At 57.1% G+C, this 68,027-nt stretch overlaps 3 protein-coding genes and 1 long non-coding RNA gene across 12 annotated transcripts in view; 2 read left to right on the forward strand and 2 right to left on the reverse strand.

Annotated features, from left to right (window-relative positions):
- Positions 1-43, forward strand: part of RAB3IL1 (RAB3A interacting protein like 1) — a 20,447-nt gene extending 20,404 nt beyond the window's left edge. For 2 of the 7 annotated variants that reach the window (XM_064576324.1, XM_064576325.1), the window contains exon 9: positions 1-43. This exon is cut by the window's left edge and continues 2,770 nt beyond it. The gene's annotated coding sequence lies outside the window, so the exon portion shown is untranslated. The other 5 variants (XM_064576322.1, XM_045893534.3, XM_064576323.1 and 2 more) reach the window with 3 other exon arrangements.
- Positions 44-3,303: 3,260 nt separating this feature from the next.
- FADS3 (fatty acid desaturase 3) lies at positions 3,304-16,916 on the forward strand. 2 transcript variants are annotated; one of them, XM_064576332.1, is made up of 12 exons: positions 3,304-3,689; positions 11,556-11,666; positions 12,161-12,358; positions 12,728-12,829; positions 12,958-13,080; positions 13,397-13,457; positions 14,031-14,107; positions 14,573-14,670; positions 15,057-15,153; positions 15,275-15,354; positions 15,533-15,684; positions 16,570-16,916. In XM_064576332.1, the coding sequence occupies exons 1-11, from the start codon at positions 3,483-3,485 to the stop codon at positions 15,648-15,650; spliced, it is 1,272 nt and encodes a 423-aa protein (XP_064432402.1). In that variant the 5' UTR covers positions 3,304-3,482; the 3' UTR covers positions 15,651-15,684; positions 16,570-16,916. The 2 variants fall into 2 exon arrangements, with proteins under 2 accessions (XP_064432402.1, XP_045749491.1); XM_045893535.3 differs by having other exon boundaries at positions 3,305-3,689; positions 15,559-15,684.
- A 4,620-nt stretch (positions 16,917-21,536) lies between these two features.
- On the reverse strand, positions 21,537-52,892 carry FADS2 (fatty acid desaturase 2). 2 transcript variants are annotated; one of them, XM_064576330.1, is made up of 12 exons: positions 52,196-52,892; positions 44,103-44,213; positions 42,221-42,418; positions 42,000-42,101; positions 37,139-37,264; positions 29,899-29,959; positions 29,432-29,508; positions 24,730-24,827; positions 24,460-24,556; positions 24,110-24,189; positions 23,531-23,656; positions 21,537-23,194 (listed from the first exon to the last, which is right to left on the reverse strand). In XM_064576330.1, the coding sequence occupies exons 1-12, from the start codon at positions 52,400-52,402 to the stop codon at positions 23,143-23,145; spliced, it is 1,335 nt and encodes a 444-aa protein (XP_064432400.1). In that variant the 5' UTR covers positions 52,403-52,892; the 3' UTR covers positions 21,537-23,142. The 2 variants fall into 2 exon arrangements, with proteins under 2 accessions (XP_064432400.1, XP_064432401.1); XM_064576331.1 differs by lacking the exon at positions 37,139-37,264.
- A 3,065-nt stretch (positions 52,893-55,957) lies between these two features.
- LOC135362246 (uncharacterized) lies at positions 55,958-57,654 on the reverse strand. Its single transcript, XR_010406720.1, has 3 exons — positions 57,543-57,654; positions 57,225-57,404; positions 55,958-56,607 (listed from the first exon to the last, which is right to left on the reverse strand). It is a non-coding gene; the product is annotated as an uncharacterized LOC135362246 (long non-coding RNA).
- Between the last annotated feature and the right edge of the window lie 10,373 nt (positions 57,655-68,027).

Genomic DNA, 68,027 nt, shown 5'->3' on the forward strand with positions numbered 1-68,027 from the left:
GTGCTCTCTCATTCTCTCTCTCTCAAATAAATAAATAAAATCTTTAAAAAAAAAAAAAAAAAAAGCTAGCTCCAACCGTGGCCATCGAGCCTGAGCCCACGCGCGCACCTTTCACGTTGCTCTGCTGTGTCACGTTTTACCATCCACCAAGCCCACCCGGATTGGATGCTGCCGGGACTGTGTACCTGGGCCACGGGGCTCCTGTCTGGGCCTCAGTTTGCTCCTCCATGAGTTGGGAAGATTGGACCACGTGACCTTTGCAGCCCCTCCCCCACCCCTTTTTCATTTATTTCATTGGGGTAAAAAGCGGTTTACCATCTTAACTTCCTGCCATCGTCTGTACGTGCCACACTTTCTTTACCCATCCATCCCTTGTTGGACATGTGGGTTGCTCCCACCTACTAGCTAATGTGAATGATGCTGATGTGGATGCGCGAGAGCAGTGATTTCTTCGAGGCCTTGCTTTCAGTTCCTTTGGATATTTACCGAGAGGCGGGTTCGCCCGGTGATATGCCACCGTTCTGTCTTCAGTTTTCCGAGGAACCTCCAGATCGTCTTCCGCAGAAGTGGTACCATTTTACGATCCTGCCAACAGTGCACAGGGGTTCCGGTTTCTCCACATCCTCGCCAACACGTGTCAACGTTGGTGTTTTTTGATAATTGCCTGTGAGGTGATAGCTCACTGTGGTTTTGACGTGCATTTCTCTGATGCTTAATGCCCTTGAGCTCATCTTTTCATATGTTTGTTGGCCTTGGACATCCTGAGGAGCCCTACCACGCACCAGAGTGATGCCTCCGGGGAGTGACTTTCGTGGCTGGTCGGACAGCTCTTCTGTCATTCTGTGGCCCCCGGCCCCCCTCACATGGCAACGAGTTGTGTCCAGGGCCTAATAACCAAGCCCACAGCGTGGCAAGCTTTAGCTCAAAGCCAAGTTGCAAAGCTCTGACTTGAGTCCACTTTGTGCATCTGCTGAGAACACACACTGCCTGGGCTTTAGGACTGCTCTTTCTGGTAGGCCCAGAGCTTCCCCATGTCCCCCCAAAGGGGCCACCGCCGCACCTCTGCTGCTTGCCCGGGCCCCTGCTGGTCTGCACAAGTATCATTCAGCTCCCTGACCGTGGCTAGTGGTTCCGTGGGGGCTAGAGACTTGAGTGTGTCCCACGAGAGGCGTGTCAGCTCACAGCCAGGAGAAGCTCTGGGCCAGGGGCCAGCCACGGGTTGGAGGGGCTCAACCTCAAGCAGGCACCCTCCCCCCAAAATGCTCCAACTGGCCAGACCCTCCCGGGCCTTTTGGCTAGTTCTCCCCTCCCCCTGCCTAAGCCCGATTCCTGGCGGTGGCCCAATGGCAGCTCAGGAATGTCAAGTGGAGCCTCTCCCTGACAGGGAGGGTGCGGGGAGGGGGATAATAGAGTCTCAAGTTCTCCTGGAGCCCCTGACTTTAGGAAAGTTGCAAGGTCCACTGGGTTGAAGCCTGGAGGGGTAAAGCCACCTATGGAAGGCCCGAGGCCTACGGAGAAATCGTGTGGGCAGCTGTTGGTTCCGCTCTGAGAAAGAGACACACAGTTCAGGCCTTACAGGAACACAATGACAGGCGTCAGGAGATCTTGACCACCACTCTCTCCTTGCCAGGATCAAGTGGCCGGAGGGGCAGCACTGCCCCAAGCCCTGTCCTTGCTTTATGGCCTGGGGGACCCTGTGCAGGCCTTCATCTTCCTCATCTGCCTGGGAGCGGCTGGGGCAAGTGGAGGTTCTGATCCTCTCCAGTCCCCCAGGGGCCTTGCATGTGGCTGAGACCAGGTCGGGGCCCAGCGAAGGCGGCAGGGGTCAGCATCTGAACCCTGAGGGCTGCTGAAGCTGGGGTGGAGGCCCCGCCCCTTGTGGAGGGGCTGGAGATTGGGGCAGGAGGTTCAGTTCCTGTAAGAGCCTGCCTATCCTTGAGCTCACCTGCAAACATGGTGGCAGCAGGGGTATCTGCAGTCACCGCTCACCTCGACCGCCAGCCACACACACCTCTGCTGCCCCCCACCCCCCCCACACATGCTCAGGGAGGGGGTTCAAGGACACCTCGGTGCTCAGGCAGCCCAGGGCCATGGGCAAGGCCTTCACGGTTGTCTTGGCAACCAAATAGAGGTCTCTCGGTACCAAGGAGAACCCAGAAGCCCCTTCAGCCTTTCCTGGCGCCCTGGCCCTCCTGCCCCACAAATACTAGCTTTAATGATTTACTACAAATTGTCAAACCAAGATAAAAGGTTAGCATATCGGCGAAATATACTTCGTGTTCTCCAAGTGCATTCCCTGAACGGGCGCAGCAGCATCACTCCCCTGCGAACCTGTTCCAAAGGCAATTCTCCGCCCCCAAACCAGCCCTGCTGAATCCCACCCTGGCGGCGAGCGCAGCGGTCCTGCCTTAACAGGCTCTCCGGTGATCCCGCTGTGCTCGAGTTTCATACCCCCGCTGCCCTGCAGCATAGCCTTGGCCTGATTGCCTTCCATGTCGAGTGTGAACGCCTCGCTTCTAGGAACAGGTGTCTTTATCTCAAAAACACACAGAAAGTAGTTTGGGGAGCACCTTACACTCTCGAAAGGACTTGAATTTATTTAAGTAAAAATGGGGGAGGGGGCTGCAACAAGCAGAGCAGCCAGTGAATGACAGCGACCCGCTACCGATGCCGGGGCCCCTGCCCCCCTTCCACATGCCCACCCTGCAGCCCCAGCGGCAGGAAGACCACGCCCCCCGCCCCCCCACCCCGCAGACCGCCCCGCGCGGGGCCGGATGGCGCGGCCGGTCGCTCAGCCCCGACGGCGGCCTCGCTGCGCAGACGCTGGGGGCCGATTGTTTGAAAGCTATTTACAGTCACCCCGAGGCAGCGTTCCCACCTCCGTGCGCTCAGGACTGAACGTTCCAGGACGCGTGGCTGGAAGCCCCGTGTGCGCAGCGTGTGGTTCCAAACCCCGCTGGCGCAGACCTGGGCCCCGAGGGCAAGGCCGCACCGGTCAAGGGTGTAAAGTCCCCGCCCCTCCCCCGTGCCCCCCGCCCCGCCGGGCGCCGCGAGCCGCGAGCCGGGAGCCCGGCGCGGGGCAGCGCCCGGCGTGGTGGCCGCGGCCCCCGCAGGCGGGGGGGGCCCGCCGGGACACCGCCCGGACACCGCCCGGACACCGCCCTCGCCGGCCCGGAGCGCGGCGCAGCCAATGGAGGCCGAGGCGCCGCGCGGGGATTGGAGCGGGCGCGGGGCGGGCCGGCGGGGCCGGGCGGGGGGAGGAGGCGAGGCGGGCGCTGTCAGCGCGGTTATAAGGGAGGGAAAAGTTCCCTGCGCCGGGAGCCGGGCAGGCGCACGCTCGTACGGCGGCCGCAGCGGCAGGGCGGGGCCGCGGAGGAGCCGGTGGCGGCGGAGGACGCCCCCGGGGCCGCGACTCGCTCCCCTCGGGGTCTCTGGCGGACCTCGCCAAGGTACCGGCGGCCCGAGGGCTTTCGCACGCAGCCATGGGCGGCGTCGGGGAGCCCGGCGAGGGACCCGCGCAGCCGGGGGCGCCGCTGCCCGCCTTCCGCTGGGAGCAGATCCGCCAGCACAACCTGCCGGGCGACAAGTGGCTGGTCATCGAGCGTCGCGTCTACGACATCAGCCGCTGGGCACAGCGGCACCCGGGGGGCAGCCGCCTCATTGGCCACCACGGCGCGGAGGACGCCACGGTAAGCAAGCCCACCGCTGGCCGGGTGGAGCCTGGCGCTGGCTGGGGCCTGGTCGTGGGCACGGGGACTCTCTCTACTTGCGGGGTCTGGCATCCTTTCTACTCTTCGCTGACCTTTGAGCTCCTGGTCCGGGACCCAGGATTGGGATGGACAAGCCAGGGCCGGATGTGGAGTAAGGAGGCCAGGTCTCTGCATGGAGGACCTGCACACCTGGCCACAGGGCTGGGCTGGGCCAGAGCTGGTCTGTGCAGGAGTAAGGGGCTCTCAGGTGGGTGTGTCATGGTCAAGGAGCCCTCCTTGTGCCCTGAGCTCCTCCTCTCAGTTCTGGGTCCCCCAGGCCAGGTTCCTTTTGCTGAGTGCCAGGGGTAGGGTGGGGTCCCCCGGGAGACTGGCAGGGATGTGCCACCAGAGGCTGGGGGCTGGGCAGCAAAGCTTGGGCAGGGCCCAGAGGTCTGTGGCTTTTGCAAAAGCCACTGTAAACCGCTCTGAGGGGCAGTGACTCACCTCTCCTGGGCTGGCAGCTACACGTGGGAGAACTTTGCCAGCCAGGCTGGGTGGGCCTCCTCGGGAAGCATGGTCACCCCAGGAATAGGCTGGCCCTGGCGGACCCCAACTTCCCCTTCCCAGCCCATGTCTAGACATGCCTTGCCAAGGAGGGATGTGGCCTGGTCCACTGGGACTGTCTGGCTGGAGTCCAGCAGTCCCCCCATCCAGAGACGACGAGTTGAGGCCACGATGCTCTGCCTTGAACGTCTAGAATTCTGGGTTGGCCACCCTGAGTACCAGGAGTCTTCAAGATATCAGGAGATGAATCCCTAACTGGCAGAACTTTAAGCAGCAGAAGAAATTGTGCTCTGTCCCAGGAGGTCAGTGTCCCTGTTTACCAGGGTTGCCGGGTTGGGCGATCTCCATGGACTCTTTAAGGGAAAAGGTCTTTCTTCCCCACTTCTACCCTAAGAAACTGAGGGTTTAGAGTCAGAAGCCTCCTGAAAGTCTAGAACCTGACAGAAAGCCTTGTCCATGGGCCAGGTGGTGGCCATGGAGTTGAAGATGACTGGGGGCCAACAGTGTGTGACCACGCACAGGCCTGTATGCGTGTGCACTGAACACATTTGTGTGCATGGTCGTACGTGTGTGCATTTCTGCTGGGGGGTTGGGGGGGTGAGGTGCCACGACTCTGACCACCCCTCAAGGCCACCCCAACCTTGGAGCTGAGGGGCAGGATGGAGGCAGGAGAGGGGAAGGATGACATAGAGCATTTCTCAATTACTTGCTCCTGCTTGGTGCCCAGGCCGGTGCTGGGGGCCTCCCGCATGGGAACCCCATCATACAGTTAGGGCTCGACCCCGAGACCTCCATCTGACAGATTTCGCATTGGTTCATCGCCAGTAAGGTCTGTTTCCCATTTCCAAAAAGCAATCTGTCTGCTCCTTGGGGCTGGGTCCTGGCTCTGCCACTGGAGACATTGAGTGACCTTGAACCAGGTGTTACTCCTCTGAGCCTCAGTTTCTTCATCTGTAAAGTGGGGAGAGCTGAGCCAGACAGTGAGCCGCCTGCGGGCAAGACCGTGCCTTCTCAACTTTGTGGTCCTGGGGCTGCCACGTAGTGGCTCCTGGTTGGTACGTGTGGTTGGCTGGTAAGCGTGAGTGTGCCCTGCAAACCACACAGGGCAGTGGACTAGCCGGGGCATGGCCGCCCCTGGGCTGAGTGGCCTTGTCTCATTCTATCCAGGTCTGGAACGGGAAGGAGTTGCACTGGGGCCATCTTAGCTTCCTCAGGGTCCAAACACTGGGCCGGAGTTGCCAGAAATACCTGGTCTGTTCGGGCCAAAGGGGTTCTGAGGTGGCTGGGGGGCGGGGGGCCCCAACGTTTGTCTCTGATGGGCCCACAGCACAGATGACAGATGCTGTGTGTGGTCGAGTCCAGGCCCCAAGCACCCCATTCCAGGCTGTGTTCCCTCCCCACCCTTCATTAGCCCCAGCCGCCCATCAGCTGTTCTCATGTCCAGGCAACAGAAGCCTTCCTGCCAGGAAATTCCCAGAGTTCCTGTGCCATGAAGTCAGCCTGTGGCCATCCTGGGATACAAAGCTGGGTACCCTGGGGAGAGTGCTCTGGGCCCTGAGCCAGGTTTGCCTAAGAAGTCAGAGGCGGCTTGAGACTAGCTGAGCCAGCCAGGGAAGGGCGAGGCCCGGCTGCTGCTGGTCAGAAGTGTACCAGGGCTGGGCACTGAGTACCTACTATGTGCTGGGCTCCAAATTCAGCATTTGATTGATAGGTACTCTTCTAATCCTCAGGATACCCCTATGAGGCCGGTACTTTTAGTGATTTTCCCACTTTACAGATGGGAAAACTGAGGCTCAAAAAAGGAAAGTGACTTGAAATTAAGTGGCAGGGTCTGAGATGTGAATCCATAGCCCATCCTCTTCAACATGCTGCCCTGTGGCTTAACTGGGTTTTTCCCATTCATTCATTCTTCACTTACTGAATCATTAAACCCACCAGCAGGTAGATATTCAGTGAGCATACTGTATCCACCAAACTCTGTTCTAACCTCTGAAGATACAGCCGCGAACAAACCATCGCAAAGACCAAGGACGAAGTTCCTTGGCAGAGGATTGAGCTAGAGCAGAGACTCAGAGGTGGGAAGGTACTCAAGGAACAGCAAGGATATTGGCGGGGCTGGAGTGCAGTAGTGGGGAGAGGGGCACGCAGTGAGGTCCAGAGGTAACGGGGAGCTGGCTCCTGCTGGGCTTCCGTGTCCCTGAAAGCAGAACTTCGGTTTTATTCTAAGGGGATCTTGGAGGGCAGAGCAGGGAAGCCAGGGCAATCTGAGATACATTTAAAAGGATCCCTAATGTGGAGGGGAAGGCAGAGCCCTCCAGGAGAAGGGCAGGAGGCTAAGGGAAGAGACGGTGGGGACCTACCTTCTCCCAGGTGAGGTCACTCAGAAGAGGTGGCCATTCACCTGGGCTCTGAAGGGCAGGCATGGCCAGGGCAGAAGGCAGGAGCTGCTCGGGGCCCAGGTGCACCAGGGGTGCGGTATTAGGAGTTAGCTTCAGGGGGTGTTGAGGCAACAACGCACTGAAGGCAGGTATGAGTGTTGGCCCATTTTGCAGATGAGGAGACAGGCTGAATGTGGGTGACATGAAGGGACTTTCTTGGGGCCCTCAAAGGGCAGGGCCTTGTCCTTGGGCTTGGAGGGTGGGGTTTGTGTCTGGGTCGGAGCTGGGGGGAGGTGGGGCAGATGGGGGGCTCTAGAGGGAGGGGGGGCTCAGAGGGGGCTGGCCGGGAATGCAGAGGACCTGGCTCCAGAGCCCATGCTCTTCCCACCCACCACGCCGGCTGCCCGCGTAGCCCGGCTGCCTGACAGCACTCCCCATGGAGTGTGACCTCCCTGGGCTCCGTGGGTGGTTTCTGCAGGGTCCCCACCCACTCAGGCTCCTTCCCAGGGTAGTTGCAGTGCCAGGCTCCTGCCCTGGGGGAGTGCTGGGCAGGAACACCGTGCAGATGTAGGGACGCTTGTGGCCCCAGCACGCTGGTGGCCCTCTGCTTTTCTTGCCGAGGGCACCCAAGCGTGGTTTCCCACGAAACAGCTAGGAAGAGCCAGAGCGGGAGAGTGGTGGTAGAGAAAGGACCACGTGTCAGACGGCCTGGCCCCTTTGGGGTGCCTGACACTTGTGAAGCCAAGGTGCTGGGTGGAACCCTAATGTGGGTACCGGCCCATCACCAGGGGCACCGGGAGCGGCTCTCTGGGAGGGTCTGTCCTTGCGCTGGGCTGGCCTGCACGGGTGGGAGTTGGGTGGGCCGTGTTCAGAGTTCAGAGCCTCTGTGTCTTCGTGTCCCCGTCTATAAAACGGGGACCCTGATACTACCTTCCCACTGGCTCCGCTAAGGAGTGCTGGGGTCGGGGGATGGGAAGGAGCATGTGTGCTGGGCATGAGGGCCTCCTTCATCTTCCCACCTGGGAGAGGGACAGAGGGAGGGATTCCTGGGGTATTCCCTGAGGCTTACCCCCCCACCTCCCATTGTCACAACTCAACAGAGGCTTAAGGAGGCCGCAAGCACAGACCCAGACCACCTGAGCCCCCAGCAGCCCTGCTGCATTCCCTTCCTGATCTGGAACATTCCCGATCCTTCGGGGAGTGACCAGGAATGCTTGCCCGACCCCACTGTGTCCCTGTTCCCCAGCTTCTGGCTGGCAGGGTGCACTCCACTCTCCTACCTCAACGCCCACAGGCCCGCCCTTGGAGACCGCTAAACCCCAGTGGACTTGGGAGAGGGGCATGTTGGGCCAGCGGTGGGGCGGGGGGGGGGGGTGCTCGGCCAGAGCTGGACGCCAGGCCCTTCTAAGGGCCTGCACTGACTCCGTCCTCCTGGCAGCCCCGCGAGATGGGCGTCGGTGGTTTCTGCTGTCCTAATGAGGAAATACGAAATGGAGGGGCATGCGATCTTGTCTGTGCTCCCCAGCTCGGCTCGTAACGCTGCTCAGATGCCGGCCCCAGCAGGCTGGTGCAGAGCCTTAGCTGGCTGCTACTCGGGGCTCAGGAGGGGCTGTGGGGCAGGGCAGGGGCCCCTGCAGGGGCCGAGGCAGGGCTGGGAGGGCGTGGGCATCCCCGCCCTGCCGTGACGATCTCTGGCCTGGGCGGATGCCCCTACCACGCTGAGCCTCCGTTCCAGTAAAATGGTTCTTACCCCTACCTTGTGGGCTGTGGAGGGTTGGCTCTTGTCCCCGCCCTGCCGTGACGATCTCTGGTCTGGGCGGATTCAAATCCCCGCCCTGCCGTGACAATCTCTGGCCTGGGTGGATGCCCCTACCACACTGAGCCTCCGTTCCAGTAAAATGGTTCTTACCCCTGCCTTGTGGGCTGTGGAGGGTTGGCTCTTGTCCCCTTATTCACACCTGCTATCCAGCCCCAGCTCTGCCAGGCCCTGGGGACAGCCCTGTGGACGGAGCCTCTCACTGCTACTAGCAGCTTATGTTAGGGCCACCGGCAGCCTCACCCAGCTCTGTTCCAGGCCCGTGGGAGAGACCTGGAGTGCCACCCTTGGCACATTAGGTGGGGGAGGACCGTAGGATGTTTCCAGGTGCACCAGGGGTAGGTGAGGGTGGGGTCTCCTCAGGCAGTGCAGCCCAAGAAACGCCAAGACCCCCCCTCCTGTGCCCCACAGTCCAGCCTCCAAGCAGCTGGGTCCTTGGCTCTGTGGGATGGTGGCCAGCTTCGTGGTGAGGGCCACGCTCCACCCCCCCGCCCCCCACCCCCTGCCCAGGAGACCCACTGCCTCCTCTCTGGCCCAGGAGTGGTCACCCTGGGGCTACTGCTGAGTGGCCCCCAAGCACAGTTTTACAGTCAGACTGGGTTCTGATCTAATCTCCATCAGATGGAGCTGTGTGACCTTTGTCCGTGGCTTAACCTCTCTGAGTCTTCTGCCCAGCCCCTGGGTCCTTAAGCAGTGGCCCAGAGAGGATCTGGTCACATGGCCCTGGCAAGTGTTCCAGCAAAAGCTGTTTGCTGGTGCATCAGGTTTTGGTCTGAGGCCAGCGATGCACCTTGTTGGGACTGAGAGCATGAGAAGAACAGGCTCGGGGCGCCTGGGCGGCTCAGTCTGTTAGGCGTCCGACTCTTGGTTTCGGCTTAGGTCATGATCTCATGGTTGTGGGATTGAGCCCAGCATTGGGCTCCATACTCAGTCTGGAGTTGGCTTCAGATTCTTTCTCCTCTCCCTCTCGCAAATAAATAAATAAAATCTTAAAAAAAAAGAACAGGCTCAGTGGTGCCCACCTGCTTTCCAAGGACCTGCCAAGCCCTGCCCATCCCCTCTCATTAGCCAGAGCTTTGTCTGTGAGCTGTGGGATTTTCTCACCGGCCCTTTGGGGGCTCACACTTCCCCTTGTCACGCCAGGGGATAGACCTGACTGGAAGTCCCTCAGGTGGCCCTCGGCCTTGGTGCATCCCCAGGCGTGGCCTGGGTGAGTCGGGACCCAGGGAGAGAGTCCAGGAGGCTGGCCTGTTCCTGCAGCAACTCAGCTCCAGAGCATGGCCCTGGAGCATCTGGGGGTCTGCTGGGCGCCAGGGTGGCCCCAGAACACAGAGGATGGGGGAGAAGAAGGGCTGGAAGAGGAGGGAAGGAATCCTGTGGTGTAGCTCTCTGCTGCCAGGGGAGTTTTAGAGGAAGCAAGCAGGAATCAGAGTCAGTGCTCATCAGCCTTCGAAAGGAAGGAAATTCTACCACCTGCTACAACATGGATGAAGCTTGAGGACAGGATGCTGAGTGACAAGTTAGTCACAAAAGGACAAATATGTTTGATTCCTCTTATCAGAGGTCCCTAGAGCAGTCAAATTCCTAGAGACAGCAGAGTGGTGGTTGCCGGGGGCTGGGGAGGGGGGGCCGTCAGTGTTTCGTGGGGGCAGAGGTGAAAAAGTTGCGGAGGTGGATTGTGGTCGTGGTCACCAGCAGTGTGAATGCACTTGATGCCGCTGAACAAAATGGTTAAAAGAGTAAAGTAAGAAAACAAAAAAAGTTAATGCTCTGCGTCCAGAGCCAGAAAGGTGCTGGAGTCTTGCCCTCTTCTGCCTGGTCCCAGCAGGAGGACAGACTTGCTCAAGGTCACAGCGAGTGGGGTCAGCTGGAGCCCCAGAGCCGTCTTCCCTCCCGGCTTCCCAGGAGGCCCCGGGCCAGGCAGCTTCCTGTGGGGCCAGTCTCCCCTCCACCTCCTCTCCCCCAAGTCAAGGTCGCCCTGGAGAGGGGGAGGTCTGCACTACACAGCCGTCTCCCTCTTAGGAGCTCAGGAAAGGGCCCCCAAGTCACCTTCCCCAGGGCCTCGGTTATTCCAGAAGCTTCACCCTCCCAGCAACCCCCCCAACCCGTCTCTAGGCTGCTCCTGGCCAGCAAGAGAGCAGACAAAAGGAAAAGGGACCCCTCGGGTGGATTCCGCAGGTGTGGCCTCTAAGTGGGGGCTGGAGGGGCCTGAAGTGCTTCCTCCCCACAGGACCGCGTGGGATGTCCAGTAGCAAGTATAGGGGCCCAGCTGTCCGTTTGAACATCCCCCAGAAGCTGGAAGGCTTGTTAGCAAGGGAACAATAGGAGGCCCCATGCGTTCTCAGCCTTCTTCAAAGCTGTTTCCTTTGGCAGCCAGCAGGCCCCTTCCCCAGGCCCGCCAGGACAGCCTCTCACCCCAGTCCCTGGTCAGGGCAGCTGGGTGGCGAGGGCTAGTTCGTTCAGAGAGAGCCTCTGAAAGTCCAGGGATAAAGATCCAGTGAAGAACTGGGAACAAGAACAAGCCTGTGGCACCAGGACTCGATCAGCAAGACTAAGGGAGCCCAGTTAGCTCACATTTCAGAGCTGCCTGGGCCGGCTTCCTCACTGGTCCTGGGCCCTAGCGCTTTGGCTTTGGCCCTCTAACCCCTGTCGCATTGCACCCCACCCCCAGCTGTTACAGAATCACGGGAATGTGTGATATTTATTTCATTTGCTTTTTTAAAAAAAGTGGTATTTTTCCCCTCTGTTTTTAAAATCAAATGTGTTTAACTGTTTCAGTGTCTCCCTTGCAAACCTAAGAACTCAGTCTGTGTGGCCCTTGCCTGATTTTTGGACCCCCCCCACCCCCCTTCTGGGGAAAGCAGCTGGGGCCAGGCAGGTGAGGAGCTTCCAGCAGGACACCTAGGGCCTGGGGAGGACCCAGCCGGGCCAGTGGGCAAGGCCGACCCGTTTGGCCCTATTTATCTGACCACAAAACATTCAGCTGCGTCTCCATCCATCGGAGCCCCGCACTTCCATCCGCGGTCCTCCTCCTGCCTTGTCTGCCTGCTGCCTCTGGGGGCCGCCGGAGCTGTCTGTCTGTCCCCCTGACTGTTGGCCTTCCTTCAGGATGCCTTCCACGCCTTCCACCAGGACCTCAATTTCGTGCGCAAGTTCCTGCAGCCCCTGCTGATTGGAGAGCTGGCCCCGGAGGAGTCCAGTCAGGATGGACCCCAGGACGTGAGCTGGGGGGAGGGGGTTGCTGGGGGGGGCATCGCCAGGAGCAACTCCGTCCACATTCCCCCCAGGGGCCCCCCGGGGCCAAGGCTGGGTTTACCATCCCTCCCTGGGCAGGTAGCCGAAGGTGGAGCTAGAGGGACGCCTGCAGGAACCCGGGGCTGCGGGGCTGGCTGGGCCAGCATTTGCTGGTGTTTCCTGCTCTGGGCCCAGTATCCCCATCTACACTGAGAGTTTGGACGCACTGGGTTCTTAGGGTTTGCCCCGCTCTGGCTTTCTCTGCTTCTCACGTGCCCCATACCTTTTGTGGGGCGAGGCTTTGCCACCAGCCAACTCCCCGGCTCAGACCCCAGGCTGGTGCTCTCGCCCCTCCGTCCCTCCAGCTGCACCCCCAGGATCTCACACTGGGACCGGCTGAGGCATGGGTCGCTGTTGGAGGCTCCCTGGGACCACTGGGAGCTCGCTTCTATAGCCAACCAGCCCTTCCACTGTGGCAGGCCCAGCTGGTCGAGGACTTCCGCGCCCTGCGCCAGGCGGCTGAGGACATGAAGCTGTTTGAGGCCAAGCCCGCCTTCTTCGCTCTCCTGCTGGGCCACATCCTGGCCATGGAGGTGCTCGCTTGGCTCCTCATCTACCTCTTCGGCCCGGGCTGGGTGCCCAGCACCCTTGCCGCCCTTGTCTTGGCCACCTCCCAGGTGACTCCAGCACCGTTTTGCCACCACCTGAACTATCTAGTAGATACGGGGCCTGGCACACCAGGACACTCTGGACATATTTGCTGAGTGAATGAATGAATGAATGAATGAGCAGCAGAGGTTCCCAAAAGGCGTGTATCTGTAGGTCAAGCTGCATTTTAAACGAGCTCCCTGACAGACTTGCAAGCCCCTAGGCCTCCCGAATCTCAGTTGTCCTCATCTGTTAAAAAGAGGAAGATGGCTCACAGGGTCTTAAAACCCAACATTAGCTGTGGGGGTGCCCTGGACCTGGGAGGGCTCCCTGGGGCTCCAGAGCTGGGCCCCCCATGGTTCCCTCCCACTGGCTCCTAACCCTGCTCCTGCCCCCAGGCTCAGTGCTGGTGTCTGCAGCATGACCTGGGCCATACCTCGGTCTTCAGGAAGTCCCAGTGGAACCACGTGGCCCAGCAGTTTGTGATGGGGCAGCTGAAGGTGAGGGTGGGGGCGGGTGGTCGGGAGCCAGGGGCTGAACTGGGGCTGTCTCGCCGGGTCTGTGCGAGATTGCAGGCACGGGGTGGAGGACCTGGCCCCTGCCCTGAGAGCCCCTCTCACCCCTATAGGGCTTCTCAGCCCACTGGTGGAACTTCCGCCATTTCCAGCACCACGCCAAGCCCAACATCTTCCACAAAGACCCAGACGTGACCGTGGCACCCATCTTCCTCCTGGGGGAGTCGTCCATTGAGGTGTGTGGGGAGAATATGGACTCACTCGGCTGGGCCTGCAGCTCATTGGGGGGGGGGGGCGGGGAGGACTGTGGCCACCGAGTCCCTTGCTGTAGCCCAGACCTGGCCCTTGACCCAGCTCCCCCCGCCCCCGACTCCAGGCCTCGCCCCTGCCCGAGGGCCTCCTCTTCCCTGCTTGCCAGCCGGGTGGGGGCTGGGGATGGGCCCAGTGGCCAGAACCTGGGGTTGCCTTGCCCCCAGCCAGCCCCCTGCCCCGACCTGGGAGGAGGAAGAGGGCCTGGCAGGCCGCTCTCCCCAGCCCCGGCTGTCTCCACAGTACGGCAAGAAGAAGCGCCGCTACTTACCCTACAACCACCAGCATCTGTACTTCTTCCTGAGTGAGTGTCTGTGTGTCCTGCCAGAGGTGGGGGCACAGTGGGGCCTGGGACCGTGCCTGCCAGCCCTGGACAGAGGTCGCCACCGCCTCCCGGGACAGGGGCCCACTTGTTAAACCTCCCTCCATACGGCACCTGCTGGCCTCTCCCAGCCCCGGTCGCCCCGGTCACCCCAGCCTGCGGCCAGGCCTGACTGTCCCCTCGCCAGAGGCCGCCACGGCCCTGCCCTGCCCGAAGCGTTCAGAGTTCCCTCCTGCACTCACACCAGAGGGGTCCGGAGCCCTAGAGCATTAGGACAGTCGTTGGGGCGGCCAGGGTGAGGGTTTAAGGGTCGGGACGTGGGAAGCTGGCCCCAGCCTGCGGAAGGCTCAGATGCCAAGGGAAGATCGTGGACTAGGCCTTGTGGGTGATGCGAGGTCACCCAGCTGGAGGGGACTGGCACCAGGTCCCACAGGTGTTCCCGGGATAACAGCTCCTCGCTCCCCAACTCCCCAAGCCCCGTGGATGTCCACCCTCGGCCTGCTCTGCTTGGCTGCCAGCCCTGCTCCTCCTGAGCCCCCTTGTGCTCCCTTGCAGTCGGCCCACCGCTGCTCACGCTGGTGAACTTTGAAGTGGAAAATCTGGCCTACATGCTGGTGTGCATGCAGTGGGCGGTGAGTGGGGGTTCTGCTCGGGTCCCCTAGGGAAGCCAGCTGTGGCAGCAGGAGGTAGGGCACGAGGGGGCAGCCCTGCCCACGAATGCAAACAGGTGTGCACGGGACTCTGATACACGTGTGTGTGTGTGTGCGCGCGCGCACGTGAGTGTGCACGGGGTGTGCTGGGGGTCTCTCCCAATCAGGGTGTCCTTCCAGGGGGTGGGGATCCCCTGGGCCGACTCTGCCAGGCATTTGTCTCCCACAGAGGGGTCCCCCCATGGCACCTTCCCCTCCAGAGTCAGTCCCATGAGGCTGGCAAGGCAAAAGGACCCTGTCCCTTTACCTTGCTGAGAAAAACCGAGGCCCAGAGGCAGACGGGGACCCGTGCAGGGCTCCGAGGCGCAGCCAGCAGGAGGGGTGGATGACCCCAGCTCCCCTCCCGGCTGCCTCGGGGCCTCTGTGCTCCTCTCCCCTCCTCCGCAGGACTTGCTCTGGGCCGCCAGCTTCTACTCGCGCTTCTTCCTGTGCTACAGTCCCTTCTATGGCCTCCCTGGGGCCCTGCTCCTCTTCGTCGCTGTCAGGTACGGCCAGGTTTGGAATGGCAGTGAGTTGGAGAGGCCACACACAGGCAGCAGGGGACCCCGACCACAGCCCTCCGCTCTCAGAGCCTCCACGTCCCCATCTGCAGTATGGGGACAGCAGGGTTGCCTCCCTGGGTGGCTGAGGAACATGAGTGGCAGGATCCCAGGGACAGTGGGTCTGGGCGACGTGGCCTGGCTTACAGGGGGCCCCGTGGATGGCCACCCTCACGAGCAGGACTGCTCTGGGCTCCGCTGAGCAATGGCCCCTGCTTTGCCCAGTGGGGGAGGGGCTACTGCAATCCCGTGGCGCAGATGAGGAAGCCGAGGCCCAGGTCTGATCCAGGTGGTGAGCTGGACACGGGCAGTGCCTGAGCCTCCCCTCACAGGGTCCTGGAGAGCCACTGGTTCGTGTGGATCACGCAGATGAACCACATCCCCAAGGAGATCGGCCACGAGAAGCACCGGGACTGGGCCAGCTCTCAGGTGGGCCGCTGGGGCGCCGCCGGGCCGAGTCCCCGCTAGGGGGAATGGGGGCCCTGGCAGGGCTGCCAGGTCCGGGCCCCTTGCCCACCTGTCTCACCGGTGCCCCACCCGTTCCTGGCAGCTGGCAGCCACCTGCAACGTGGAGCCCTCGCTCTTCACTGACTGGTTCAGCGGGCACCTCAACTTCCAGATTGAGCACCAGTGAGCGTGGTCCCTGGAGGCCCCACGGGGGTGGGAGTGGGTCCCGAGCCCAGGGGCTGACGAGGGGCCCCTGTGTCCACTCTTTCCCTGGGGAGGCCAAGACATAAGCCCGGGACTCCCTGGAGGCCTGGGAGGTGATGGGTGGGTAGGGGCTCCCTCCAGCACCCCCTCGCCTCAGGTGCCAGCCCACACTCTCCCCGCCAGCCTCTTCCCCACGATGCCAAGGCACAACTACCGCAGGGTGGCCCCGCTGGTCAAGGCCCTGTGTGCCAAGCATGGCCTCAACTACGAAGTGAAGCCCTTCCTCACCGCCCTGGTGGACATCGTTGGGTAAGGGCCCTCCATGCGCGGCGGCTCCCCTGGGGCCCCTTCCTGGGCACACGGGTCCCTCTCCAAGAGCTGGCACTCGAGGCCTTTTTTTTTTTTTTTTTTTAAGATTTTATTTTTATTTATGACAGAGACACAGCGAGAGAGGTGGGAGAGGGAGAAGCAGGCTTCCCGCTGAGCGGGGAGCCCGATGTGGGGCTCGATCCCAGGACCCTGGGACCATGACCTGAGCCGAAGGCAGATGCTTAACGACTGAGCCACCCAGGCGCCCCACTCGAGGCCTTGCTGATCAAACTTTCTGTCCTCAGCCTGTGCCCTCCCTCCTTTCCCAGGGCTCTCTCATACCGCCGGGTTTAGGGAGCACCTTTTGGGGACCCAGGCCCTGTCCTGAGGGCTGTCGATGCATCAGTATCTATGAGCAGAACAGGCCGAGATCCCTGCCTTCCTGGAGCTGACATCCTAGTAGGGGAAACAGAAAGCAGTTAAAATAAGTACAGAAAATGTGGGAAGAGAAGATATGCTTTGGCAAAACAAAACCATGAAACCTAAGAACGGGAGCGGGCGAGGGGATGGGAGGGCTAGGCAGGACTTGCGGTTTTTAATAGGGTGGCAGGGTAGGTGGTATTGAGAAAGCGCCACGTAAGCAGAGATGGGGACAAGGGGGGAGGGCTGGGATGGGAACGTGTGTGGCGGTGGGTGGGGGGAGAGACTACCTGGGGCAAGGGAAGAGTGCAAAGGCCTCTCCCAGTGACCCTTCTGCACCACCCCCACCCCCATGCCAGCCTCCTGCCCCAGAGGAATGGGGACAAGTCCACTCACCCTCACTGTCTTGGGGGGAAGGGGCTAGTATCTTGCAGTTAACACATCCACCCCATCTCTGCCTCCTAGATCCCTGAAGAAGTCTGGCGACGTCTGGCTGGAAGCCTACCTCCACCAGTGAGGGCAGCATGCAGGGCCCCGGCTGCCACCAAGCTGGCCCAGGCAGGCTTGACCCCTCCGGCCCCCTGCCCCCCTCCCCACCTGGCATAGGGGGCCCTGCCCACCCTTCTGGATCTGCTGTCTTCACCTCGGCCCCCTCACCTGTCTGCTTGGCAGCCCTAAGGCCATGGTTCTTGGCCAAACAGGACCAGGGCTAGGGGGATGGTACATAAAGCCACACAGCATGGCATGTTTTCCTAGAGCAAAAATTTAGGGAAAACTGTTATTTTTATATAAAAACAAACCCAGATCTGTGATGGAGTAGAGTATTGAATCTGCAAGAATCTTGGGGCTGGAGTCTGCCCCAGACTTCCTGAGAGGAGTTCGGGCCCTTGGGTGCTGGGAGATGGGGGCAGGGGGATAAATGGTGACTTTCAGAGGTCCCCTCTGCCCTGGGTCGGGGAGCCAGCAGCTGCCCCAGGCTCAGATCTCTCTGTGGGCCTGGGCCGTCCCTTCCTATTCTTTACCCACTCACCAGCAACCTTGGGCAGTCACGTTGGGGTCCCCTCACCTGAGTCCTCTACACAGCGGGACGGGGGCTGGTCCAGCAGACCAGGGCTCAGGGCAGAAGGCCATGTCCACAGGCGCCCCGTGAGCACAGGAAGCGAAGCCAGTATGGCCCGGACCTGCACTGGCCTCCCGCAGCCTCCGTGATGAGGGGCCTCCTCGGGCCACCCGCCGGTCCTGCGCTTGGCATCAGGCTGGTGGGGGTGCAGGTTGACTGTGCTCAGTGGCCCCCAAGAGCGGGGGACACCGGCCTTCTCGAACGCCTGCCTGGGACCAGGTTCTTGTGTGGTGTCAGCAGCTTAAAGAAAATGAAGCGCTGAGCTAGGATTTCTCTGAGGGCCTTTCTGGAGCGGGAGCCGGAGTCCCCCCATCCGCCGCAGGATGCCCCTCACTTTGTCAGGCCTGCCATTGCCGCGGGCTGGGTTCTCTTCAGGAGGTGGAAGGGGCACACATCCTGGAGATCTTCTCCAGTCCTTTCCCAGGACCACCCCCCCCAACCTGAGCCCCTCCATGCGGCTCCCACCCACTCTTCTCTGGTCAGGAAAACCCGGGTGGGGGGATGGGGGTCCTGCCTGCACTGGGACTCACGGCTGTATCACCTTGTGGGGAGTTATTTAACCTCTCTGAGCGGTACTATGACCTCCTAGGGTGGTGGAAGGTTCTTTGCATAGGGCTTAACAACAGGGCTCAGAATTTTTTAAAACTTCGTGCACGCACTCCAACACCCTGGGGCCCCACCTGCCCTGACCTGGGACAAGCCCGTGGCTGTCTCTGACCCCATGTCCAGAGCAGATCCCACATTCAGGGCCCCTGCCCAGGCTGTTCCCTCTGCTGGGAGACCCCCTTTCCTGTGGCCGCCTATGGAAGCCCTGCTGCCTCCGGGTGCCATGTGGGCCCTGACGGCAGCCCCTCCATCTCCTGGGCCGTCAGTGCATTTCCTACCGTGGCCCGGATGCACAGCCACCTACCGGAAATGTTAACACCCTGTCCTTGGGGGCGGCATGTCCCCGCGGTGGGGAATGCTGAGCCTGCGACGCCACCTAGGGGCGTCCAGAGTATCTGCACCGCGGTGGGGCGTGCCGCGCTCCGTGCTGCCCCTGGTGGTGGCCTCGGGGAGTGCGCTCTTCCTCTGCAAATCGGTGGTTGCCTAGTGACTTGCTCAGAGGACACTTGGGGAAGTGTCCTTCACTGGCGGGTCATCTTTGCCCTTGTCCCACTCTGTCCCCCATGCGGACAGGTCATCACCCCTCTCCTGAGCTGAGCTCCACTTCTCTATCAGGAGGTCTCTTCCGGAGTCCTGGAACAAAAACCTAGGCAGTGTGGGCCAGGGGTGTAAAAGGAGAGAAGGATGGGCCTTGGCGGAGCCTCCAAGAAACCCCCGATCCCTGCTTGATGGTCTGCACATAGTCTTGGGCGCAGAGTAAAAGCAGAAAGGCTGTGGGCAGCCAGGACTTGCTGATTTGTTCCTTCAGTCAACCAGCATTTACGGAGTCTCCCGTGGTCAGCCCGGGCAGATGGTGGGAAAGGAGATTCACAAGAACCAGACCTGCCGGTAATGTTGGGAGTGGCTGGTCTGGGTTATACATGAACTTCTATGTGACAAGACAGGTCATAGATCTTTCACAGGGTCCCCCCACCCCCACCCGCGGCAGGTCTGGGAGCACCTGGCTGCGTATTCTGCTTGGCCCTTTCCAAGCTCTCGGGACCTGTCCCTAATTCTCCTGGATTCTTGAACCAGGTGATTTGGAAGAAAGAACTAAATGCCTTCAACATCCAAAGAAACATTTATGAGGGCAGAGGGTAGTGGAGACTTGGTCTTCAAATGCTAGCATGCTAGGTGGCCGCTGGTTGTGTATGCTTGGCCAGTCTGATTCGAAATGTCCAATGCAGCCCAGAGAACCCCGAGTTCCTGGACCCGGGCCACGCCTTCCCCTCGGGCCTCAGTCTTTTCCCAAAAGTGCTTGTAGGCACTCCTGGGATCCACAGTTTCTCATTTCCATGTCAGGTGTCAGACCAGGGGCTTTGTGAGAAGCTGCATCCTGTCCAGAGTGACGCACCTCTCCAGGGACGTTGCAGCTAGGACAGCTGAGGAGTCCTGATTGGCCCAAGGCACTATCTCCTGAGCAGTGATCGGTGACTCCCAAAGGCAATTGGAGCCCAGGGCTGCCACCTCCACCCTGCCCCTTGTCACCAAAGGCCTCCTCTCTCCTCCCAACGGACCAAGAGGGTTTCTGAGTGGCCCACCGGACGCCTAAGGAACTTGCCAGGGTATTGACCACCGCTGCGGCTCCAGGTCCACGCACAGTCCAGGCTGCTGGGCCAGCCCCTCCTCGGGGCCCAGCGCCCTGCACGTGCCCAGGCCACCCACCAAGCTGAGCAGGCTCTCAGCCCCCCAGGGACTCCTTCCACCATCTCTGCCCCCTCTGGCCAGCTGCTGGGCCTCTTGGGAGTGGTCTGACATTTGACATGATGGTGTTGGGGGACGTCTTGTTCTGGGAAACAGCCCTTGCCTTGAGGGAGTGGAGGAGATGGCCAGGCAGAGTGCGGGGTGAGGAGCAGGGATCCAGCTGCTGCCACCATGTGGCCTCTGGCCAGTTCTTGCCCTTCTGGTCCCAGGCTCCACCAAGAATGGAAGCTTCGGGTCTTGTGATCACTGAGGACCACCCATGTCAGGGACTCATGACTTTGGGATGGGGTGCGAGGGTGGGGAAACCCATGACTCTGTGTTGGGCAAGAGCCTCCACAGAGTTTGGGGACAGGAGAAACAATTAAGCAGAGAGCAGGTATGGGTGTCCCCAACTTCGTGCCGCCAGGGTAAGAATACTTGAGCACAAAGACGGTGTGGGGGGAAAAAGCCACAGCGAGGGGCGCCTGGGTGGCTCAGTCGTTAAGCGTCTGCCTTCGGCTCAGGTCGTGATCTCAGGGTCCTGGGATCGAGCCCCACATCAGGCTCCCTGCTTGGCAGGGAGCCTGCTTCTCCCTCTCCCTCTACTGTCTGTTCCCCCTGCTTGTGCTCTCTCTCGTTCTGTCAGATAAATAAAATTTTTTAAAAAAGGAAAAAGCCACAGCGAAGATCCACGTGCCCGCTGACCTGATCCAAGATTTAGCTGGTGCCCTCAGAGCCACAACGTCCTCCAAGCCCGTCAGTCCTCCCCACCACTCTCCCTGTCCCCAGGAGCCTGCTTGGCGCAGGGGATGAACTTAGAGCTGGTGGGGTGGCGGGGCCTGTAATGTCCCATCCTGGGGGACCAGGAGCCACGCCCTGCCCAGGTAGGAGGCAGAACACAGGCACAGGTAAGAAGGATGGAAGGTGTGTCCCTCGTGGTCTTCCAGCCTCGAAGACCTCTCTCCTGGAAGGGCCAGGCCAAGGCTCACAGGTGCGGAGAGTGACAGCATCACGGCAGCCCAGTGCCTTCCCTATACAAATGGCGGAACTGGCCCAGAGGACCAGGGCACGGGGCTCACCCAAGGCCACTCAGTGGGTCTCTGCCTCCTGGCTCAGGGCTCCTTCCTGCAAACCCGGGTCCTGCTGCCGAGTCCCTGCACCCACCGGGGAACCACTCCCACCCTACCTGGGACAGCTGGCTGTCCCTGCCCGTGATCCTGGGGTCACGGGGAAAGCAAGAGGGGCACGAGGGTCTACCCCGCAGCCCTGCTGGGAGGAGACACAAGGCCAGGTGCTGGCTATGCCGAAACCCTTGGCCCTTCGCTGGCACACCTAGCTTCACCTGCTGGCCGAGCCAGCCCGTGGGCAGGGGAGCAGGGCAGCACGCGGGCTTCTGGTACAGCCCTGTGGACTTTGCCCAGGCTTGGCAGTAGGACAGACCCAGGATTCATTGTTTGCCGCTGCCTGTGAACCTGGCAGCCCTGGGCTGAGACGGCCTGGGTGTCTCCCCAGGGTGTGGGGACCAAATGAGCCGCTGAGCTGGACCCAGGGGCCATAGGATGGAAGCATAGGTCTCCAGGACTTTCCAAAGCCCCTTCTGAGAGTCTCTTTGCCCCCCAGCGCTCTGTGCACTGACCAGAAAATTGTGAGCAGATAGCTGGTCCCAAGAGGAACTGGGAACAGAGATGGGGAATGGGGAGGTCAGGAATGTGCTTCTCCTTGTTGCCCTCCAGAGACCTTCCAGAAAGCCTCCTTGGGCTCCAGCGGCCATGTGTGGGGTTGGGTTTGTGTGAATGTACTTCAGGGAAGGGGAGAGAAGTTCTCTCCTGAGCAGAGGCAGCAGGGGATGGGGGTAGGGTGACTGCAGCTGGGGAGGGGACAGCAAAAAGCCTGCCTCCACCACCATGGGCCTCCTCCCTGGTGCCCCGGTTACAAAGGCCCTTCCTCGGTCCCGACAGCCCGCCCAGCATTAACGGGCAAGAAATGAGAATAAAATTACTTTTATTTCCAAAAAATGTAGGGGTGGGGAAGTGACATGGTAAAAATTAACATCAGTTCCCTATGGATCCATTCTGTCTCTGGGGAAGGACAGCTCTTAGGGCCTGTGTTCTTGGCGGGAGGGCTTCGGGGGGCCCACGTTGCCATGGCAACCCACAGGTCTGTCACACAGGATGCGTCCCCCGTGGCTGGCCAGAGCTGGGGGACGACAGCCCTCCCCCACAGGCCCCCACTTTGAGCTCCCCTCCCCCGAAGCTAAATATTGGTTAGTGGGTTAGATTTCCGAATCTAGCAGCCCCGGGTCCCTCCCTCCCGCTCACTCCCCAACCCCTCCGCCGCCTGGCCTCCAGCCCTCAAACTTCTTGTTGCAGTTTTCACTGGGCCCTCATCATATCTCCCTCCCAAACCCCCAGATCCTCAGGGTCATCTTCTCTGGCACTGCCTCCCCCTGGGCCCCTGCTGCCCTCTCGACAGCAGCGGCTCCTGCAGCCCCCACAGTTGGGGTCCCTGTGGCCTCCGTGAGTGAGCCGGGCGGGCTCAGCCCACGGCGGGGCCCGGAGAGGCAGGTGGGAAAAGGTTCTGACAAGGCCCAGCCCTGTTGTCACTCCCCCTGTCAGAATGTATCTATAACAAAAGGTTAAAAAAAACAGGACAGGAGAGAGCAGTCCCGCATGGGGAGGGGCTGTGTGAGGCGCCCTCCTGCAGCTTGAAGGGCTCAAGGCCACTCGGCCAAGCAGCTAGAGACTGACTAGCACTGCCTGGCAGGTAACGGAGCGCTTCGGATAAGGGTCCGATCGCTCCAGAATCTTAGGTCTCCCAGCCCCGTCAAACATCTGAAGGGGGTGTGGGGGGTGGGGCAGGGCTGAGCCAACAGGCCGGCTGATCCTCTGACCGGGCCATGGCCTTGGCCAAGCCCACCTTCAGGATGGCCGCCTTGGCCCCCAGGTCCCAGGCTGTGGAGCTGGGGAGACATGGCAGATGGTGGGATGGAACAGCACAAGCCTCGGGTCAGGGGGCTCCCACGGGGCGAGGACACTTGCCTGGGCCCCGAGGTCTGAGCTGGCTGCACTGCAGGCAAAGGGAGCCAGGGTCAGGGCCAGGACCCTGGACATCTGAAGAGAAGGGGTGCCAGCAGGGAGGCCCCGAGCCCCGGTCCAGTGGGGCCATGTCGGGGGGGGGCCGGGCCTGCAGACCAGGGAGCCGTGGTGCCCAGCTAGGACCCCAGGACTATCGGAGGAAGACAAGGTAGTGTGAGGCCTAGAGGCCAGGCAGCAAGATGGGGCGGTATCTGTGGACCTCTGGTCTGGCAGAAGCTGGGGGCTGGGACAGAGCACCTCTCTCTGCTCCTGGGGGTGGGAGCTGGGAGAAGGTGAGGGGCCACCTGATAGAGGGCGGCCCCATGAGGGAGGGTGTCAGAGAGAGAAGCGAAGCGAAAGCAGAGAGAAAAACAGCAGAAAGACCAAAAATGGGATCCCCAAGCCAGCATGTACCCCAACCTCGTGGACACCCCTCAGAACAAAAGCCCACCCCTCCCTGTGGCCAGCACTCCCACCTGCTCCCCCTTCCCCGTGGGTGCCCCCAGGGCTGTTGCTTCATTTGTGGAGGTAGGCGTCCAGCCACAGCTCCCCGGACTTCTTCAGACACCTGGGAAGAGGAGGGGACCGTCAGGGGAGCCCTAGGGAGAGGGAGGCTGCAGAGGCCGCGCTGGGGGTGCGGTGCTTCTCAGCTCTCAGCGGGGCTGCAGGGTTGCCTGCTCAGGGCTCCCCGGGGAACCCCCGGAGGAAGGATAAAGGGAGGGTCCCCATCCAGCCCAGAGCGAAGCCAGGTCATTCCTAGTAAGGGAGGTGGCCCGACGGGGACACTTGAGCCAGGAGGGCTCCTCCCCTCCGGTGGCTGTCAGTCCCCAACGTGGGCAGTCCCAGCTGCGCGCCTCTTGGTCTCTCCCTCGGGCCCCAGGAACCCCCCCCCCCCCCCGCTTACCTGATGATGTCCAGCATGGCCCTCAGCAGCGGCTTCTCCTGGTACTTGACGCCGTGCTTGGCGCACAGAGACTTCACCAGCGGTGCGACCTTGTGGAGGTTGTGCCGAGGCATGGTGGGGAAGAGGCTGGGGAGAGCGGGGGCAGGGTGAGGGCGCCCCCGCCTCCGCTCACAGCCCGCACAGACATGGGCGGTCAGGGCCAGGGAGACCCTGTCCACAGCTCTCCCTGTGCGGCCCCCCGCCCCTCCCCAGGAGACCGGCGCACGGGGGCGGGGGGAGCTGGGCCTCTGTTTCCCTGTCAATAAAGGGATCAATCCCCCTGCCCTGCTAGGCTTGCAGGATCAAGGGAGACCTCTGTAATGAGAAAGCTTGGGCCACTCAGGAGGGGTGGCTGTCATAGGGCCGTGCGAGCCCCTCCCCCTCACCTCAGTGGGCTGGCTGCAGAGCCACGCTCGGGGCCTGGCCAGGGTGGAGAGGGAGGTAGCCCCCATGCGCTGCCCGTGCCCAGATGGGGCTGGTGACCTCCTCCCTCCCCCGGTGCCCCCCACCTTCCCAGCCTGCCCGCCCGCCCGCGCTCACTGGTGCTCGATCTGGAAGTTGAGGTGCCCGCTGAACCAGTCGTTGAAAAAGGACTGCTCCACGTTGCAGGTGGCTACCAGCTGCGGAGGGGAGGGGTGAGAGGCCAGGACAAGGGAGAAGGAAAGGCTTCGTCTCCTTCCCAGGAGGCCCACCCCTCCCTAACATCCCGCCCGGCCTAGAGACCTCGGCCCGCCCAGATTCCCCGCCGGGCCCGCCCAGCGGAAGGCCACAGGCAGCCCCAGGGAAGCCCAGTACAGCACCAGGCCCACTGAGCAGCCGAGTGCTGGAGGCCAGGGAGGTGGACCCACAGGCTCCACTGGGCCCCGGTGACCAGCTCTGGCTGCCCTCACCTGGCTGCTGAACCAGTCGCGGTAGGGCTCATGGTCAATCTCCATGACGAGGTGGTTCATCTGTGTGACCCACACAAACCAGTGGCTTTCCAGGAACCTGGAAGAGAGCACAGCTCAGTGCGGGAGCCACGGGAGTTGCCACGGGGCCCGGCCACGGTGGGAACAGACCCTCTCCCTCAGCCCCAGACAGCCTGGGCAGGAAGTGGGGAGCTCAGAGCCCTTCCGCACGGCCCCTCCTGTCAAAGTCCTGTCAAGGCCAAGCGCAGGTACCTGATGAAGTTGAGGAAAAGGACGGCTCCCAGAATGCCATAGAAAGGGACGTAGGTGATGAAGAACCGGGCATAGTAGCTCATAGCCCAGGCCAAGTCCTGCAGAGAGAACGAGATTGGATACGGGACCACCACCCACCCCAGCACCACGTCCTGATCACCGATGTGCACACAGCCCTCCCACGCCCCGAGAGGCAAAAGTGTCCAAGAACCCCCAACAGGCCTCGAGGAAGTTGGGCACCAGGCCCACGGAGAATGTGATGCTTGCTTGCACAAGGTTGGTGACCGTCTTTGTTTCCAGGGAAATGCTGAGTGAGCTGCAGGAGGGGGCTGGGGGCTTTGCTTCAGGGAAACAGGGCAGGGACCAGGAGATGTCAGCCAGGAGCAGCCCTTTCACGGCCCCAGGGATTCTGAATGTACATGGACCTCCCCCCCACCAACAACTGCCCTTCGGCCATGTCCTTCTTACCCATCAGCACCTGGGATCTCTTTCCTGGCAGGGCAAAGGGCCGACAATACTGTCCATCCTCTCCATATGGGCTCCCCCACGAGCTACCTCTCACATGCTAGTCGCCCCCCCACCCCGCTCCGTGCCCAGTTCTCCTGTCCCCTCTCCCTTCCTGCCCCTCGCTGGGGTGGCCATGGAATCCTGAGCTTGCAGGTCTTCCCTCACCTGGACAAGCGCTTCCCTCGGCTGCCCTGACTGCCCCACCCTCCATGGCAAACCTCCCAGCCAGGTGCTCTGTGGCGGGTGTCCCTCTCTCCCCACCACCTCTTTGACCCGAGGCTGCGTGCCTCCACTGGGCCATAGCGGGAGCCTCCCGTTGGTCTCCTGCTCTCCCTCGGGTACCATGGCAACCAGAGCCACCTTCTTAGCCCCAATAGAAGAAGCTGCCTTTCCCACAGAGCTCAGTGGGATCAGGACGAACCCTCTCTTGGGCCACCCTGACCCAGGTTATTCCTGCCTCGGGGCCTTTGCACGGTTTCCTCCCCCTCCGCCCCCCCATCACTTTTCCTCTCCAGAGCCTTGGCAGGGTAGTGATCCGAGAACAGGCACTGGGTCGGGCTGCCCGTGTGAGTCCCGGCTCCCCGCTGGCTCTGTGTGGTGATGTATTCAGCTGGGCCTCCGTGCCCCCATCTGCAGGCTGGGGAGAGACCTCCCACTGAAGTTGGCCATGGGTTGGCCATGTATTGCAACAGTGAGTGTAGCCCGCAAGGAAAAGCTCTGAATGACTCTAACCCAGTCCCTTTGTGCTTTGTCGCCATGGAGATCTTCCCCACATGGGTGGTGACGCTGCCATCCTCAAAGCCCCCACTCGCCTCCTTCCCCACTAGGGGATACAGGATGAGATCCAGCCCCCTGGGTAGGGCGCATGGGCCCTCCGCACGCCAGCCCGCCAACCTGGCCTCGTGCAGCCAGTCTCCCGACCCACGTGCACCCAGCCAGGCCAGGCTCTGTCACACTGCAGGGTCACTTCCATCTGGGCCTCCTGCCCACCCTCGTCTGCTTGGCAAACTCATCCTCAAGTCTGCGTGCAGTTAAGCTCCTCAAACTCCGTGAATGCCTCCTCTCTATTCGTGGGCGGAGTTGGGTGCTGGGAGCCAAAGGAGGGCCTTCGGGAGCACTGTGCCTGGAAAGACAGGCTTATAAAGATATCTCTTCAATACCGTTTGGAAGGTGACAGAAGCAAGGGGAGCATGGGGGTGGTCCTGACCTGACGCTCGAATTTAGGAAAGGCCTCCATCAGGAGATGGACACGAAATGATGGGAGACCCAGAGCAAGGCCCACAGCCCCAAAGAGGAGATACAGATTCCAGAATGATCTAGGAGGCCTGGGCAGTTGCGTTTGGGGACTGCTTAGTCGTGAGGAATCCAGGCTGGTCCCCGCATGGGTGTCGTCAGCTGAGGAGGCGAGCAGAGGGGAGCAGCTGGGAGGTCTGCGGGAAGGGAGAGTCTGGATGGGCGGCAGTGGGCCCCGGGCATGACCTGGGATCCAGCGAGGGGTCTTTAAGGGGGTGGGAGAAGCAAGCATTACAAGCTCTGCTCCTACACTTCATCACATTCGCCTTTGTTTCTTTCGTGTGTGTACGTAGTACAGTAGAAAATACATGTATATCCATGGGGCCAATCTTATTTCTTTTTGTGCAGAGCGACCCATGACCCCGGAACCACTGGTCTCAGGGATAGGGTGTAAAGCATGTGCGGGGGTAATAGAGAGGTGGAGGAGAACCAGCAGAGGTGGGACTTGGAAGCTGACAGGGAGAATTTCAGGAGAGAGCGGTTTGTGGTGTCGGACGCAGAACCTCCAGGGAGGGCGGCTGAGAAGCATCTCCAGGATACGGTCGCCACCAACACTGCCAGGGGGGCAAAAACCTCCCTCCTTGAGGCTCTCCCAGTGCATCAAGCCCTCTCCTCCACATGACTGGCGTCTGGGCCTGGATAAGCCCTCACTGTGGGGGGACTGTGCCGTACCCGACATGATGCTCGGCAGCATCCCCGGCTGGATGCCCACCAGATGCCTGATGCCAGAAGCACCCAATCTCCCCTGCGGTGTGACAATCAAAAAGGTCTCCGGATATTGCCAACTGGCCCAAGAGAATTGCTCCTGTTGAGGACCACAGCCCCAAGCCAGGGCTGCACTTGGCACCTAAGCTCGCTGTTACCGTAAATCAGAAAAGCGCAGCGCAGGACCCACCTCTGCCCCACGCAGTCACGGACCCCTGGGGGTGGGGGACACCGGATCTTATCTTCCCTGAATCCTCAGCACGAGCACTGACTGCAGTCAACTGCTTCAAAGAAGGAGCCTAAGGCTGGAGGCCTATCCCTCCCACCCAGCTGGAGCCCTACTCCCCAGTAGGGTCAAGGGCAGGGCTGCCCAGACTCCCCACCACCGAGCGGGGGGCCCCGAAAGACCTAGGGGCCCTATCAGATTTCCCTGGGTCTGCCATCTGATCCCATCCAGGCACAGTCTTATTTCCTTTCCTGTTGTCCTTATTGAGCGCTTTGTCCCTTGGGGAACAAGCACAGTAAAAAGAAAAGTATATATTTAGGCAGGAGTTGTTTGCCATAAAAGTTCATTAAAATACGCCCAGCAGCACCACGAAACCCCACACAGCAGGGCTCAAACTCCTCTTCAGCTTGAGTGACTCCTTCCAGGCCCCAGGGAGCCCAGTGGAAACAGTAGTTACCATAGGCGAGAGATCTGGGCTCAAATTCCCAACATGCCCGTGTCCCTTCACTCATAAGCCAGGGTCAAATGACATAATGAGGGTGGCCGTGCTGGGACATAGTAAGTACGGATGAAAGGCTCACTTCTGGGAAAACATCGTGCCCTAGAAGTGGGTGGTACAGTTTCTACCAACACAGGACTGGCAGAGACTTCCAGAGTCCCGCTGCCTCGCTCACCCCCACACCCCCCACCCGGGGCTCCTGAGTCCCAGTCCTGGACATCAGCAGAATCAACAGGCGTGGCCCCTTCGCCCACAGTTTCAGTGAGAGAGGACAAGGCGAAGTACTTTGAAACCCTGCAAACGCTATAGAAATATGAGGGACTGTTACTTGGGAGATTGGTAGCTGAAGTGGGGGGACAGTACAGGACACGGCCTAGGTTCTAAGGGCCTGACCCACCCCTTGGTGTCACCCTGGGCAAGTCCCCAAACCCTCAGAGTCCCAATATGTTCATTTATAAAACTGGACTAAGAAAACAAACAAACAAACCCGTGATCCTAAGTGACCCTCCACTTGGTCTCCAGGGCAGGGGGCACTGTCCCTGTCCCCACGAACCCCACTTTGCCGCAGACTCTGCCTGTTGGTGACTACTCCATCCAGGTCATTCTGATCACCTTTCATGCCGAATCCCGCCTGCACATGCACATAAAGCCAACGACAGGGGCGTGCACCACACGCACTCTCTCTCTCTGGACACAGAATCTGGAGCTTCCGCCAAGCCTGGTGTTACAGGCTGGATCGTGTCCCCTAAAATGCACATGTTGAAGCGCTCATCCCAGGGCCTCACATGACTTTATTTGGAGATAGGGTCGTGGCCGATGGGGTCAATAGGGTGGGCTCTAGCTCACTGCAACCGGCGTTCTTAAGAAAGGGGACTCTGGACGCAGACACAGATGAATGCAGGGACAACGATCCCGAGACCCAGGCAGAAGACCCGGCCGCCCAGCAGCCAGGGACACTGGCCCGGACCAGGTCCTGCCTAACTGCCCACAGAAGGACCTACGCGGACAACACCTCGTCTTGGACTTCTGGCCTCCAGAACTCTGATGCTGCATCTCTGCGGAACAGAGCGGCCTTGTTGTGCAGGCCGAGCAAACGAATCCACCTCTCAGCTCAGCCACTGCCCGGCTGCTCTCCCTTTACCACGGGGAGCGCGGTGTGCCCCGGCCACGGGGTCTCAGGGGATGCGGGGACGCGGGAGGCAACGGCCGGGGTGGCGGACAGGCGGGCCCAATTTGGCTCTCATCACGTTGCCTGCAGGAGCTTTCTGAGGGAGCTCTGCAAAGGCCGTGGCCCCCCACTGACCCCACGGGGTGTGGGTACAGGGGAATGTGTAGGGATGTGGCAGAGATCCTGGCAGCCCCAGAGCAGGTCCCTTCCTGAGAGTGATCAGGCCGCCCACCCCCCCACCCCGGGGGCAGGGACCGGGGGCAACGTGCAGGCCCCCGGGGCCCACCTGTACCCCTTGACTCACCACCCAGTCTCGGCGTGAGATCATGGTCGTGATGATCTGGTACTGGAAGTACATGGGGATGAGCATTGGCGGCCCGACTGCGGGGAGAGCAGGGGTACTTAGAGGCATCCCGTCCCAGCGCACCGGGCTGGTCAGTCAGGGGGAGCCCGGCGAGCACTGAACTGGGGGCCCAGCTCCGCAGCTCCCAGGCAGAGGCAGCGACCTGTGCCTGAGGAGGGGCTGGGAGCACACGTCCCCCTCCCCCCTGCCGCCCCCTTTCCCTACCCAGGGGCCCCCGAGTGTGGGACCCTGGGCCTCTGGGTCCTGTCTGCACCATGTGCCAGGAGCAGTTTACTCGGGATGGATGGCCCTTCCTGCTCAAACAGGCTCAGGGGCGATTCCTGGGTCTAAAGAGGTGGCAGGTGGTTGCGGGGGGAGGACAGATGGCCATTCTGGGGTGTGGTTGGAGGGCAGCCCCCAACACTCACTCAGGAGGAAGTACTTGTGCTGGTAGTTGTAAGGCAGGTATTTGAGCTTCTTCTTGCCGTACTGAGGAGAGAGAAGAGAGGGTGAGCACCCGCCCAGGCCCCCCCCGCCCGCTCGGCAGTCACCGTTCCTGTCCTGTCAGTCCACAGCCTGGGCCCTCAAGGCTGGGCCCCTCCGGCCCTCTGGCTCCTAGCTGCTCCGGCCGACACTGGCCACCATTTCCTCGGCCCCAGCTTTGTCCCATCCAGGCCTCAGCTCACGCCCTCCTCCGCCAGCCCACGAGGCTGGGGCTTCTGAAGCTGAGGCTCAGGGTCAAATCACTGCTCAAGGCCACATGAGAAATGGGCCCAGCTGGGATCTGAACCCAAGAAAGCTGACTCAGAGCCCACATGGCAGGCACCAAATAAATGTTTGTGGAGTGAATGCACAACTGAACAACTCATACGGGGTCCCACCGAGGGAGCTCCTTGGCCAGTCTCCACCCCTTTGAGAGTGAGAAAAGCTCCCGGGGCACGCTGGGGAGCTCCCCAGAGCCCGCAGGAGCCGGGAGAACACAGATTAGGGCCTGGGGAATTGTTAACAGTCACCGGGCTGGGAGCATCTACCTTCCCAGAGCCCCCTGCAACTTTCCAAAGCTAATCACTTCTCCCAGGGAGATAGTTTTTAGTTGAGGGTGCCGGCAGGCCGGGGACCCACCCAGGGTACCCTGATGCCCAGACAGTCACAGCGAGGAAGGCCGTGCTGGGGCCTGGGCATCCTCACTGCACCAAGTCGCTCAGGCCATGCTGAGCACGAGCCTGCAGGGAAGTCACTGCCCCACGGGTCCCTGGAGCCCTTCAGTGCTAGGGTCCAGCTTTCTGCAGACCAGCCCACCTTGCTCCTTGGAGACGGAGACCATAAGATGTTGCTCAGAGAGTGACCCCCGCTCTTGCTTTCGGTGCCAAGATCTGCCAGGATCACCGGTACAGATCTTTTAGCCCCCGTGCCCCCACCCCATTTGGCACCCAAATCACTGGTGGTTAAGAGGAGCCGATGAGAACACAGGCATAAACGCTGGGGGGCTGGCCCCTGGGACACTGCCCCTCACTCGCCCTTCCCCGGGTCCAGCCCTTTGCAGGTGCTCATTCCTATTTATTGTACTCAGGAGATGGAGACACGTTACGGATGGAGAGACCCCGGATGTTGGCTAAGCCAACGCCGCTGTCTGCGGGTGGGAGCGGAGAGGGTAACGACCATCAAAATCGCAGGGCGGGCCCACGACGCCTGTAAGTTGGAGCCCTGGATGGGAAAGAAGCCCAGCTTGCCCCCAGGACCGGCGTCTTGGCACCATGGCTGTGGTCATGGCCCATCTGGCCGAAGCACCACCAGAACGGACCCCTTTGTCCCGTGCGGCCTCTTGTGCCTTGGCAGGGGTCTCACTCATCCCCGGAAAGTGTGGCCATGGGCACAAGGACGGTCACTAAGGCCGGGGCTGAGGCTGGCCTTGGAGAGGTCCTAGCCAAGGAAGCTTCAAAGTAGCCTTGGAAGATTTCTCAGAGGAGGGAGTGGGGGGCACCCACTCAGTGGCCTGTCGGGGTTCCAGGGAGCATATGGCCCCGGGATCCCGCTCTAACCTCCTCCCAGGAGCCAGGAAACAGACCCACAGGCCCAGCCTCTGTGTGCAGGCTTCTCGGCCCTGAACAGGAGCCCTCCCTGCCACAGCTCTGCCCATGGGTCATCCCAGGAGGTGGCCCCAGGCCCCATGGACCCTCTCAGGCTAATTAGACTCCTGGGAAGTGAACACTAAGGGCAGCCCAGACAGGTGGGCGGACCAGAGAGTTCCCATAGAAGGACCCAGGGGCGGCTAAGCTGCTGGGGTGGGGGGAAGGGCACCAGGGGATTCATTTGAAGTTGCGTTTCCTTAGTAAGCATGCTTTCCCATTGATTTATGGTGACCTCTGGGGAGCGACAGGTCCCACGCGCTGACGCTCCCCCAGCTGCCCCTGGCCCGTGGGCACTCCTGGCCCCCACGTGGGCCCCTTCAATGCCACAGACTGTCCTGCAGGAGCTGCCGGGTCCCCGGCCTCTCTGTCAGGCCCTGGGGGCTCCCAGGCTCAGGGAGGCAGGCCCTCAGGATTCAGACACAATTCAGCATTTGAGCAAATTGCTCCACACACACCCTCCTCTGCCCCGCCATGAGCTGTGGGTCCCCGCCTCATCCAGTGGGGGTCCGATGGGCACTTCCCGGGGCTGCTGAGGGACCGGCCGATGAGGTGGGCGTCCCAGTCCTTCGGGAACAGAACGGGGAGCTGCGGTCCCAGCAACACGCACAGCTGTGTGTGGTGACACAGCGAACGGTCACTGCACGTCTGTTCCCAGCTCGGTGACCTCAGGCGGGGCAACTAACTGCAAGGCCACCTGTCGGGCTATGGCTGGCCCACAGCACCCACTTTCCTTGGAAAACCAGAGAGCACACGCTCGCTCTGACGATGCATGGCTACCTTGCTGGCTTGGCTCTCGGCCAGCGTCTAGCCCCGTAAGTCATGGGCGCAGCGAGGGCTGGAAGAGGGCTTTAGAACGTACCGAGCTGGGGGGGGGGGCTCCTGGCATCTCAATTCATCAGAAAGCTGGAGGGACCCAACAAGCCAGTTCCCTGGGGTCCAGCAGGTAGTGGCCCTGGGTAGGTTCCTGCGGGACCCAGAAGCCCCAGCTGGGAGCAAGACAGCCTGGGTTTGGGTGGTGGCACTGCCTTTTCCCGTTAGAACCTCAAGCAAGTTACTTCACGTCTCTCGGCCTTAGCCCTTCCATCCTGAAATGGGCGTGATGAGAGCCCCTGCCTCATGGTTAAGCAAAGGTGAAGTGACATCCTGCATGCCGGGCCTGGCACGGTGCTGGGTGCGCGGACTCGGTGAGAGTCTGCCCTCCTCCCCACACGTCCTCCCCTCCGGGAGAGTCCTCATCACACACAGGGAGAAAGCTCGGGTGGCTGTCATAGGTGAGGCTCGGGGAAGACAGAGGGTGCTTTCACTCGGGCAAGGCGGCTTGTTGTGGTCGAGAGATGAAAATGGTAGCAGACCAAGGGCTCCCTTTGACGCATTCCCAAGCTGTGGCTCACAGGGGATGCAAATCAGGGCGGAGGGAGGGGGGGCCCTGCCAACCCTGGTGGCCTGGTTTCCCGGAGGTCCCTGCCCCTTTGCCCAGGCTGGGCTGGCCCTCCTGTGCTCACCCTCTCCACAAACCCTGGACCAGGCTTGGATTGCAGGCTGAGTGCATGCCAGGGGCATGTGTGGGGGACTTTTCAGCTTTGGAACAAAATGTCTGAGGAATGACAAGGGCCTTCCTTGTCCCTTCAGGGTTGGGGGAAGGGAGCTGTCGCAAAGCCCAGTCCCCGCCTCTGGGAACCTGCAAACTCCCAGAGAGAAATGAGCTACATAGCCAGGCCGGGCATGCGTAGAATGGCAAGGCCCCGGTCCACGGGCCCTGACAGGAGGGCCCTGGTTGTTCCAAGGGAGGACTGGTCCCTTGGCTGGTTCACAAAGAAGCCTGGAGGGTTGGCTGCAGACAGGCAGTGGGGCAGGGAGAGCGTCCCAGATAGGTGGAAAGGCAGGATCTCCGGTGAGGAGGCGCAAATACTCCTGGCTTCCGAAAGCCCGCCTCAGTACCACAGGGATAATGGCCTCCCTGTCGCCCTCTGGGATGTGGCAGACAGATAAAGGGAGGGGCGAAGCCTGCCGCTGACTTCACCTCTATTTAATGCTGTTCTGGAAGCTCCAGAAGTAAGAGTGTGGAGCTATGAGAAAGAGTACCTTTCATTATTTTCAAGGATATAACTGTCTACCCAGGAAACTCAAAAAAGAACCAACTGAAAGACAACTAGGATCGCAGAGAGGCCTGAGCAGATGCCAGATGGACCTAAGTTACCCACCAAGTAGCAACAGCTTCCCGGAACATTGGAGAAACACCGATCCCAATAGCCAAAGTAGGAAAGATCCAGGATTGAACTGGAAAAGAAACACCCACGAGACATATAAAGAAAAGTATAAAGCTTTTCTAAGAGGGAAAAAAAAGAGGCTTGAGGAACTGGAGAAACAGGCCTTACTGCAAGATGGAAAGACAGAGTGTGAAGACGGTGACTTGTGCTAAGAGGGCTGCCGGCCAGTGATGAAGGGCCAGGGGCAGATGGAGGGCCGCCCAAGTCCCGCAGACGACGCCCCCGTGAGGCTGACCACCCAGCCCGGGCGCGGGGCTCGGGGGGGGACACTTTCCCGCACAGATGGGGCCATGCATCCTGATGGGGGTGCTGGGGAACCTGGCTGACTCCAGACAAATGAGAAGGACGGACACCAGCCTACCCACAGCACATGTGGCCAAAGTTAAATAATTCAAACGCGAAGCCACAAAACACTGAAAATAGTACGAGTGGAGAACTTTCTTGGGGTGCTTGGCTGGCTCACTTGGTAGAGCAGGCGACTCTCGATCTCGGGGTTGGAGCCCCACGTTGGGTGTAGAGACTACTTAAAAATAAAATCTTAAAAAAAAAAAAGAACTTTCTAAGCATGAAAGAAATTAAAGGAATCTGCAGGAGGGGGGAAAAAAGTGAATACCTCTTTCTACATAAAACAAACAAAATCCTCCCAGAAGTCATAAATAAGACCAGAAGGCAGAGAACTTACGAGGAAAGGGATTTCGCCACTGAGATCCCTCTCCTTAATTTCTGCCTAGCTCTTTGGAGCTGGTTTGTTTATCTGAGCCTGGAGATAAGAGAGGCCTGGCCTCCTTGCTCTGGAGGCCAGAGGCTGGCTCAACACCCCCAAGGCCTGGCCACATGGGGCCAGGTGGGTGGCCCTGGTGTGGTGTGTGGTATGTGGGGCTGGCAGGAGACAAGGCCATTGGACCCACTCCCAGGGTGGCAGCATGCTCTCGTGGACACCGGGGCACAGCTCGACCAGCAGCCCAGCGTATATCTGGCCTTTCCCCCTACACGTGTGTTAAGAGTTGAGGATTTCCACAGGGTGGTCTTTCAAATGCTACTAGCAATGGGGTAACCAGATCTCCGAAACCTCCCACCCGGCCCCAAAGCCGGCACTGAAGAGGTGTCTAGGGAGAGGAAGTGTTGGAAGAGGCTTCGCTGGCCAAGGCACAGAGCGGAGCTGGTGAGACTAGATTTCTGGTGTTAGGGACGCAGAGAACAACTGGCAGGACAGCCACCAGCTCTCCAACAGGAAGCCTCATGCAGAAAGGGAAGCCTTTGATTTCACTCAGCAGAAGGCCCCAAGTGAATCAGCTGCATTATCTGGACACCTCTAATCAAAGCTAGCAAACTGCTTCCTAGAAGAAAGAGGCAAGCAGCACGTACTTTGGAAGGGAATATAATCCCTGCCTGGCTTCCCAAGTACTGAATGTTGGCTAATTTCCTCTGCTATGGACCATGTTGCAGAAAATCCGTGTTTCTGCTCAGATATTCTCTTGGGTGGAACTGAGATGGGAAAGACAGGGTACAAACTAGAATTGGAGGGACACGCTCTCTCCTCTCCTTGTTCCAAGTCTCGGATGCCAACATTGTCGGGAATACACCACTGGTGGGAATCCGGGACCCTTCTCCTTCCTCAATGGGCCTCGCTTGAAAGATGCTTACTGAGCCCCTCCTCTGTGCCTGGCACTGGGATGCTTACGAGCTGTACAAAAGCAACAGGATCTTCTAAACTTGGGCTTACCTCATCACCGTACTTCCAAAAGGCAAAGCATAGGTAGATTTTTTTGTAAATTAAACCCTAACATAGAGGCTGTCCCATAGGGGCTCTACTTTCTAAAAAAAAAAAAGGCGTTTAAATGAGGGCATTCTTTAAAGGCATTGGGGGTGATTTTATTAAAAAGAAATAGAGAAGTAGCAACAAGTTTCCTATCTTACAAAACAGCATGGGTTACATGATGCTACAGAAATACAATGGAGCACCAGACAGACCCAGGCAAAGGCCAAATCACTTGGACTACCAGAAAGAGGTCTGTGTTTGGTAAGGCGGCAAGTTGCAGGACAGAATGTCTAAGTTTTAATTTTGGTTTTTAAAATGAGTATGTGCTGGGGTACCTGGGTGGCTCAGTCGGTTAAGTGTCTGCCTTCGGCCAGGTCGTGATCTCAGGGTCCTGGGATGGAGCCCCGCGTTGGGCTCCCTGCTCAGCCGGGGGTCTGCTTCTCCCTCTCACTCGGCCCCTCCCCCCTGCTCATTCTCCCTCTCTCTCTCAAATAAATAAATAAAATCTTTAAAAATAAATAAATAAATACAAAATGAATGTGCATATGAATATGCACATACAAGAAATCTGGAAGGAGGGTGCCTTGGGTGGCTCAGTTGGTTAAGCGACTGCCTTCGGCTCAGGTCATGATCCTGGAGTCCCGGGATCGAGTCCCACATCGGGCTCCCTGCTCAGCGGGGGGTCTGCTTCTCCCTCTGACCCTCTTCCCTCTCGTGCTCTGTCTCTCATTCTCTCTCTCAAATAAATAAATAAAATCTTTAAAAAAAAAAAAGAAATCTGGAAGGATTTATGTACCATGTTTTCATCAGTGGCTATCCTCAAGGGTAAGATCTTTGGGGCAAAGGGGGATGATGGAGGTAATAGGAGATTCACTTTGTGATTTTGTGTATTTCTAGTAATATTTAACTGCTTGTCACAGGTAAATTCTATATTTCTACTAAAAATTGAACTAACAGAAAAATAAGGCAATGTGCTAGAGCAGAAGGAAATGACCTCACTCTCAGATCCAGGGCCTCATCCTAGACTAGCCACTAAATTATAGGATCCTGAACACATCCCCTCCTTCCCCGGAGCCTCCCTTTGTCACATCTGGTGAAGCAGGTTGGACCAGACTACGCTGAGGTCCCTCTCAGCATCGAGGACTGCGACTCTCCCAATCAGGTTTCCTTGAGCTGGTGTTTGGGGACCACGCTCGAGCCCCGGACCTGTGCCTGCCTGCTGAACTGGGACCAGAGTTCCCTGGCCCCCAGGAAGAAACAAGCCTGGAAATGTTCTTCCCCAACCCATGGGAGGGAGAGAGGCCTCTAACGCTGATAAGGAGCTGGTTCATTATTCATACATGAGGCCATTCCATCGAAATTCCAGCTTGAATAATTCAGGGCGTCCAGGAAGGGTTTCCAAGTAAACATCAGGGGCAGATGTGTTTGGACGGCTATCCAACCTCCAGGACTCCTTCTCTGGTTTCAGCTCAGGTCAAACACTTCCCACATCAACACTGACCCTTCATCATACCTCAACGGGCTGCGATTCGCCCAGGACGAGCACGTGCAGCATGTTCACATCGGGATCCTTGCCGAAGATGTTGGGCTTGGCGTGATGTTGGAAGTGGCGATGGTTCCACCAGTTGGCGGAGGCACCCTGGGGGGGGAAATGGGGTGAGCAGCACCGAGACTCAGAACCAACTTCGCCATCACACCCGGGGCCTCGGGCCCCCGAGCCTCCGAAAACAGCCCTGCCAGTACTGAGTCCAGAGTGCCGGCCAGCCCTGAGGCCAGGACTTGTGAATGGAGCCAAGCCAGGCCGTCCCTCCATGTTTCCCCATCCCCCACAGCAACGGCGGCGAGGCCAGCTGTTGCCAGGGTGCATGGCGAGCACCTGGGCTGGTGTGGGGCAGCCTCTTGCCCTCTGCCAGCACCAGGTGTGAGCCCCCACACCCCTCAGCCTCCGCACGTCCCCCGAGTGCCGTGTTATACAAGGAGAAACACTTCTGTTTCAGGAACGGTAAGAGGGGGTCTCTACTACATGGCCCAGGATTCTACTCCTAGGTGTGTACCCAAGAGAAATGAAAACATGGCCACGCAAAATCGTACAGCAACATTCCCATTACTCAAAATGACCAACAGGTGGAAACTGTGTGGCCATACCACAGAAAGGTGGGAAGCACCTGCTACAACGTGGACGAAACTTGAAAACATCCTGCTGAGTGAACGAAGCCAGACACAAAGGACCACATACGTGATTCCATTTATAGGAAATGTCCAGACTAGAGAATCTAGAGATAGAAAGGTTAGTGGCTGCCCAGGGTTAGGGTTGGGGACGCGTGGGAGGGATGAGGGGCTTAGGAGGCGGCAGCTAAGAGGTGTGAGGTTTCTTTTGGGGATGATGAAGATGTTCCCAAGTCGATTGTGATGATGGTTGCATAAATCTGTGAATATTCTATAAGCAGTTGGCAAGAGACAGCCCAACAGCCCGATCAGTTGCTGCCCTGAGCGGTGAGGACTCAGTGAGGTCCCACCCGGAAGGCCAAAGGAAGGCTTAATAAGCCATCGCTAACAGGAACAGGGAAGAGCTCCCAGGTTCTAACATGAAAATATAAAACCACAATTCTAGGAGACAGGAAGCATTGCCTAAGTATTTATTTCAAAGTCACAAAGCTCTGTCTCACCAACTCAAGCTCTCGACACAGTTTGGAGGCATGCCTCTCCCCACAGTTGCCCTGTGGCCCATAGAAGGAAATGGGACCCTTCCAACTCCTCACTCTTTACTGGTGAACTACTGCTGGATCAATCAACCCTTGGGCCCAGGGTCTGGCCATCCACAAGAAGGACTAACTGCTAAAACAAATATTTTACTTGGAAGATCCTTTTGGCACAAACAAGGTCTCTGGACACGGAGAGGCCTGCGCGGGCACAAGTTTGGCCTTTGCCTGTAAGCACGTGGGTCTCAAAACCCATCAAAGCGGGAAAAAAAATGTCAGTGAGTGAGGGCTCAGAGGACTGAGGACTCAGATGACACGTTCACCTTTCCAGCCGGAAGGAACCCCACTCCTGGGAAAGGTCACATGGAAAGTCCCCAGCACAAAGACATTGAGGAGCAAGTCATGTTAAGAGTGGGCAGATGTTTAGAATACACCGACCCAGGGATGTTTGTGGAATAAATGAAGGAAGGAAAGAGAGATGAGCTGTGAACACCCCGGCGACGAGTCAGCGAAGGGAGTTCTCTTCCATTTCCATTCTTCACTAGGCAGAGCCCTACTTAGTCTTCCCACCCAGAAGCCCTGCCTGCCCTGGGATGAGGAGCAGCCCTGCGGATGAAGCGGCGATCCAGAGGCAAGCCCTTGGCCTGGCAAGGGAGAGTAGGGCACCCCAACACACTGAGATGGGGCGGGGAAAGACAAGCAAAACTGGGGGAGGGGAGGGGGCCAGGCAGAGTGAGAGTGAGGGGTGCCTTCCTGACAGAGGGAAGAGGTTGGGCGAGGTCCCCTTGGTTGAGCCGAAAACCCAGGATCGCAGCCAGAAGTCCTGGGCTAAACCCTATCAGAGCCTGAGGGAAATCGAAAAATGTGTACTCCTGGCTTGAATGGTCACAAAGACATCAACAACAGTTTCCGAATCGACTTTTTAGTTTGTCTCATTTTCAAATGAGAGAATTGCCAAGTTGGAGGACTTTTCTCCACCAAGTGACAATCTTAATTCAAAAATTAAAAAAAAAAAATTTTTTTTTAGGGCGGGAGGGGCAGGGGGAAAGGGAGAGAGAGACTCTCAAGCAGACTCCCCACCCAGCACGGAGCCCAACATGGGACTCAATCTCCTGATCCTGAGATCATGACCTGAGCTGAAACCAAGAGTCAGATGCTTAACCGACTAAGCCATCCAGGCGCCCCTTAAATAATTTTTAACTAATTTAAACCAAAGCAAAATAATAATAAGTTCTGTTTTGGTACAAATAATATACTTTCCCTTAATGTTGGGACCTTTAATACGTCCAGCTTCCCAACTCTTAAATATTTCTCAACTACTTTAATGTTCTGAGGAAAAAGACCAACTAACCATTAAAAAAAGAATACATACAAACACGTATATAGGGTCACAGATTTTTTCCTTTTGCCTCAGGTTCCAATATGGCCCAGCACAGTCCTGATCTTTATTTAAAATGTTGCTATTTTGTTCACTGTAGATTTTCCTTGGCCTTAATGTTGTTTTTTAAAACCTATGTTAAAATGTTCTTCATCTTGATTACTGAGCCCTTTAGTGTCCCCTTAAATTTTGTGCCCGAGGCAAGTACCTCACTTGCCTCGCCCTAGTCCTGGCCCTGGTGGCCTGAGATGATGTAGTGGAAAAGTTGGCGGTCTCCTGGTCTCCGTCTCCAGATGCGGAGTCTGGAGGGTGCTGGCCTTGCCGTGTGCATTTTATCCTAAGTGCAATGCCGAACACTTAAAGGGTTTTTTTTTTTTTTTTTTTTTTTTAAAGATTTTATTTATTTATTTGAGAGAGAATGAGAGACAGAGAGCATGAGAGGGAGGAGGGTCAGAGGGAGAAGCAGGCTCCCAAGGAGCAGGGAGCCCGATGCGGGACTCGATCCCGGGACTCCAGGATCATGACCTGAGCCGAAGGCAGTCGCTTAACCAACTGAGCCACCCAGGCGCCCCACTTAAAGGGTTTTTAACAGAGGTGTGATGACTCAGAACTCTTTGTACAAGACCATCCTCTGAAAGACCTGTCCGCCGGAATAGCCCGCAAGTCGGGATGGGGAGAGCCCACTCTGGAATCCCGCAGCTGCTCAGGCTGCTGGTAGGAAGCAGGTCCCAGCCCCTCGAGGCGCCTGGCACCCCGTTCTCTGCTCCACACCAACTTGTGCTATAGGATGCTCGAGGTGGCAGGGCACCTGGGGACCTCCCTGCAGCCAGCCCCCTTTTTTCTCAGCAAAGGGAAACCAAGAGAGCAGATGGATCTACAAGACTCGTCTGCAGCCATGTGACTATGGGGTGCCAGACTGGGTTTCAGCCAAGCTGTGAGGCCCCAGGCTCTGGGGCACCCTGGGGTGAGCTGCATAACTGCGCCCCCCCGGCCTACACATGGCAAGAAGGACACAGCAAAGCAGAGAACTGGCCAGCCATGAGTGCAGCCCCCGTCTCTGACCTCTAACCTCCGGGCCCAAGTACCCCATCTTCCCCCTATCCCAGAGTTCTGATGTCATTAACCCACGTTCTCCATGGAGGCCAGTCCTCTGTCTTGGCCTCGTCCTCCGTCTGACACGAGAGCTGCGCTCCAAGGCCCTGCAAAAACTGAGGGACGGGAGGCAGGAAAGGTCCTCCCGGCTCCCACCCAGAATCTGGATACAGGACACAGCCCATCTTTGTTAAGCGGGTGGGGATAACGTGGGTTGGGAGTGAGATGTTACTTTCCAATACTGAGGAGGGTTTTATCCAGCAGACAAGAGTATGAAATGAAACAAAGCGCTCTACTATGCACACCCGCTCCCTTCAGCCCTGAATTTCTGGACAGAAACCAGGTTCTCAGGCCGCCTCAGGGTCAGGGCCAGGCAAGCTGCGAGGGAACTGGTTCCTAGTTCAGCGCTGGTTCACCCCCAACCAGATCCGGGGCCCGAAAGCCATGGGCTCTCCGCGGTCTGGGTCGCGGGGGGATATTCTTAACCCAGACAGGTAGCTCTTCCCAAGCCAGAGTGAGGCGGGGTGGGATTCTGTAGGACCCAGCCTTTCTTAGGAAGCAGCTGGGTGCTTCTGGGAAAGGGCTGAGTGGGGGATGATCTGTTTCAGAACGAGCCAGCAAGGACTTATTTCCAAAACCAAGGAGATAAGCCAATCGGACGAGTCCAAGGTCGCTGGCAAGTCCAGCCTGTCTTCTGACGAACTTGCCTCGCTGTAACGCTTTGCGGGGCAACCTCCTCAGCGGCAGGAGGGAGAGACAGGAACTATTTCCCCACGAGCCTTAAATACAACTCTGGTCCTCTGGCTCAGCTGATCACTGTGCTCTTTCATGTCCCTTATTGTCACTTCCGTGACAATATCTCTCTTTCAGACTAAGAGGGACATATTAGAAAAGTTTTTAGATAACTAGTAAGCAATATTATCAATATCATGAACTGAGTCAATGTACAAAGGCAGCGCGTGCCTGTCCTCATAACCAGCACGCTGCTTTTGCTGGTTGATTTGATACGGAGACAGGCCTGGGAAGGTCAGAGGAGGGGAGGATTCGAGAAACCCAGCAGGGAGGCCTGGCTCCCCGGCGCACCCGCGGTGTTACCCTGCGGCCACAGACACTGACCCGAGAGGAGACTTGGCCCCAGGCAAAGTAAGCCAGGGCCGAGCCAGCCGCTAATTGATGGGCAGATGCCCAGGGCTGCCAGTATTTACCTTTAAATGGCCAATGATGAACTTGTGGACAACGTGGTTCCACGCGGACTTCTTGAAGACAGACAGGTGGCCATAATCGTGTTGCAGCCATCCAGCTTGGGCCTGGGGAAAGAGATGCTTTCACAGAGCCAGCTTCCAAGCGTCCCCGGCCTCTGTGAGCTAAGGGGGTGGGGGGGTTAGGGTGGGGGCTTTAGGCGTCTGGTGAGGGCGCCCCACCTCACCTGAGAGGTAGCAAGGACAAAGGCCGTGATGATGGTTGGAATCCAGCCATTGCCAAAGTAAAAGATGATGAACCAAGCAATGCTCTCCATGACGATGATGTGGGCCAGGAGAAGGAGGAAGAACAGGTGGTTACTCTTGAACAGGTTCATGTCCTCGGCGGCCTTCCTCAGGGCCCGGAAGTCCTCGGTGATCTGGGGCTGTTGAGCAAGGGCACAGGGCAAGTGTCGGCCACCTAGCTGCACCGGAGGGGACCAACGTCTTCTTGCCAGAAGCGGTGGCAAGAGGGGCCACTCCACAGGCCCGTGACCCGAGGGAGCCCGGCCCCCGCGCATCATGCCCGCCACACCTGCCTGGGCCTCCATAGCCCTGAGGACTGCAAATTTGGCCCCAGCCAGGTAGGTGGCAGAGAAAGGATTCGACTCAAAAGCCGGTGTTTTTTCGTTCACAGTGGCATTACTCCCAAGGCACGAGGCAGAAACAACCCAACTGGCCATCAATGGATGCATGGCTAAAGAGAATGTGGTCTATCCGCACAATGGAATACTATTCAGCCTCGAAGAGGAAGGAGAGTCCGACTCCCGTTACCGCAGGGATGAACCTTGCAGACCCCGTGCTCTGTGAAATTAAGCCAGACACCACAGGACAAATACTGTATGATCCCATGTACCCGAGCTACCCAGAGCAGGCAAATCACAGACAGGAAGTGGAGTAGTGTTTACTGGGGCTGCAGGGAGGGGGGATGTTTAATGGGGAGTTAATGTTTAATGGGGACAGTTATAATTTGGGGTGATGAATAAGTTCTGGAAGTGGATGGTGGTAAAGGTTGCATAACAATGTGAATGTGCTCCCAAGCCACTGAACTATGCATCTAAAACTGGCTAAAATGGTAAAATTTGTGCTCTGTATACCACACACACACACACAGCTCGCACTTTTCCACTACCCACCCCTGCCCCCACTTGCTCTGGGCACTCTGTCGAGGGGGTTGTGGTGGGGGACATAAGACTGCCAGACGACATCCCTGCCCCTAGAGAGCTCAGGGAGGCGGGACCACTGGGTGGGCCTTGGGGGATGCGGGGCTGGGGAGGCCAAGGTGGAGTCGGGGGCAGCTCTGGAGACATGAGCACGGCTGGGAGAAAGAAAGCAGCTGGGAGGCAGGGGTCAGGCAGGTGGGGGGAAGAGGGCGCTTTGAAAGGGTAGACAGGGTGCCATGTGGGTGGAGGAAGCCAGGTTTGGGAGCCCGGGTGATAAGTGGCAAAGGATCTTGAAGAGTGGTGAACACCCGTTTAAGTAGGAAAAGTGGGGAAACCAGGTAGGGGCCAAAGAAGGCAGGGTCAGGAAGGAGGAAGCCCACAGGACACCGAAGAGAGGAGAGAAGCTGCCTGCCTACAGGGGGGCTGGGGAGGGCGGAGGATGGAGCCATGGGTGAAGGAAACAGGATGGAAACCCAGGTCAGCTCTAGGGAGGGATGAAGACAATTTCCCCCTTCAGCCCTGGGGAGAAAGGGAGGGGCAGAGATGGGGAGAGCCAGGGGGAGGGGCACATGGAATGGGCTGGATTTCCCAGGGAAGGAGAAAGAGAAAACGGTGGGAGAACTGGACCAGAAGAGAAGACCCTGGGCCCAGCCTAACTCTATTGACACCACGGACATGAAGAGGCTGGGAAAGAATCACTCCAAGGTAAGGGGCCAGCCTAGGCCGGCAGCAAGAGGAAGAGGCTCACTGCAGAATCTCAAGAGTCCTGCCTAACCCCAGGCATTGGGCGGTGGCTCCCCTGGACTGGCATTAAGGTCCCTTGGCCCACACCTGGCACTCTGTCTTTAGGCGGGCACCCCTTCTCCCTGCAAACCCTCCCCTCCTTCCTTGGTCTGGGCACACTCACGTTCTTGCCACGGTCCTGGCTGGGCTCCTCTGGAGCCAGCTCTCCAATCAGCAGAGGCTTCATGAACTTGCGCACGAAATCAAGGTCACGGTGGAAGGCGAGGAAGGCATCCTAGGGAGCAGGGAAGCAGGTGGTAAGTGGGAGACCTCAACCCAGGGAGGGCAGGGCTCACCAGCAGCCGCTCTCCATGTCCCCACTTGGGACACCGATTGAGGCCTCCCGGGACCTGGCGCCAAATGCTCTCTCCTGCCTCATCTCGGCGGATCCCGGTGCCCGGCCAAACCGGCGCTACCCCTGGATCTCCACCCTCAGCTCACCAAGGGTGTGTGCAGACATTCAGGATGCCTCCGGGCGAGTCAGAAAAATGTACCCCTGCAGGGAGATGCACGGACTGGGCAGGGCAGGGCACCCAGGAAACCACACGACCTGCCACCCCATGCACATGGTTTACAGCGAAAAGCACAGGGCTGGAGCCCACTACAGCACAGAAAATGTGCTTGGGAGATCATGTCAAGCCAAAACCAAATACAAAACTAGGTAAAAAACATGTCTGAAAAAAGCTTTTTTCATAATTAGAAAAAGCATGAAAATAATTACGAAAAAGATAAAGCCCTAAACAGTAATGTGTTAAAATAGCGGCATTATGCCTTGCTTTATTTTATTACTTCTCAAACTTTCTCTGACACTGCTATATTACTGCTTTTAAAATTTTAAAAATAGGGGCGCCTGAGTGGCTCAGTCGGTTAAGCATCTGCCTTCAGTTCAGGTCATGATCCCAGGGTCCTGAGATCGAACCCCATGTCGGGGCTCCCTGCTGGGCAGGGAGTCTGCTTCTCCCTCTGCCCCTCCCCCCTGCTCATGCTTGCTCTCTCTCTCGAATAAATAAAATCTTTAAAAAATATTTATTTAAAATATTATATAATAATATTATTATTGTAGGGGGGCCTGGGTGGCTCAGTTGGTTGGGCATCGGCCTTTGGCTCAGGTCATGATCTCGGGGTTCTGGGATTGAGCCCCACATCGGGCTCCCTGCTCTGTGGGGCGTCTGCTTCTCCTTTTCCCTCTGCCTGCTGCTCCCCATGTTTGTACTCTCTCTCTGTCAAATAAATAAATAAATAATCTTAAAAAAATTATTATTGTAATTCCAATTACAAAGTTATAATGTGCTCGATTTGGGCAAATTTAGAGAATGTACAGAAGAATGAAGAGGAAAATAAATACCACCCAGAGAGCGACCACCGTTGCTAATATTTTAGCTTGTTTCTCTCCAGATTCTTTTCTTTTCTTTTTCTTTTTTTAAAAGGTTTTATTTATTTATTTGAGACAGAGAGAATGAGACAGAGAGCACATGAGAGGGGGGAGGGTCAGAGGGAGAAGCAGACTCCCTGCCGAGCAGGGAGCCCGATGCGGGACTCGATCCAGGGACTCGATCCAGGGACTTGATCCCGGGACTCCAAGATCATGACCTGAGCCGAAGGCAGTCGCTTAACCAACTGAGCCACCCAGGCGCCCTCTCCAGATTCTTTTCTATATGCGTTATGTAAATTATTACATAAATCGTCTCATAACCAACATGGCATTTCCATTAGGCATCATGGGCTACGATATGATGACTCAGTGGCAAACATTTTCCCAGCAGTAAGCCGAACTTTCACACATTGCAGGGCAGAGGACTAAGTCAAATGACACCACGAGAAACCATGAGAAACATCAACGTAGTTGGGGGTGGGAAGTGTGTGTGTGTGTGTGTGTTGGGAGGGGGTGTTTAGCTTTTAAAAAACTGAAAAAGATAAAACAAAAAAGATTATAAAAAAGGCAATGCTTGGGGCACCTGGGTGGCTCAGTTGGTTAAGCAACTGCCTTCGGCTCAGGCCATGATCCTGGAGTCCCGGGATCGAGTCCCACATCCGGGTCCTTGCTCAGCGGGGGGTCTGCTTCTCCCTCTGCCCTCTTCCCTCTCGTGCTCTCTGTCTCTCATTCTCTCTCTCTCAAATAAAAATAAATAAAAAAATCTTAAAAAAAAAAAAAGGCAATGCTTGATTTGAAAGGCTCCTATTTGGAGGGGGAAAATAAATAAAGACCCAGCCGTTCCACAGGACATTTTTGGGGTTGAATGAGAAAATTTGAATATGGACCACATATCTGGTCATAGGAAGGACTTACTATTCATTTACTTAATCGCAAAGAAGGTTTTGTGATGATGTTAGACCATGTCCCCATTCTTAGGAGCAGGTGGTGAAGAACTGAGGGACGAGGTGGCTCATTTCTCAGCCAGCACCCGCTGCCCTCCCCCACCCCACCCCCCAGGTCCAGGTCATGCCCTCAAGCCCCCACCTGGGCTGGGGAACTTGGTGGAGCAGACAGACAGACAGACAGACTCCTGTCCTGACCCAGGCCATTCCTTGGCCATTTCCAGAGGGCTCTCGGGTGGCCTCTCACCCCCCCCAAGTGACAGGGAGGGAGCCAGGAGCCTTGTTTACGCTCCCTCCCCGAAGGCTGAGCACCCTGTTGTATAGATGAAGACACCGGAGCACAAGAAGGGGACATCCTCTGCTCCAAGCACAGAGCCAGGATCAAACCCAGGTTCACCTGACTCAGGGACCGATGCACCACATCCCTCCTGCCCGTCGAGGAAGCCAAGTGCCGTTAGATTGTCTGGCCGTCCCTGGTGGATCTGACGGCTTTCTGAGCAGACCAGATGAAGACCACCTGTGAACCCACCAAACTCATGCTAATGCCAGGGCCTTCGCACGGCACTTCCTCCTGCCTGGGACCCCTGCTCCCGTGGTGCCCCGTGGCCTGCTTTTCCCAACCAGCCCTCAGCCCCACACTCTCTCTTGGACATTGCCCTGTTTTGCCTTCTTCATAACAGTTACAAATTCACAAGCTGTATTACTTCCATATATGTCATTCTCCCCCCCGCGAGACTATGGTGAGCTCCACAAGGGAAGGGCCACAGCCGTCTTGTTCACTGCAACCCCAAGGCTTATGACCACGCTTAAGAGGGGCTCACAAGTGAGTGTGAGGGCCCAGGATCCCACAGCTCTGCCACCTCGAACCCCAGGAAACTTTCCCACTCTGCAGTCATGTTCAGACCCTTCTCGCGCTGTTCTGTGCAACTGGCTCATGCTTCTAAGACACCAGAACTCTTCACCCTCTCCCGCCCCAGTCTGGTGGTTGCAGAGTCGCCACATGCTGAGACATGTAGGCTAGCCACTGAGCTACACTTAGGTGCATGTAAGCGCTAACCTTTACCAAACTCTAAGGCAGGTCCTATTTTATTTTATTTTATTTTATTTTATTTATTTATTTATTTTAAAAGATTTTATTTATTTATTTGAGACAGAGAGAATGGGAGAGAGCACATGAGAGGGAGGAGGGTCAGAGGGAGAAGCAGACTCCCTGCCGAGCAGGGAGCCCGATGCGGGACTCGATCCCGGGACTCCAGGATCATGACCTGAGCCGAAGGCAGTCGCTTAACCAACTGAGCCACCCAGGCGCCCAAGCAGGTCCTATTTTAGAGACAAGAAAAGAGACTGAGGGAGGCGAAGCTGGAGCCTGCAGTCACATTGCAGGCGTGCCTACTTCTAGAGTTTTCCAAAGCTCATACACACGCCTCAATCAAAACACGCTTCCTCCCCGCTGAGAGTTGAGCACTTTTTGTGTCTTCCCCTTCAAAGTGTCACGGAGGGACCTCACACTCCTACAGAAGGTTCCCAGTAACTGTTGGGTTATAGAAGGGTCTGGCTGGTGCTAGGGACGTCACCAGGCAAGGCAAGAAGGGGCCAATCCAAACGTTGACTTTGGGAACAAGAATTGGAACCAGAATCTGTTCTCACTTGTCAGGAAGAGAAGCCAACGGCTTTCCAGGAGGGCCTGAGACAAAGGTGAAGAGAAAAGAGCAGCAACAGCTTGAGAGCAGACCGGACCTGTCCTCAGGCGGGCAGGTGTGTGGGCTGCAGGGTGGGGAGGGCAGGCTGCGGGAGGAAGGGCCAGAGATTCCAAAATGGAAGACACCGTATGCCGCGCACTTCTGCTTCCGCCACCCCCCAGCGCCAACGCCAGCCAACTTCTGCATGAAGACACCTTCCCTGGCCCAACTCCACTCAGGGTAGAGCTGGTGGCTCCTACCACACCGAGGGTTGGGGGCCATGATTTGTTTCCGGCTGTGCCCACCTTCTCTGCAGAGCAGAGCTAGTCTCCAGGCCAGCCTCATACACCTGGGCACTGAGCCTGGACCCAGGAAACACGGGAGGAGCAAACTCAGGGCATTCCATGTCGCAGGTAGCAGCCCTGGGGACCGGGACTCCGCAGGACAAGGGGTTAAAGAGGGAGAAGCTGAGGAAGTACCCTGGGTTCTCAGCTAGAGACAGAGTCACTGACGCCCTTCCCACGGTGGAGCCCCTGGACCGTGGCGCATCCCAGGGAAAGGAAGAGGCTGTTGCCCGAGCTCTGTGACCAGAGCACCCTCAGTGAGAGCATCTCAGCTGATGTCTGGCACACGCAAGGCCCCGGGGTGGGAAGGGCACATCTACACAGAAGGTAGGCGCAAGTGACAGCAGAGGAAACCCACGGGGCCTGAGAGGATTCTCACAAAGGGTAAGCAATGGGAGGATGCTTCGCTGGGTGCTTGCCTGAGGCTGCGGTCGGCGGGGGCCAGCCTGCCCTGCCCAGATTCAGCTCAGGAGGTACAGCTGCCTTCTGGGCAAAAACAGAGGAGCGATTTCATGCGCTGTCAACACACCTTTGCCTCTGGTGAAAATGGGGACACTCAACATTTCTTCACACTCTGTTGGTGGTCTACTTAACTGCCTACTCTGGGTGCTGGGGACATGCACATACATGCACAGGAGGCTAAGGGACACCCAGTAAGGATCCCTCACACCTGTAGGGCGTCCTGAGGGTGAAAGAGTGAAGTTATGCCCAGCCCATTGGAAGGCAACAACCTCCCATTTCACAGACGTGTGAAAGCAAAGTTCACAGGAAATGCCTCGCTTAGGAATTCCTAAAGCAGGGATGCAAGCCTAGGTCCTCTGACTCCGAATACCACCACCCTCCTGCCCTGTCTAAAGGAGGTCAGAGATCGTGCCATTTTCAATCCGTTGCCTTTTCATAAGAACAACATAGGAGCAGGTTCACCAATGGAAAGAACCCTGACCACTTCTTGCCTTCCCTGGGTTCTAAGAGGCGACTGATGCAGATGGGGCAGGAAAAGCTGGAGACAAGGCAGGAGGTGGGGAGCTGGTGCCTAGAAGGAGAGGGTCCAGCGTCAAGTCCCAGCTTGAGAGGAAGGGAGAGAAACAAACCCACCAGATGTGGTCATTGTCTGAATTGTTCATCTTAATGCCCGGGGCCCAGCTCAGAGCCGAGGAGACACCGAATAAATGTGTGATGAATTGCAGCTGAAGATTAAAAGCCCCAAGTGGGGAAAGTTCTGCAGTGGTGGGTGGTGGGCCTCTGCCTTGAAGAGCAGACATCCTTGGGACTCGGGGGGTTCCTTTTCCCACAGCAAGGTGGAGAGCAAAGGAGTGCCAGAGGGCAGGGGAGGTGGAATAGGAAGGGAGAGACGGAGAGAGGTGGGCCTAGAGGACTCCGTAATGACAGATCTTGAGCTTAGGGGCTGAGTGCTACCACTGGAGCAAGATTTTCAAACTTGAGCAAGGTTTTCAAACCTAAGAGCAATGAGAGATACCTACAGGTCTGATCCGAGGGCCAGCTGCACTAACATGCATGAATGTGCTCTGTGAGTTGCAAAAATTAAGCACCTGTATTCTTACAGGCAAGGCCAAATTCTTCCTTCTGCAGAAGCACCAAATGACAACTGCCCTTGGCTAGGTCACCCTTTGGGGAAGAGGTGATCTTGACTTCTGAGGCCCTTTCTTCAGAAACAGGAAAATCCCTTATAGAGGCCCTGAATTGTCCCAAGAATGGCTTCTTGGACTTTCGGCCTCTTCGGAGGATGTTACTGCACCACGATCGGCTCAAAACAGTGCGCTGAGTGCTCCAGGGGATCCGAAATGTTATCTGCTGACCCGTCCCTCCCCAACTTGCATGGCCCTAATACTCTGTCTGTCGCAAGCTCTAAGGAAGAAGTCTGTGCTCTGAGGGGCAAAGCCACCGCTCAACAGCCCAAGACCAAGGGTCTCTTGATTCCTAGCCTATTCCTACCTCCCAGAATCCTCTTCCTATACACCCCGTGCTGCCCTTTCCCCACCCTGGTCGCAGGCAACGAAGAGAGGAGAACCCAGTTGCCCACTCCACGTTACACCACTAAATCTCTAAATCCCCACTTAGAACATGCCAGGCCCTAAAAGCCTCATCTTAGAAGGCGGTATGCTTCGAGGATAAGGATTTCGCAATGCGTTAACACAACACATAAAACTGGAGTAGATTTCAACATTTTTTTAACCTAATTCCTTGTTGCTTACTTTACATAATCCTCATCTTCTCTCACTTGCCTGACCAGTGACAAGAAGCAAGATTTCTAGTGCTTACTCACAGCTTACGAAGCGCTTCGCCGCACAGTATATATTTTTCCACATAAGAGAATATAGTTAATGGTGGGACGACCTCGACCAGGAGGCAGGTCTTTTATTTGAGAATCGCCCTTACCCAGCTCCTGCACACAGGGGCGGGAAGGGCCACGTGACATAACACAGATGGTCTGAAAACCTTATGCCCACTAAGTTATGATTAGCGGCACGGCCCCCAGGGCTGAAGCAGTGTTGACAAGCAGGTAAAACCGGACGGGCCCAAAAGCTGTAGGCACCATCTCTTGTTGACCATCTTCTTGAGCTCACATGTATGCCCGGACCCTGCTCCCCAAAGCCATAAGCCATTCACAGCCTAGATTATAACTGCCTGGGTAGGCCTATCCCAAGGAGACTTGGAAAAGGTAGGGAGATCAAAAGTTCCACGGACTGACAGGGGCCCAGACAGCTAGGACAGCAAAAGCCCCCAACTGGTCAGCATGCTAGGCGTCCAGGTGCCACAATCTAGCTATCTCTCCCGATCTAGCTATCTCTCCTGTGGCCTCTCCCCTATTCACCCTTCCCAAGTAGCCTCTGACTCGCTGCCGCCGAGAGGCCCCTTTCTTCCCTCCTTGACTCTCTTGGGTTCCCTCTCTGCCACTGGAGTTCCTCTGGGCTCCAGCAGCATTCTAAAGAAATGCAAGGATTGCAGACTCGGGGATCAGGAGGTGCCAAAGGGACAGCCACACCTCTGGTGTGGGTAAGATGGGCCGCTCTGGCTCTGGGCCCAATAGCTTGGGCTCCCAATACCTTTGGGAGTGCAGATGAGGGAAGGGCATTCCTGGCAGGATTTAGAGACAGAGGACCATTCAGTAGTTGAGAAGTCTGAGAGTAACCCTGGCCCAGCTGGACCTGTTGCCAAACCAGCGTAGGGCTGCTAAATCCACACTGCTCCCAGCCCCTCTCGACCTGGGCTCGGCCAACTCTCCTTCCAATTCCCGACCCCGGTGCCCAAGAACCGACCCTTTAGGGGGTGGGTCCTGGTAGTCCTTGCAAGCCTGAGAACAGGAGCTCCCGGGGCGGTCTCTCCGTGGCAGCCATTGCGGACCTTCTCAGAGCAGGAGCAAGCCCGGCGGGGACAGGCCTTTTCCTTCCTCACCCCCTACTCTGGCTGGAGAGTGAGGGACGTGCGCTGAATCCCACACCTGGCTCCTCTCCCGCTCCGATCCTCGGCGCCCAGAAGCGGCCATCTTCCGAGCTGGGGATGCCAAACTCCTAGGGCCCGAGGGCCCCCTTTGGGGAGTACCTGGCTCCTTGTGAACCCGGCGGAAGGACGGGGGAGGCGTGTGTCCTTAGCGCGCTCGGTAGACCCGGTTCCCCACCGCTTGGATCTCCACCGCGCCGCTGCCTCCCGGGTTCCAAAATCCGACCCCCATAGCCAGGTGGCCCCGCTGTCCTAAAGGATGAGGATTTGGGGCGGAGAACGAGCGCAGTAGGCACACTTTCCTTGCCTCCTGGACGCTGCATTCAGCGCTGAAGGTCTGGTTTGGAGCCCCGGGATCCCTGGCTCCTGACTCCCGCCTGCAGAAGAGAAAGGCGGCAGGAGAGCCCCCACACCCTTACCGTAGCATCCTCCCCCGCGTAGTGCCCGATGACCCGCTGGCCCCCTGGGTGCCGGCTGGACCATTTGGTGATGTTGTAGACCTTGCGGTCGACGACGAGCCACTTGTCCGTGAGCAGGTTGTGCTTCTGAATCTCCTCCCAGCTGAAGGTGGCCATGGGCGCCTCGCGCTCGGTGGCCTCCTCGCCCTGGTTCCCCCCTTTCCCCATGCTGCCTGCTGACCGGGATGCCCCGTGCACTGTGGCCTCCACGCCCGCAGCTCGAGTGTGCGGCCCGGGCCCTCCTCCCTTTCGGCTTTTGTCTTCTCCTACTCCTCCTCCCGCCGCGCCCTTCCCCCAGCCTCCTTGCCCGCGCTCGGGAGTCACCCCTGCCTTCCCTCTGACTATCCCCGGCTACCCAGTGCCCCCAAGCGGTGTCTTTGCTCCGCCCCGCCCTCCGCCCGCCAGCCCGCAGTGGACTTCTGCCTCCAGGAGAAACTCCGGGGTCGTTCAGGACCCGGACGCCTCTTGCGCCCGCCCCTCCGGCTCCCCCCGCCCGCGGCTCCGCATCCTCCCGCGTTCCCCGCCGCCCTGGTTTCCACAGTGATCAGCAGAGCGCCTGCACCAATCCGGGCGCGTCGCCCCGCCTGCCATTGGCCCAGGAGGATCTTTCGAAGGCCAGCGGGCTGGAGCGGTGGTCCCCGGCTCCCCCGCCCGCGCGCCGGCCGCTACGTGTCCGACCGCCCCCGCCCCTTGCGCTCCAGCCCCGGGCGCCGGAGGAGATCCCAGAGGAGCCGGGCGGGCGGGGGCGGCGAGAGGGGGCGGTTGCTGGGCGCGTCCGCGCTCGGCCCGCGCTCCCGGGCTCTGCACCTGACGCGGGCGCCCTCCCGGCCTGGCCCGGCCGGGGCTGGGTGACGCCCTTCCCGGCCCGCTGGGCTCGGGAGTCCATTATCTCCGCCCTGCCCGCGCTCTCCACGTTAGCGCCGTCCCGCAGCCTCCCTGGAGAAACGAGCCGGCCCCGGACTCGTGCAGGGCTCTGAACCCTGTAATCAGACGCTCTCAGGAAAGAACTGGGGCACCTCTGCTCTGCTTCTTTGTGCGAGGCGCCATGGGGGTGGGGGGAGCGGGGGGGGGGCGCGGCGACCAACCGGACACGGTCCTTGCCCTGTGCTCGGGAAGCGCACAGGCGAGTTGGGCGACGGGACAGGGAGCACACACGAGGCACTGGACAGTAGTGCCCGACTGACTCCAGGAAATAAAGATGGAGACATCAAAAGGATAGGTGGAGAGGCAGGCCCCCAGACTCCAGCTGCACGGAGCTTGCTTGGGATCGGTGGCCCGAGCCCTGGATCGTGAAGGTGGGCTGAGGATAAGTGGGACGGAAGGATGAACAGAGGGAGGTGGGGGGTGAGGACAGCCTTGGGAATCAGGAGTTCATAAGCGGCCCTCATGTTTCGGTGGGGTGATTTCTCGGTCCCTGAGTGCTGGCACACTCCCCTCATTAGCTTCTCACCCCAACCCTGTGAGGTGAACGTGTAGCAGGACTAACTCGATCTTGAATTCATTTCGCCTTGAACACTTCTCCCTCCCTTGTTAGTGCTACACTTTAGATTTTTGAGTGCTCTAAGCCCGTTGGACGGACTAGCTGAAATCGGAACACTGAATTAAGACAACACATTGCACAAAATAAACTAATCGGCATGTTCTTGCATGTTACCCCCTAAGCAAGTGATAAGCTTATAGTAATCAATTCTGTTTAGAGTTTCTTAAGGAATTTGAAGAACCTGGCCAGTGTTTATAGAAGACATCGGATTGATTGCTCAAACCCTGGTGGCACCTTAGCCAGTTTCTTTTCCTGTTTCCCTCCCCCTTTAAAAACCCCTCAACGCACCGGGATGGGAAGATGGTTTTTCAGGACAGTAGTCCACCCTCTTCTTGGTTAACTGGTTTCTCAAATAAAGTTGCTTTTGTTGCTCTAGTTCCTTGTCTCTTACTGGCCTCTCGTGGGGCAAGCAGAGCAGGCCTGTGTTTGATGACAAACAGGACCCATGTTGTTATATTGAACTACAACCTGGAGAGACTGAGGTTTAAGAGAGATGAACTAGGCAGGTACTTGGGGCTCTAGCCACTAGCTCAGCTGGGCACCTTCCAGACATCACCCCGCCTCTCTCCTAATGAGGTCAATGGAAAGGACCCATTGTAGAACTTTGGTGTGGAGCAACCTGATGCAGGGTGGGTAGGAAAATCACTCTAGCCAACTGCGGGGGTGGGGGGTGGGACAGTGGAGGCGACACAGGGTCCCCTTTGTGCCATTGTCACAGTGGTCAGCCTCCTCGGTGTCAGGCTGGTAGCAGTCCTGAGTGTGCTTCGTTCATGTCATAAACTCCTACAGGGAGAGAATGAGGCCGCTCTGACTTTAAAGAGTAGCAATAGACATCCGAACCAAAAAGCCTGGCTCATGGGATAAGAGAGGATGAAGCAAGCTCCCCACACCCCCACCCCCACCCCCACCAGGAGAGTATACTGACATTTATGTCTGTTAAAGATGTACTGAAACAGTAAGGAAGACTGTAATTTTTTTCAAAAGGGGGATTGTCACAAATACATAGATAACTTTAATGAAAAGATTTAAAAGGTCGGGGAGCTCAGAATGAGTGACAATCTGAACAGAAGAACCGGGGACTCTCTCATGGAGGAGCCTCGCAGGCTAAGAACGGGCCGCGAGAAGGCATCAAGGTCTAAAAGGCAGTGAGTGCAGCTGAGGATGGGTGCGAAGTGGGGACCAGCCAGGTGTGGGGTGCCCAGCAGATCCCAGCATAATGCCACCCAGAGTAGGCTCGGAAAGACATTTGCTGAAGACGTGAATGAGTGCATGAATTAAAAAATGAATAAAGAACAGAGGGGAATGGCTCCAGCCACAGTTCTCTCAGACCTGCAACAGGCAGAGTTCAAAATGGGAAAAGCCTCGCATGCTTTGCCAAGTATGGAGGACTTTATCCTGGGGGAGGTGGGGAGATTCATAAAGCAGAAGTGTTGGCTATGCCCAGATCCAGGAGAGACCTCAGGAGGCAAGCTTGGGCTGGACGGGATGTGGGAGACCAAGGGGACCCTGTGGCAATCCAGAAGAGAGTAGAGGAGGGGCTGAAGCCAGAGGGAGTCCAAGGCAGGCAGACGCCCTTCTCCTGCTCTATTATTTATTGCTGTCACTACTCGGAGGGGCCTGATAAGACTGTTCCCTTAGAGAAAACCCCACAGTACCCAGCTGACCCCAGAGCCACTTAGGAAAAGAGGTGATCTCAGAGAGGGTTGAGGTTCCCATGGTTTACTCCTGCCCCACAGAATCCCTCCTCCCGAGGACTGCAGCTTCCTGGGGATTCTGCCAGGACCTCATTGTGATCACTGTACTTTATTGGGAACAAAAGAGAAAAGCATGGGTGGCTTGGAGCCCAGGTCCTCCCTGCCAGCCAAGTGGGTGAAAGCCTGGGGGAGGTGCCTTAGGAGGCAGGGCCTGAGGGCAGACTAACTGGTATCCACAGAACAGCTGGGTGGCCTTTCGGTCTGTGCTCACAGGGGCTCTCTGAGGTCTGCAGGTGGACGGGTGGGGTCACGGGAGTGAAGAGACTGGTTAATCGGCAGGAAAGTGAATGTGGAAAATGCCTGCAGGAGGCAGCCACAGCGGAGGTGGAGGGGTGGGGGCGTAGGGGGGTGAGGAGAGGGAACAGGGTTCTAACATGGAGACCCTCAGAGGCAGAGGGCCGGTGGCCGAAGGAGTATGCTCCTCCTGGCCCCTTCTGGCTCTTCCTCTCCCTGGTTGATAAAGATGGTCAAGGCAACACTAATCTTTTTCTTTCTAAGATTTTATTTATTTATTTGACAGATTGAGAGAGCCATCCCAAGTAGGCAGAGTGGCAGGCAGAGGGAGAGGGAGAAGCAGGCTCCCTGCTGAGCAAGAAGCCCTATGTGGGGCTCTATCCCAGGACCCTGAGTTCATGACCTGAGCCGAAGCCAGACGCTTAACCGACTGAGTCACCCCCGTGCCCTTCATTTTCACAGGTGACTTTCTGTCAAGCCATGGCTCTTATCTTTCACAGTCCATGCATTGTCAGGTTTTGTGAATGAACAGTCAACCCTCTCTGGGTCTCCTTCCTGTCTCCCATTCATTTCTCTGATCATTATAATCTTCTCCGATTTTAATAGTGGTGGTAACCATCTCTCAATTTGGCCTATCATGTTAGGGTGTCCAAAGGACTCTCATATGGTGGACAAAAGCCCTTGGCACAATGCCCAGGACAAAGGAGGCACTCAAAGGGGCTCTTACCCTTCCTCCTCTGGATCTCATTCTTCACAGCAAGGCCGAAAGTGCGTATTCTTACTCCATCTTTTCTGCTGTGGACGTAGACACTGGCGCCCTCAACCAGCAGATAGCAGACTGAGTCCTAGAACACAAACCCCAGATCCTGCTCCCATCAAACCTTCTAGAACCCTCTCTGAGAGGTCTCCAGTAAGTCCAATCACATTTTCTCAGACCTCTCAGAGAATTCTGGCAGGCTGACATCCTTTCCTCTTGCCATACCACCCTCTCTTGGTTCTTTGGCAATACACAATCCCAATCCTACCGTTGGACCACAGCCTTTCTTGTCTCCATTTGCTTGTCTTCCTTCTCCTCCCCTCTAAATGTTCTTGGCCCTTGGCTCACCCAATATTTTCTCCTTCAGGGCCCACGTTTAGGACGTGACCACATCAGGGATGACTCTGGATCTCAAATCTATATCCACTTACTTCTTACACAGGCAACTCTGAATGTCCTGCTAGCATGGCAGACTCGACATAACCTCCCCGAGTCAAGAATTAGGTCTCAGCGGATGTGTCCTTTGGATCTAGGCAGGTCTCACCTTCACTGTTTTTGATGCAAAAGTGAATTTGGCATCTTCCTTTCCAAATGGCAGCCCTGCCTTTTAACTTGCTCATTTCTATTAATGATACCACTTTGCTTCTTGTCACTCGGGCTCAGAATTTCAGAATGTCTTTTACTTCTCTTTCTCTTGCCTCCCACCTTTGCAAAGAAAAGTCGTTGTGTTCAACAGATTCTACTCCGACAGTGTTTCCCATCTGTCCCTTTTATTCCGTTGCCACGGCCGCTGTCCGGGTGGAGGGTGTCCGACACTCGATCACCGCACACGCCACCACAATGTCATTTTGCTGAGTGAGACTCCTGTCCAAAGGTTCTCATTGCCTAGTGAATTAAGCAGGGGTGGGGTGAGGAAGGAACGCATGTAAATATTAATAATCTTCCAGGAAGGTACTGGCCTTTTCTGCAGCTCCAACCCAAATGGCTAAAAAAGTATAGGAGAGGACGCTAGGGGGTTATCACCTTATTTTTTGCAAAATCCTTGTGGGAATGTCCCGCGTAGTTCTGATCATGAAACCAACTAATGACTAAGGAGAGGATGTTGTTCATGCAGAAGGACGCTCCTCATTAGTCTGCAGATTGAAAGAAGAAATAAGGAAGGTTAAACTGCGGGGAGTCAGGCTTGTTCACTAAGTCCTAGAATACCAAAATAAGAGTGCCTCCTTGAGACCGGAGAAGCAATGAACACGATACATATAAAAAGAAGGCTTACTTTATGTAGCGGGAAAGCAGGGTAAGAATGAACAGGTGATGCCCGCTCCGGAATACTTACTTGGGGAACCCAGGCTGGGTGGGGTGTGTCTAATCTCTGATTCTCACAGCAGAGAAGATCATCATGCGCACTTTTACAACGTGTCCCTCTGTGTCCCTATCAAGGAAGGACAGTAGCCTGATGGACCACAAGCCACACCCTGGAGAATACGGGCATTAGAAGGCCTGGATTCGGGGCACGGAGCTGGCTCAGTCGGTGGAGCATGAGACTCTTGATCTCGAGATCATGAGTTCAAGCCCCACGTTGGGCATAGAGATGACTTCATTAAAAAAATTAAAAAAAAAAAAAAAAGGAGGCCTGAATTCTAGTCCAAGCTCTGGCACCTACTGGCTGTGTGACCTTCCTTGACCAAGTCACTAATTCTCTGAGCCTCAGTCTCCTCATCTGTCAAACGGAGGTAGTACTTACCTCACAGGATTATAAAAATAAAAATCAGGTAAACACAATAAAAACTAAAAACACTTGACAGTTTATGAAGTAATATACCTGATATAAGGGATTTATTCTTTAAAAAAATAAGATTGTATTTATTTATTTGAGAGAGAGAGAACACACAGAGGGAGAGGGAGAAGCAGACTCCCCACTGAGCAGGGAGCCCCAGGCAGGACTGGATCCCAGGACCCTGGGATCATGACCTGAGCCGAAGGCAGATGCTTAACTGACTGAGCCACCAGGAGCCCCAGGGATTTATTCTTATTGCTGTTGTTATTCTATCAGAAGTCGCAGGTTTTTAGTACCACTGTCAATATCTGTTTCTCTGGCTATCAGCGCTGATAATTAATGTTTCTTGAGCATTTACTATGCGCTAAGCCCTGTGTTAAATCCCTTAAATCCATTATCTATTTTAATCCTCTAACAATCCTGCAAACACCCCAAAGACACGAAGGCTCAGAGAGCTTAAGTAACTTGCCCAAGGTCCCACAGCTTCTAAACAGAGATGGAATTTGTCTGATTCTGTGGCTCTTGCTCTTTGCACCAAATTGATGAGAGCAGTGTCCAAATGGTAAATAGTAAAACCTAAAACCATTGATTCATTCATGCAACAGCTATTTATTGAGGGCCCTCTCCTGCCAGGCTCAGAGTGAGCAAGCAAGCTGTGTCCGAGGGCTGAATAGTCCTCTACCAGGAGGAAAAGCAGCACTTGAGACCTTAGGTTCTGCTTTCAAGTTCGTAAGTTCAAGTGCATTTGCTCATTTCATCACGTCATAGTCTTTAGAGCTGGAAGGACCTCATTACACCAACAAAATGGCTAAGGCCCAGAAACGACGAGGGTCTTGACCAAGGCCATGTAGCAGATTAGTGGCTGAACAAGGACTAGAAATTCAGGTTTTCTGACTCAACAGTCAGTGCCTTTCATGTATGATCTATTTATCGGCAACAACCAAGACAGGTGTCCTCAGGGTTCAGCCTGTGCGGGACCAACTTTGAGAGGCTCAGGAGCAGCAGAGGAGGGGGGGAGTCCCCCAGGAGCAGAGCTGAGACACAGGGAGAGTGCAGCCATGGGTGCTCAGGCAGAACCCCGGTGGGGTACACAGCTCAAGGTGTAGGCCGGGAGGGGACAGGGTCACGGGAATGCCGTAACTTGGACTGGAGGGGAGTCTGGCAGTGATCCATTCTCAATTTGAGACAGAGAAACCGAGGCCCGGAGATTGGCTTGTCCAAAATCACCCTGCAATGAGGAAATCTGAGAGGTCCCTGGTTCTAATACGAGTTGTCTCGGCACCTGGCTCCACCCTCAATGAAATCTACTAAAAATCTGACGGCTCCTGCCACACAAGGGCTGGTCAGTCTTTGGATGACCTGTCCCTGTGCTGACAGAGCAGTGTGCCTCACGCGGGGTCACGACCCCAGGGAAATGACACCCTGCCCTGGCATCACCTTTTAATGTCCTCGGCATCTCTATCTGGAGGCCAAGCAAGGCCGGGGGCAACCAGATGATAGGGGTGCTATAGTTAGAACCCCAAATGGGGGCAGAATAGAGCCAGGTTCATTGCCCTCACTTGGCACCTCTTGGCCCTCTCCTTTCTTATCAAGAACATGGTTTTGAGTAGATAATCCCTAAATTCTACTTTCTCCAAGAGCAATCGGTTGCTTCAAGTTCAAGGCCCCAGAGTCCCTCGTTTCAAGGTAGCTGGGTTGAGGAGGAAGCTGGGCAGTACGAGCAGGGGCCAGCCACCTGCCAGGTTTCTGAGTCATTTGGGAGCCCTGTCTAGACTGGCTCTGATAGGCTAGCAAACACTCTGGGCCTACCCGAGCAAACCCAGGAGAGGCTGACCCTGAAGCAAAAGCCAGTCTCTGTTCACCTCCTGCCCTAGGCTGTGACTGCACGTGGCTCAGGGAGAGGCTTCCTCACCCTGGTCAGCTACTGCCCTAAGCCTCTAATTCAAGCCTACACACTCCCCTGCCCTCCACGAGATCCCACGTCTGTCAGCGGAGCCCCACCTCTGACGTTCTCTGCCGCCTATTTCCTCTCCCTCCAGAAGGTTCCGTCCGAGTTCAGCCCTCCGAGTCTCTCTGCCAGGGTTCCACAGACGGCACGTCGGGCCCCCCGTGATCTGGCACCCGCATCACTCTCCTGGGCTCCTTGCTCTCCTCCGATCGTCCTGCCCTGCAGCCTCGACCTCTCTCAGTCCTCCTGGCTTTCGCTCTTCGCCTGGCCCGAGTGCCCTTCCTCCCCCACCTTGTCTGCCTGCAGCTCCCGCTGGACCTCAGGATTCGGTTTCTGAGTTGCTTTCACTCTGGCCAAGTGAGAAGTTCCCTTCCTGTAGATCCTCTGTACGTGTGTACATCCTAGACCTGTAGGCTCCCAGGGGCAGACGCTGGCTCAGAGCTGAGCCCCGGACGGGGCGCACATACCGGGCAGGCTCATGGCACATTCGTGCAAGCTCCAAGGGGGAGCTTTGGGGGAAGAAGTCCAAGCCGCAGAGCGGGGCTGTCGTGCCTCACGGAGCTAAGCAGCCGGGTCCTCTGCGCAAGTCAGCGTGGCACCCTGCCTTTGGGCCAGAAGACCACCACTCCCTTTCCAGCTTCGCGTCTCAAGGGCTCATTTCTATCATATTTTAACAAAAGTGTCGATCTGTGATGGATGGAAATCTTTTTTCTTTTGAAGCTGATCTTTCACCACCAATAGTTTGAGAAACACAGGGTAGAGGCTGCTTGTCCCTGCCTCCCACACACGGCAAGGTCTTGACCTCAGGATGAAAGAAAGAAGACTAACATGGAGCTGTTTGTCTGGACTAACTGGTGGACTGAGCCCAAAGGTCTCTCTTTTTAGCTCTGAGCAGACACACCTCAAGGTCACCGAAACCTAGCTCCTGGGGGCTCCTGGTCTCCCTGAGCCCATCCCATGGGAATGGATCCCTAAAGCAATGGGTGGAGGCTCCATGTGCCCTTCACTGGGGGCTTGTCCACTCAGACATTTGACAGAGCAGTTGGGAGTCTTTTTTAAAAAATTTATATATATATATATATATGTATTTAAAGATTTTATTTATTTGGGGCGCCTGGGTGGCTCAGTTGGTTAAGCGACTGCCTTCAGCTCAGGTCATGATCCTGGAGTCCCGGGATCGAGTCCCGCATTGGGCTATCTGCTTCTCCCTCTTACTCTCTTCCCTCTCGTGCTCTCTGTCTCTCATTCTCTCTTTCTCAAATAAATAAATAAAATCTAAAAAGATTTTATTTATTTATTTGACAGAGAGAGACACAGCGAGAGAGGGAACACAAGCAGGGGGAGCGGGAGAGGGAGAAGCAGGCCTCCCGCTGAGCAGGGAGCCCGATGCGGGGCTCAATCCCAGGACCCTGGGATCATGACCTGAGCCGAAGGCAGATGCCCAACGACTGAGCCACCCAGATGCCCTCTTATCTCATTGAATTACCCCTCCTTCCCCATCCTGCTGACGGGGAATCCAAGAGCTGGAAGGAGGAGAATTTGTTTATTTTCCAGTCTCCAGTGCCTAGGGGGTTGCCTGTCCCAGAGTATCCGGCAGGATTGGATCAGAGAGCTCCTGTGCTGGCCGGCCTGCCCTGCACCTCCTTCAGGGGGTAACAAACCTGCGCCTCCCAGATCTCATACACATTTCTCCCGTGGCCGATGCCAACGTGGCCAGGACCTTAGAGAGGCGGGAATCCTGAGGAATGTAGTTCAGCTCCGCTAAGGCGACACACGATAAAGCCACCACCACGCCTCTAAATGCTGAATGAAAGAATGAAAGACTTGTCCACAGGCACATGGCGTCATTAGAAAAAATCATTAGGAAAAGAAGCACTAAAACAATCATACACCATCCAAGGCCGGCCTTCTTTATGATCAGAGTTAGTAGGTATAAAACTTCTCCACGGGATTCCTGTGAACATTTCCAAAAGCTTGCTCTCAGTTTCTGTACTGACTTCAGCACTGCCGGGTAAGGATTTGCCGACAGGTGCTGACATGGGGATGGCAATTTGAGGAGGCCTGTGGCACCCGAGGGATCAAGGGCGAGAACGAAGTAAAGAGGCCTTGGAACCATTCGCTCTGTGACCTTGCTTCTAGCCCAACCCTCTCCGGCTCCTGGTTTCTCATCTCCAAAACAGGGTGCTGTCAGGGCCATATGGTGACACTTGTGAGTAAGGGCATGTTGTAAACTCTCCACTGTGTGGGGAAGAGCAGTGGAGCCTAAGCTGGATTCAGCCGCGTCTGCCGATCTGCAGTTGGGGAAAGGGTTTGTGACGATGGTGAGGTCCGCAGGGAACCCCATGGGCTTAGCTGTCAAGGCTTCTGCTACTCTGAGAGTCTGGGAAGGTGACCTTGGCAAGCACAGGGTTTCTCCTGCAGCCCTTGCTGAGCAGGGGCGGCGGCAGCAAAGCCCGTTCTTCCAGGAAGCAACAGTGGACATGTTGATGGGATGCCGGGTGGCTCAGTTGGTTAAGCGTCTGCCTTCAGCTCAGGCCATGGTCCTGAGGTCCTGGGATCAAGCCCCCGTCAGGCTTCCTGCTCATCGGAGAATCTACTTCTCCTTCTCCCTCTGCCCCTGCTCATGTGTTCTCTCCCTCTTGCTCGCTCGCTCACTCTCTCTCTCAAATAAGTAAATAAAATCTTAAAAAAAAAGGGGGGGGGGACATGTTGGTAAGTCACATGAGACACTCTCTGTGGGTCCTGTAAGAACTGGGGGAGACTCTGATTTCCAGCATGCATTCTCAGTGGGGCAGGATCACACCCAAGGGGGCAAAAATTACTTCTTGGGGGAGGGCCGAATCTTGCTCTTTCTATATATAAACACAAATATACAAACAGTAGGTAATCAGCTATCTGTGGCATTCAGCTTTTAAAAGGGGTTATGACTGGGGGGAGGGTGATGTCTAAACTGGTTCCTAAGGGGTACAATAATGAAGAAAGGGTTTGAGATTGCAAAGATGCAATAAGACGGTGAAATCCACTCGTACCCCAGGTTGTGTTATTCGGAAGAACAAACCCCAAACTCCTGAGCACCCTGCAGACAGGAACCTACCATTCTTCAGCATCAGGCTGCTCTCTTCCAAAGCCCTGATCTGTCCACATGGCTCTCCTCAGCAGTCTCAAGAAGCCGCCAGCTTCGGAGGCATGGTACTGACTGGTTAGCTCTAACCAGCCAAGTGTCTGCTCCTATACCCATTCCCGGAATGGTCCGCAGGCCTGGGGCCGTTCTGGACGTGTCGGCTAAATGGGGGGACTTTTCCTTCCTCACCCCGTGTCCTGCCCCACAGTCTGCACAGCACCCTTTCCAAACTTCCTCTCCTTCCAGGCACGGAGCCTCCTGACTCTCCCGACCCATTCAGCCAGAGCGATCTTAAAATACTCATTGGAACCTGGCACTCCCCTGCTTAAAACCTTTCCCATGGTACTTAAAATAGCCTGAAAGCCTCATTCCACAACTGCCTTCTGGTTTGGAAAAGTCAAGTTCTTTCTTATATCATGGCCTTGGCCCAAACTTCTGGCTTTTCCTAAAAAATGTTCCTCCTCTTCCCCTGCCTTCATCTGGTTCAAAGGTCATACATAGCTCAGAGAAGTTTTCCGTTACCGCTCCCTCCGACACTGTTCTCTAGCACTCAGTTTTCTTTCCTTCAGAGCCAGTTGTCACTTTGTTGACTGGTTTGTTGTCTTTCTTCCCGATAGACTGGAAACTTCCTGAGGGTAAGGCCCGGGGTCCATTTGCCCACTGCTGTATACTCAACTCCTAGCAGAGTGTCGGGCACAAGGAGGCTCTGCCCACTTCCTATCTGAGCTCCATCCTTCCCTAAGGAGCACCGAAGTCCTAGTTGCTGGGGTTCCTTCCCCTGGTGTGTGTGGGGGTGCTCTGAAAATCAGTGACTCTCTGCTTAGCTCGCTTCCAGCGGGCCCAGTGGAGGGAAAAGTGAGCCGTGGTCTCAGAATCTACCAGAATGGATGTCTAGGTTGCTGGTTCCTGTGGCTACCTTGATGGGAGATTCTGTTCCTCGGGTGGAGAAGACTCAAGACGCAGCAGAACTGGGAAGAAAGCCTGAGCTCAGGCTTGACGTATTAGAGTTGAGAGCCCTGTACCCCTTTCTTATTTTCACAACGTTGTCCGGTGCTCCACGTGGAGAGTCAACAGGAATTAAGGCCCAGGAAGCCTGGCAGAGGTGCCAGGGCAGGGGTGGGTAGACCATGACTGGCAACAAGCCAGAGATGAGGGCAGAGGGTATCCCTGCCATGAGGAGAGCGCTTCTCCTTGTAATACATTGCCACTGACTTCACAAGCATCTGTGGGTTAGCCAAGCTGGCGGCCTTCCTTCTCGTTTTACAAGATGAGCCCGAGACTGACTTGTTTCAAGGTCATCTGGTAAGGGTTGGGTCCCAGGTGTCTGGACTCCCTGGTTCCAAGATCTTTCTCCTGTTGCCTGTTCTCTGATGCTTCCTGGTGACCCCCTAAAGGGAAAACCCCCTCTCTTTCAAAGAGTGTTTTCCGTTAATGCTAGGGTGGTGGTGCCCAGGCAGGAGGGGTGACCATCTTCAGTTCTGGCAGTTTCCTAGATGACCAAAGCTGTCCTTGGAAAGAAGATGTCAAAGTGTCTGCGCACAGATGCTTCCGGAACTACTCTTTCTGAGTCATCAGCCAGGCAGTGGCCAGGGGTGTCTCTAGCCCCCAACTGAAATGCTCCTGCCACCAACATGCCCACCAAGGGTCTTGACAAGGCCAGTGGTGCCTGGTTCTGCTGAAAGGCCCCGGGGGCTGCTGCAGGCACCTGAACCATTCCCTGTAGCTCCTACTGAAAAGCTGCAAGCAAGGGGTTCCCCCAAGGTCACTGGGGTCCCAGAAGGCAGTGCAGAGGGCACCCAAATGGTGCCATTAAAGCAAACACAGTCTTTGACTTGAGATATCCCAGGCTTAGCTCAGATCCCTCGGAGCGAACTCTACAGCTGGGCCTTCCTCCCCATCCTACCTGGCATAGAGAATGACAGGGAAGAGTGCCACCCACCTCCACCTTTTGCCTGTCTGAATGTTCCCTAAATTTACCTTATGGTGTGAAACGGTTTCATTGGGTGAGAGGGTATAGACTCTCCGTATATTGGGCGCATATCCCCCCTGCTGTGGGGCCTCCAGGGAAGAATGTTCACCTCTCCCCATGCACTAACTTGTGCTGATCCTCAGCCAGTCTTTTTTTTTTTTTTTTAGAGAGAGAGAATGAGAGACAGAGAGCATGAGAGGCAGGAGGGTCAGAGGGAGAAGCAGACTCCCCGCTGAGCAGGGAGCCCGATGCGGGACTCGATCCCGGGACTCCAGGATCATGACCTGAGCCGAAGGCAGTCGCTTAACCAACTGAGCCACCCAGGCGCCCCATCCTCAGCCAGTCTTGAGTTCAGTGTGGGGGTGGTTTCTTGCAACCAGGTTCTGACATTAATTTCCCATGTGACCTTAAGCAAGCTTTTCCTTCTGAGAACCTCTGGGTCCTATCTGAGCAATGAAGTCCCCAAGACCCTCATTGCCTCGAGAATTCCGCAGCTCAGTGCTTCAGGAAAAGTCAGCATTGGGCCATCTGCTAGGCTCATAGACCTGGGAAATATGTCAACAACCTACACCCTGAAGGAACGGTGTGCCCACGCCTGGGCATTCATACTTCTGCCTTTTTCTAGGCAGAACCACCATGGTCGGGGAGTAGACATGTTCCTGGCCAGGGCTCTGGTCCCAGATGCCCACACCCTCTGAGATGACATTGGCAAAGCCCACCTGGTTTGGGCCACCAGCCCACTCCCACCCCACCATGCCCCCTACGAATCATAACCACACACAGATCTCCTCCTGAGGCTTCATGATCAGCACTGGCAAGGGGTCTCTAGCCCCTGGGTTCAGCTGCCAGGCGAAGTGGGGCCAACAAATACCTCCACCTACATGATCGCATTTCATCCCTCTATCAGAGCAGTTGGGGAGGTGTTACAGTCTCTTATTTTGATCGTATGAAGAACTGGAGATGAAGAGGAGCAGGAACCCGGCAGCCTGAGATCACACAGGTATTACTTGGTAGCTCTGGGTCTATGGCTTAGCGCTTTACTCCTGTCAGTGCTCTTTGTCCATCCCGATGGCTGATCAATTCTTGGACCCGTGCCAGGCTGGCCACCCTGGGAAGAAAGGACCTTGCTCCTGGAGACACTGATTCGAGAGCATAGGAGTCTATGGTTCAAGCTAACAAACAAAAGGCTTCTCTTCTGTCCTCTTCTTGTGCAATGACTTGGAACCTGGCTCCCGATATTTTCCTCAGCCCCCACCTTTGGCCATCACCAGTGGGGACTTCATGTCTGTGTTGACTTCCATCCCATGTGGTCGAGTCTTACGTCCTTTGCTGCCCACCCCTGTGAATCACACACACGGTGGTCTCTTGAGTTGCCAGAGTCTGGGTCCTCCTCCCTGAACACATCTTCACCCATTGCTCCTGCCCATACTGCCCACGCTCAGCCTGCTCCACGCTCAGGAGGACCTCAGGTGGACTGATTAACCCTGTCAATCGGGTTGGTGCTTTTTTTTTTTAGATGTTACTATCCATCTCTTATTTAGGACTCTACAGAAAGAAAATTTACTCTCATAACAGGACAAGTAAAAGCCTCCAGGTGGTTCCGAGGCCCAGGCAGGTCTGGGGGACTGCTGAAGTCTGCCATTCTCCCCCAGCCTCCCTCTTGTGGCACAGCTCTGACCGCCACTTACCCGGTCCCTCCAATGTGACTTCATTGGAGATAGATTGCCCCAGGCCCTTCTGCGCCCCCGTTCCTAAAACCTGGGACCCTTCTGGGGCAGACTGCTTCGTTTGGTCTGTTTTCCTGTATGGCGGGTGGCACAACATGGTCATCCAAGCTGTGGGTCCTGGCCTCCCCTGCCCCCAAGGGAAGGAGGAAGCCGTGCTGGGTCCAAAAGCCTCTTGAGTGGGGGGACTAATCCCGGTATGAGCTCACTCCCTGGAGCTCCACTGGTAGGTCTCTTCCCCTCACCTCCCAGATCTGCTTAGTGGCCCCTTTCCAAGGGCCGAGTGTCCACAGGAGCCACGGGATGCAGCCACCACAGTCGCCTAGAGACTCTAGGGGTGTGGCTGAGAAGGAGCTTCTGGAGGGCCAAGGCCTCGTCCAAGAGAACAAGGAGAGGAGACACAGGGAGAGTGGAGTAAAAGTCATCCCGTTGCTATGGGCACTAGGCCTGGGCTCTGTGAGGCTACGTCCCGGGACACTGTGCAGCCAGAGGGGAAGCAGGGCGTCCTGAACGTCCCTTGGACACAATACTTCCTTTGTGTTCATCTCCCCGACTTCGCCTCCTCCTGTCTGCAGACAACTAGCAGGAGCAACGGGGCTGTCAGCAAGGATGAGGAAGAGGGGACTGTGCTCCTCAGGACCCACAGGCTGGTAGAGAAGGTAAAATGCTGCTGATTCTGGTGCAGCGAGATTCTGGTGCCTGGAGCCGCAGGGGCTCAGGGGAAGGAGGGTGAGAGCGGGTCGGAGGAGACGCCGTGGGGGTCGGCTTTCTGAGGAGGAATTTACTTCCTCCTGTAGAGTGCCAACTCCAGGACCCCAGGGATCATTCCAGACGACAAGTGTGCTGGTCTCTGGAGGGGATACAGAAATGATTGTCTCTGCCCAGAGGATGTGGCCTCCTCGCCCTGAGGACACAAGAGACCCACGAGGCAGAGGGTCAGGGGTAGGGGCAGCGGGGAGTAGGCGCAAACGC

Source organism: Mirounga angustirostris, unplaced genomic scaffold (genome assembly GCF_029215605.1).
Source record: "Mirounga angustirostris isolate CCGP_5_RB_7025 unplaced genomic scaffold, mMirAng1.0.hap1 SCAF_13, whole genome shotgun sequence".
In the NCBI taxonomy this organism is placed as follows: Eukaryota; Metazoa; Chordata; class Mammalia; order Carnivora; family Phocidae; genus Mirounga; species Mirounga angustirostris.

What these genes read in the sequence shown, in the direction of transcription:
- FADS2 (XM_064576330.1), bottom strand. Translation starts at nt 52,402, where the DNA reads ATGGGGAAAGGGGGGAACCAGGGCGAGGAGGCCACCGAGCGCGAGGCG. An exon ending in ACGCGGGGGAGGATGCTACG is followed by an intron (nt 44,214 to 52,195) that starts GTAAGGGTGTGG and finishes CCTGCTCCCTAG; the next exon opens with GATGCCTTCCTCGCCTTCCA. An exon ending in TCTCACGCCGAGACTGGGTG is followed by an intron (nt 24,828 to 29,431) that starts GTGAGTCAAGGG and finishes TTCTCTCTGCAG; the next exon opens with GACTTGGCCTGGGCTATGAG.
- FADS3 (XM_045893535.3), top strand. Translation starts at nt 3,483, where the DNA reads ATGGGCGGCGTCGGGGAGCCCGGCGAGGGACCCGCGCAGCCGGGGGCG. An exon ending in TTGTGATGGGGCAGCTGAAG is followed by an intron (nt 12,830 to 12,957) that starts GTGAGGGTGGGG and finishes TCACCCCTATAG; the next exon opens with GGCTTCTCAGCCCACTGGTG. An exon ending in GCCCTGGTGGACATCGTTGG is followed by an intron (nt 15,685 to 16,569) that starts GTAAGGGCCCTC and finishes TCTGCCTCCTAG; the next exon opens with ATCCCTGAAGAAGTCTGGCG.